General features: G+C 38.6%; 2 protein-coding genes across 2 annotated transcripts; both read left to right on the forward strand.

Annotated features, from left to right (window-relative positions):
* The first annotated feature begins 11293 nt into the window (after positions 1–11293).
* Positions 11294–12775, forward strand: LOC126766174 (tigger transposable element-derived protein 6-like). The gene is made up of 2 exons (XM_050484066.1): positions 11294–12271; positions 12347–12775. The coding sequence occupies exons 1-2, from the start codon at positions 11954–11956 to the stop codon at positions 12734–12736; spliced, it is 708 nt and encodes a 235-aa protein (XP_050340023.1). The 5' UTR covers positions 11294–11953; the 3' UTR covers positions 12737–12775.
* Positions 12776–19485: 6710 nt separating this feature from the next.
* LOC126766098 (protein Gawky) lies at positions 19486–49576 on the forward strand. Its single transcript, XM_050483880.1, is given in 12 exon segments — positions 19486–19597; positions 30632–31156; positions 42873–43569; positions 43634–43768; positions 43771–45125; positions 45217–45582; positions 45637–45921; positions 45985–46163; positions 46222–46369; positions 46433–46638; positions 48096–48378; positions 48443–49576. Coding segments are annotated over 11 exon segments (4425 nt in total). The 5' UTR covers positions 19486–19597; positions 30632–31114; the 3' UTR covers positions 49172–49576.
* The last annotated feature ends 20272 nt before the right edge of the window (positions 49577–69848 follow it).

Consider the following 69848-nt stretch of genomic DNA (forward strand, 5'->3'; position numbering starts at 1 on the left):
CCTTAAAATTAAATTTTGGGAGAAGGATACAATCCTGGGTAATTTGTTTTTTGAATATACAAATTGAAAACTCGTTAGTGTTATGGAAAAATTTGGTGAGTTTGAAATGAAAGATATGTCGAAGTTTTTTAAGAATACATATTAGTGTTAATAATAAAGTTTATATTAAAATTGTAGAGCCTTTTACTGCTTAGAAATTCACAACCGACGTTTTAAAATACTTTATAAGAATTAACAATTATTTTTCTTCAAAATTTTAATAGGGCACCAGCCCTATTTTCGGCACATCAATTTTGAGCATTTCCAATAGGTAACTCCTCCTTCTAAAAGTGCTTTTTTTTTAATATATTTAAGAATTGTAGGATTGTGGATGCAATTTTGCAGAGCTAGAAATTTTATTAATTATTAAATTATTTTGTAATATTTTATTAATTTTATGAATTTTTAAAATATTTTTATTTTAAGTTGAAAAGGTGAAAGGGCCTACGAGAACGAACACCTAAAAAAGTCTGTAACGCCTTTTTGCAAACCCTGGGAGGGTGTGGAAAATGTAAACTTAAATATTCAAAAATAAATTATCAAAATGATACGGGTGACAGTTAGAAGTGATTAAAATTCACTTCAAATACCAAATATCTTTTTTCCAAATTAAAATTATTGTAATAATTTTTTCAAAAACTTACGAATAAAAACCCGTTTTATGTTTTCTGTCTGTATTGAAAACAAATACATTTCGAAGAAAACTCACCAGGAAATCTAAGAACAGGGCTGCTTTTATTAAAAGAACTCACTACATAAAGAATATCTGACTATCAGTAAATGATATTTTTATGGGCGAAACATAACACTATGGTTTAAATCAAATATTAGTAAATATTTTCATTAATAAATAATTTCCTTTATATTACAAAAATTTTTTATATTTTTTGTTATTTAATAGATAAATTGTTGATTTACTGCCTCGTATATACGCACTGCGTTGCTACCTCTAAAAAACCAAGATGGCGCTATTCACCCCCCAGAAAGCTACCAAGAAAGGTTATCTACTGTATATACTGTGGAAGTATTATCGCACTCAAACCACGTTGTGTTTATTTCCGCGCATAGGAACGGAAAAATTTTTAATACCCCACGCCGGGAAGTTAATTTTGCATTCATACTTACTCATATCATAATGTTTTTAAAGGAATTTAATTGTGGGGAAACGCAAAAGCTTTTATACAGCAAAAAATCTTACTTTCGTTGTGAGTGTAATCATGGGATGCATAATAAAGGTTGTAAAAAATTTTGGGTTTTTGAGGTTTTAAAAAAGGGAGTTCATTTTTATTCGTCGCATCGGGTCATAAAAAAGGAAAGCTCTTTGCCCCCGTGTTTGGTTTGGTGCAAACATAAGGGGAGCAAAATAAAAAAAAAATAGGCATTTTTAAAAGTATACTACGAAAAAGGCAAAAATCTCCCGCCAATAAAATTTTTTGGCAGTTTATGGACCGATATTTTTTTCCACCGCACAACGATGGTTTCAACTTTTTCGTTCGGGTTTAGAGGTGGTCGAAGAGGGCCCACGCCCAAAAACCTTTGTCAAAAAATTGCGATAAAATCGCGAATTGATAAAAAAACGGAAGTACGGTAGATGGTCAATAGCTGGGCATGATTAAAAAATTTAAATTTTGAATAAACAAAAAAAAAAATTAAAAAAAATACCCAAGACAACCATTATTTTTTCAATTAATGAATTGATCTTTGCTTAAAATAACTTTTTATTTTTACACAAATTTCATTACACGACAAAACAAAAAATTTTGTTTGCAATTAATAAGTGTTTTATCTACATACGAAAAAAAATGATTAATAAAATATATTACCCCCAAAAAAATATACCATTATTCCTTTTCGAAAAATCTGGTTTAAACGGCCGGGGTTTTTTTTCAACCCCGCCCGAAGGGGAAAAAAACGAAAAAATTTGACACAGCCCGTTGTTGGGCCGCCAGGGTTTTTTTTGCGCGCACCCCTGGGATAAAAAATAATTTTTTTTCGATAGACAAAGAAGAAATCTTTTTTTTTGATAATCTTTTTTTTTTTTCTTTTTGTTCATTTAAAAAAATTATTAGGTAACACTGATTATTTTACAGAGTGCAACCCTTTTTGTAATTGTTAAAAAAATTTAATTGAACAGTAAGTTATAACTTGAATTTTAAAACTATTTTTACTTTTGAATAAAAAATAAGTATAAAACGAATTAAAAAAAGTGTTAGTAGATGTAATATGCAAAATAAAATGTAAAATTATTTTAAATCGCAAAAATACGTACTTCAAAAATTTGGGTTTTTAGCAAAAGCGCAAATATCTCGAAAATTATATTTTAACCCGGAGCATCTCCTCAATAAACAAACCATTTTCAAACCTGAAAATCAGTTGGGTAGTATCCTAAAGTTTCCCCAAAATAGGTTACATTTCACTTTATTTTTTTTAAATTTATTATTTCAAAATCATTAGCACACCATCGTTGAAATGGTTAGACTTTTTCATTACTGGGATGGAATCATGTGTAGAAGTTCAATAGAAAGTTCTCTGATCGCCATTCACTTGGGGTGGCCAGAAACGATTCTTTTACATATGACTCACGACTTCCGGTCTTTGACCGTATCCTCTGGGTAGCCTAAAGAGCCATCCGTTTGAAGGCGAGCTAAAGTGAAGGCAAAACCTCCCCTACATAGCATTGTGCGCTGGGTTTGGAGCCACTGCGCTACCTAATAAAGTATACGCTAGCATAGGATGAGAAACCACCCTTTTGATGACGACCATGGCAAACGAAATAGGACTACGATTGAAGGGCATACTTGCGAATGTCGGTCCCTTATTGGGTGCCTGCAATATGAATTGATGTCCTCACGTCCGAAAATGAGCACATCACCGCCGTCAAAGTACGATGGACGGGACAAGGACAGAAACGAGTAGGTCCTTGTGGCATTTACTACAGCGGTCATATAAAGGAGTGCAAGTTTGGTGTGGATTCGTGGTGGGAGAGAGACTCCGTCGCCGAGTACTATTATTCACTCCGGTGAATGAACGTCTAGCCACAATCCGCCAAAGCGGGGTTCTTCAACATATGGCTGATTTGCGCCCACGCTGACGCATGAGAAGGACTGGTGGAGTAAGATGCCTTTTATGAGTGCGGGCACCTTCACTTGAGCTACCCCCATGTTACAATGTCAAAATCGTATGGCGACTTCGCGCAGGGTGGGCAAGAGAAAGGTATATTTGGCTGGACGGTCGGTAAATTCAGCCTCCGACGAAACATCCCCAAATGGGTTAAGGCTGATTGACTTCACCGGGGCCCGAAATATGGTTATCTGTAGTACTAGACTTCAGCACAAGAAAATACCACATGCTACCTGGAAGTCCCCGGATCGAAAAACTACGAACCAGATCGATCATGTTGTGATAGATGGAAGACACGTCTCCAGTGTCCAGGTCCTAACACCGACTCAGACCACTATCTTGTTGCAGCCAAGATTCGAGCCCGCCTCTGTGCAGCAAAAAACGCACGTCAACAAACACAAGGAAGGTTCGACGTCGAGAAGCTGCAATCACAACAGACAGCCGAACGATTTTCTACTCGGCTTGCACTCCTGCTCTCTGAGAGCACTAGTCAACAGCTCGGTATAAGGGAACTGTGGGACGGCATTTCAAACTCCTTACGTACAGCTGCAACCGAAACCATTGGTTTTCAGAAAGTGCAAAAGAACAGCTGGTACGACGAGTAGTGTCGTCAGGCAACGTTACGATCGACCACAACACGTGCGGGATGGGATAGATAATGAGAGTTGATGTGAAGGAAGCGAGACGCATTTGCAGACAGAAAGAAGGCGGCCGAAATGCGTGAGTACGAAGAGCTTGATAAGCTGGCCGACAGGGGTAATGCTAGAAAATTCTACGAAAAAATGCGGCGACGAAAAAATGCGGCCTCCTCAACATCGCATATAAGGTTCTATCGAGCGTATTGTGTGAAAGATTAAAGCCCACCATAGACAAAATGAATGGATCTTCTCAGTGTAGCTTTAGACCTTGCAAATCAACAACTGACTAGATATTCACTGTGCGAAAATCTTCGAAAAGACCCGTGAAAGGAGAATCGACACACACCACCTTCGTCGATTTCAAAGCTGCTTTGACAGCACGAAAAAGCTGCGTTCCATGCCGCGATGTCTCAATTTGGTATCCCGCAAAACTAATACGGTTGTGTAAACTGACGTTGAGCAACACCAAAAGCTCCGTCAGGATTGGGAAGGACCTCTCCGAGCCGTTCGATACCAAACGAGATTTCAGACAAGGCGAAAATAGTTCGAGTTGCAGAACTTAATAGAGAAGGTACCATCTTCTATAAGAGTGTACAGCTTCTGGCGTATGCCGAAGATATTGATGTCATCGGCCTCAACACCCGCGCCATTAGTTCTGCTTTCTCCAGGCTGGACAAGGAAGCACAGAAAATGGGTCTGGCAGTGAACGAGGGCAAGACGAAATATCTCCTGTCATCAAACAAACAGTCGTCGCACTCGCGACTTGGCACTCACGTCACTGTTGACAGTCATAACTTTGAAGTTGTAGATAATTTCGTCTATTTAGGAACCAGCATTAACACCACCAATAATGTCAGCCTGGAATTCCAACGCAGGATTGCTCTTGCCAACAGGTGCTACTTCGGACTGAGTAGGCAATTGAAAAGCAAAGTCCTCTCTCGACGAACAAAAAACCAAACTCTATAAGTCCTACTATATGGTGCAAAGGCTTGGACGATAAGAGAAAAGTCCTGCGAAAGATTTACGGTCCATTGCGCGTTGGCCACGGCGAATATCGCATTCGATGGAACGATGAGCTGTATGAGATATATGACGACATTGACATAGTTCAGCGAATTAAAAGACAGCGGCTATGCTGGCTAGGTCATGTATTTCGGATGGACACTCCAGCTCTGAAAGACGCAGTACCTTCCGGGGAAGCAGAGGAAGAGGAAGACCTACACCTGGTTGGAATGACCAGGTGTTAGGAACCATTTCCAGAACTAAAGGAATACCCGTGTAAATTTTCACGTCTTTCCGTGCTGTGGCATTTCATTTTTATATATAAGTTAAAAAAATTCTTTCCAAAATTTTTTGAGCTATAATTGAGTATTAGATTAAATTAGATTAGATTATCATATCAGGATTTCACCTCGACCTTAGGTCTATTATGCCCTCCCTTAAATCACAAAGACTCACATAGCCCCAACATATTGATAAAGTCCAATATTTTGCTGGGTGCTAGTGAAGCAATGTGATCCTTATTCGGAAACATGGATTCAAGGGGCTTAAATCCTGCGTCTGCAGAACGGGCAGTTTAAGTAAGAAGATATGCCCATGTTGTGTAAATGCTTATTCAGCATGCAGTGGCCGGTGTAAAATGGGACTAGTAGTTTGAGTTTATCCCTATGGAGATTAATTGCATATTTTAACCTGCTTAGATTGTACCCCCCTATTAACAACTTAGCATGTCGCATGCCATGAAGTTGTTGCCAATGCCTTTCCCTGCCTACTGCTTCTTCCTTGCAGAACAATTGTTTTATGGTTCATTTCCGGCTATACCTGACCAGGCACCCAGATGAGGTGCACATAGTTACGTTCCGCTAGGCTATTCAGCCGTTCTCGACACTCCTGCAACAGTAGCGATTTGATCTTGACTATCGCTAAGTTTGGTTATACGCTCATTGCGCTGGTTGCGTTAGAGATTTATCTCTATGCGCCGACTTATGGCTAAGACTTCAACCTGAAAAATGCTCGGGAAACTTCGCATAGGTATGGACAGCTTAGTGCGTGGTCCTGCGCTCCCTGCACCGATGCCCTCCAACGTTTTCGAGCCGAGAGTGTACCACTTGATCGTACTGTTCCTCAGCAGAAAGTGGAGAGTGAAATCGTTCAATTCAGCTTTGATGCCAAGGGTAACCTTGAACTTCTTCGAGAAGTTAATCCTTTTGGTAATGTTGTCCCTTGAGAGAAGGGCCTATACCATTGGCCATTTACCATTGTACCACTTAACTCTTTAATCCGCTGAGAGGAGATTACTTCACTTTTGCCACACCCTTCTGCTGTCATTTGTAGAAGTGTGTGCTTGGCTGCCTGACCGATCACTATGAAGCGGTGTGAGCTCAAGCTTGACTTCAAATGCTGCTGTCGGACAAGTGCCCATTGCACCCAACAAGCAGATACATGCTAGTCGTTGCAGCTTCGATAGTTTGAGCCCTACTGAAGTCTTCGATGCTTTTGAGCCCCATACCTGATTACCAGTCGCACGATCATGGTGTACATCCACCTTTCCAACCTGTGTTCGTGTTGGTGCTATCAGCACCGACAACTTCTAGATGTTCCACATCAACTGAATTGTCTTGTAAATGTTGCCATATAGCTTGCGTCTCATCCTCAGCTGACCCGGAAGGAGAGGTGACGTGGCCAAAGTAATGACAACCAGGTTCCGCTATAAGAGAAATATGTTCCTCTTTGACAGTGTCGCGGTAGTACTTTTCACCTTCGCTGACTTGTGTAAGTGTATTGTCTTTGCGGCCGTCAAAATACAGCCCATATACAGAGTCAATACTTTCGGTGTTTTGGAACTTAACTCCAACACTTTTTTTTGCCCGACTAATCTTGCATTTGTCAGTGACAAAGCTAGCCTGACCCTATGTTATCAAACCTGCTTTTTTGGCATCCAGGAAAGCAGATTAAACAATCAAGGCCGCTGCTCTATCACTTACTCCAAATCTTTGGGCAGCTAAAGCAGTGTGTTCTAATACTAGTGTGTTTTGTTTGGTTTTAGAGGATGGAAGAGAAAATTCATCCTCTGCATCGTTTTTGGAGAATCCATGTGCGACGCACCTACATTGTTGTCGTCTGTATGAGAGTCTGGCTGATCTGAAAGGTCACGTGTTTTAGCTGATACTTTTCTGGTAAGTGTTGATGTTGAATGATGTTTTGAAAGCTTTTCTTTACGTTCATTTTTCTTTGTAATCTTTTTTGTTTCAGGTAGATCAACACTTCCAATGCGACCAATTCTTCTGCTTCTCTGGTCCAAGAGAAATGGTTGTGCATTAATAGGAACTTTCCTTTCCTTTGGACAAGTGCACGAAGAAAAATAAATGCATTTACAAGCAGCGATGTCTTTAGCGCTCAAACCTATTGGGTTCTTTAAAAACATTTGTTTAAGAGTCAGAAATTTCTTATGGTATATGGTGAGCATTTGTACAACTCTGGTGTGTGAAACTATCGGAATAGATGACTTTTTGAAAGTATTTTCAACCTTTTTTGCAACTATTTCTGTAAACTCTTTACTCCTAGGTTCATAGTTGTCGCCTCGGAGTCGCCCTATACGAAATCTTTCAAACTGATAACACAAAAGAACATCCTGGTAAGTAGGTAACTGGGACTCAGAGAGATTGTACGGATATATGCCAAACAAAGGACATTTCTGTCTAAATTTAAATTTAGATACAGACATTTTGACTTCTGTTCAGAGAGATGCGTAGACAATTTCATGATTTTAGGCGAATTTCCGAAATTTCAAGGAGTTGGGGTTGAAGATGCAATCCGATCTCAAAACAAAAAGTTCATTGGAATCAGGAAGTACTAAGGCAACTTTTCCGCACTATTAGAAATCCCGAATCGAAAAAGTCCGGAATCGACCCACCCTAGTGGACATCATGTGTGCTAAAAATTACGACGAAATGGAGCGGTGCCATGTGATAATAAGGAAATTCGCTGGAATTCCTTTTTTCCCAAAAATTCCTTTATCCATTCATATGGATATGTTCTTTATTTAATTTAGTAAACAAATAAATAATATTTTATAGTAATATTATGTAATAATATTTTATAATAATATTATATATGTATATTGTCACCTAATATACAAAACAACGTATTATCAAAAATAAATGGAAAGCGCTGACAGATATAATAACTAAAATTTAACCATTTTATAACGAAAACTGCAATTTTGTTGCAATATCAGTGCAAGATAACCAAAAAATATAACCACTTTATAACGAAACTCAATATATATTTATTTTAACGCAGAAAGGAGTACTATGCGAAAGTACTTCAGTATAGTTAATATAGAAAAAGGAATCACGCGAAAAACCGAACAAAGAAAAATTGTTAAAAATCCTACGTATTTGCTGTTTAAGATGTGGCAAAGCTCGTTTTCCTCATAATTGTAATCAATCTAACCTTTTCAACGATATGTTTAGAGTGTATGTTTAAATATACAGAGTGAAAAATGTGAAAAAATTTAGTGAAACATAGAGAAATACCATGTGTTGTTAGTGCAAATTTTTGATCTTTTAATCGTGAATATTTTAAAAAATAAAAGTTATTTTTATATTATTTTTGGATATTTCTTCTCTGGAGAAGCTCCCCTATCCGCACATAACCCATTTATACGGAAATTCGGGTTTTTTACCCCTCCGCCAAAGTAATCGGAATCGTGCCAAAGTGCATAACATAAAAGAAACAGTTACTATAAATCGAGAAATTGCGAAATAAAATTTGCGAAATTTCAACTTTAAATACAAATATCTCGAAAACAATAAGTTTATATATATTTTATATACAGTATTTATCGGATATATGCACCTCGCTTATAAGCACAACTCGGATATAAGCACCAATAATAATGTTTTCAGCTTAAAATTTCCCTATAAAAATTACCTATATAAGCACAGTCACAAAAACAAAGATATTATTGACTGCTTTGAAAATATATATGTATGATATGACAGCACCAGGGAACGTATATTTATAGAGAAGGTTCACGATGACGAAAATTTAGGGATATTTCAATTTTGGGATATTTACTGTTTTGGATGAGCGTGTTTCACCACAGAAAATTATTAGCGTGTTTCACCATTTAACATCAGGGGACACGAAAATAGAATTGAGCATATTCAGTGTTAAATGAGAAAAATAATGATAATTCCAATGTTAAGGAATGTACGCTTACAGATTCCATTTTTGACTATGCGCAAACGATACTGCATATAATTTATAGATCGGTATACATACTTACATACACATACATATGTATTTGTTATGAAAGCACATAAGTATGTACATATGTATATATTTGAGCTATTTTATGATGAATTCCATAAAATCTTTGCAAATACATATATAATTCAATAAGATTTGTATTACTACCTAAATATGCATTTTATATAGGTTGTCGTACATACTTATATTTACATACTTAGATAAATATTTGCTTTGGTAATTAAACCTTTCGATATCATGTTAAAAGACCAAGCGGTCGCACATTTGCCCATATAAATTATGTGTGCATGTAAACAAATATAAAAGAACCATACGCATAATGTTTGTAAATTTGTCTACATGCAACAAATGTATGTAAATATGTACATTCAATGCTTTATGCGAAATTCCGTTGACGCGGACAACCAATGGCGAAGCTCATATTTTTTGCTTTCATGTCAAAGAGTCAATGTGTCGAAAGAATGACTCGACGACAACATTGTGTTGTTGGTAGAAAATCCGAGCTTTGACGAAAACACCAACGAACGATCGCCAATTGCCACTGCTTCCCTTGCCGCTGTACCAGCTTCGTCTACAAACCAGCGTAGATATGTATGTTTGTGTGTGAGCTTGCATACATGTCGACGCAGATTTTTGCAAGCCGCGTAACAATATTTTGTACATTCCTTGACAAATACAGTCAATCACGGTTATGTGCCACAATCAAAGATTCAGATTTTTATGGTTTGTTAAAAAAAAAATTTAATATGGCACATAAGCGGGTGCGGATACTTAATAGAGTGGTACTTAAAACAATAATTTCTATGTATTTTAAAAAACCGTTAGATGCAGCAAGATATAGGCAGTTAAGAGGGATGATTTTCATTTAAGCGGAGTACTACTTAACCGGGATCCACTGTACACATAAATCAGAGGAATATTGAACATTTTCTTTGACACATTTCTTGACTTGAAAATCGACAAATAAACTATGGTGTCAATTTTATGATAATATATTTGAATACTTATATTTGCGGGGTTGACACTTTTTCCTTCTCATTCAAATATCAGAAATTGTTCAATTTATGATTTTTAGCTTTTGCCATCGTCGCGAAAAGACGCTTGTGGGCAAAGGCATGCTCGGGGAGATGTAATGGTGTTTCTTTTTATGAATGAAGCAAGTTTGACTGTTGAAAATACGCTTGCGTTCATGAATGAAAATATTGTTGTTAGGTCTTTTTCTACATATTTGGGCATCGACTATTTGGCTGCCATATTGACTTGTGACGCTGCTGATGCCACTGGAAACGATTGTTGTTTTTGTAGAACAATATTTTTAATTTTTGCGGGTGACATATCTACATGTGAACGCATATAAGTGTGTATGTACATGTGTACGTATATTTGTATGTTGGTTTGTGTATACATTATTTGTTCGGCAATGTCGTACACATATGCATATGTATGTACACATAAAGCAGTGCGCGCACACTTTTTACTGATAGATGATAATATCACTATTTGAATTGTACTTATGTACATATGTATGTATGTATGTAACTATGTGCTAATATGTAGATGCGTATGAAAATTTAAATGAAGAAATGTAATTTACATACAATATTATTGTAATATATTAAGTTTTTTAGGATATTATGATAGTATGTCATATGTATATGTACATACGTATATATCATATATACAAACATATTCACTTATGAAATTATATTATAGTATCAAACAAAAGAAATATTTCAAAATAGCTCTTTTTCGTACATTAACTACAATTATTGTTTTGGAAATAGCATAATTTAATTAAATTATTATCAGTTTTGCATGTATTCATAAAAATACGCAAAATGATAATCATATCAATTAATATGATTGCATGTAAACGTATAGAATTACTAAATGCAAAAGGCCAACATGCGTCTGTAATAGCAATGTATATTTCTGAGCATAATTTTCATTGAATGCTCAGCTCTGTTCACGCGCCACTGTTAAAATCTCTCCTTCTTAGCTAGCTGTGGTGAAACACGCTCATCGCATTTTGTTAGCTTTTGACAGTTTACACGCTTGTCCGTTGTTGGACCTTCTCTATAAATATACGTTCTCTGACAGCACTTTTATTTTTATGTAATCGGTATAAAAATCGATGTTTCTAGTTTGCACATCTTTATTAATGTCAAAATGAGTAAGCGTTCAACATTAAATTACCGCCAGAAAAGGCAAATTCTTTCTGAAGTGCAAACTACGTGCAAAAGCGAACACTGTGTTAAATATAAATGTTCGCTATCAACAATTAATCGTATAATTCGTGAAAAAGAAAGACTTTCTGCGCAAAGTACTTTGAAAAACTTGGACAGAAAGCGCAACAGATTTAGCAACTCAATAGAAATTGATCGTGCGGTAACCATTTGGTTTAATCAAATGCGTTCATCTGGCGTAGTAATATCAGGCACTATGGTCCGGGAAAAAGCTCAACAATTGGCCGTCAAGATGGATGTAGAATCCGAGCCCACTCTTGGTTGGCTGTACCGATGGCAAAAGCGTGAAGGAGAGGGAAACAAATTCATGGATAGGGTGCATCTGCGAATATTAAAAGCGCCAATGACTTTTTTGAATTGCTACCCAATTTAATCCAGAATTACAGCGCTAAGGACATATTCAACGCTGATGAAAGTGGACTGTTCTACAAAGCATTGCCTAGGTCTACTTTAACCAGAAGTGGTGATAACTCAAGAGGATTTAAGTCATCAAAGGAGCGCCTGACGATCTGCTTTTTTTGCAATGCACGATGTTTCAAAAATAAGACCTTGCCAGTACAGTACTTTTCACAGAAAAATGCATGGAGGACTCAAGATATATGGACCTCTATTCTAACTTCCTTTGACAAGGAGATGCAAAGTCAAAACAGGAAGGTAATTTTATTCATCGATAATGCCGCTCCTCACAAGCCAGTATCATTAAAAAATGTGGAAATGTTTTATCTGCCGGCAAACACTACATCAATTGTGCAACCGCTTGATCAAGGCATTATCCATACTTTTAAAGCATATTATCGCCAAATGATAGTACGGAAGCAACTACTTCTTCTTGAAAAAGGAAACACGGTTGAAGAATTTAAGAAAACGTTCAACTTATTGACAGCGATTCATATGATTAAACGTGCTTGCTGGATGGTTAAACCTGAAACGATTGCCAACATTTTTAAAAAGGTATGCGGTACTTTATTTTATATAATTTTTATGTGTTCTGTTTTTATAATACGATTATATACACATTTCTTGTAGTGCCAATTTGTCAAAGAATCCTTCGAGGTTAAAGAGCTTTCACAAGAAGCAGATGGAATAGTGGAACTTGTGAATAGCGATGAGTTCCTTCACGAGGAATATTTAAATTTCGTTCACTGCGATGACAAATTGCCCTGCTACGGTGAATCGACTGATGTGGATATAATTGCAGAAGCAGTTTCAGGGGCAGAAGCACTTTCAGAGTCGTCTGAAAATGAACTAAGCATACCCACTAAGAGAGAAGTTTTTGACTCAATCAATGTTCTACGTAAAGCACTTAAGCCTTCTAATTCATTTATGCAAGAAATTGAGGATATTGAGCAGTATTACTTCTCAATAAGCTCCATAAAAAATGTTCAATCCAAAATAACAGACTTCTTCAAAAATTAAAAATAATTAATTAATTTAAATTAAAATTATTTACAAATGATGGAAATGAACATGAAATGCTATAAGCAAATGCTTTTGTCTACCAACCGTTTTTTTTTTATTTTTGCTTTGTTTTTATGTTTGTAAATTGAATATTTTTTTAATAAAAACATATTTATTTTTTCGAATTTATACTGAATTATTATTTTGATAAAAGCGCCGCAAGTGCATACATATAAGAATGGTCATATATATGCACCAATTGTGCATATAAGAGAGTTTTTGATATATGCACCAATGGTGCATATAAGCGAAGTTTGGATACAAGAATACTCGTTTATAAGCACCAAATTTTGTGCATTTTTGCTAATGCTTATATCCGATAAATACTGTAATATTATATATTCTAAATCTGGAGGAATTGCTCTGTCCAATCATATCACTTAACCCTGAAATTGTGGGATGGTATACTAAAGCCGGCCGCTTATTTTTATGTTTAGAGTATATATTTAAAAAAACAAAGTGAAAAACGTGAAAAAGTTTAGTGAAACATTGAAAAATACTATAGGGGTATTCCTTTGCTTTTGTAAAACTCTTGCACGGTGCACGAATTGTAGAATTTTCCAGAAAATTATTTGCAATGGCTGTAAAATATGTCAGACCAAAACCACGATTATTTTCGTGTAATGACACGTAAAAAAGTAATTGAAACCCTGTGCTAGCTGTCATTATACTCAAATACATATTTTGACGTTAAATTGTTCAAAAAAGTAAATTATAAATAGATTTTATAATTTCTATTTAATTTACAAAGATTTGTTACAGTTTTTTTTTTTTTTGTTAAGAATGAATGCAGAAGGTGCGCCAATAGCCATGCATAATAGTCATTTACAATAAATTTACCGAATCAGCCGTTCATATATCAAGAGAATCCTCCTTATGTGTTATTGATAAAAATTTTTGAATTTTTAATCGGGAATATTTCAAAAAATATAAGCTTCTTTATCAGCACATACCACATTTATACCGAAATTCGTGTTTTTTACCCGACCGCCAAAGCAATCGGAATCGTGCCTAAAATATAAGTAAACAGGTCTATTCATTTGTTTTAATCTATCAGTTGTTATAACAAATGATATATCAGAGGAACTTGAGGCTTTGTTGGTAAAATAACGTTAGACTTAGAGGTCTTGGTTAATTAAAAATGGTTTTAATTTTCAGATTTGGGAACAAGAAGTTAGTGTGTAAACTGGCACTTAGAAACTTTTCTGGATATTCGTTACGGGGCATCTCGACAGGCAAAAATGTATGGCATACTAACTGTCTCTGGAGGATAGAGTCATGTGTAGAAGTTCACGCAAGTGAGGAAAGTTTACTGATCGCCATTCACGTGGCCAGAAACGATTCTTTTACATATGACTCAAGCAGCTCACAACTTCCGGTCTTTGACCAAGTATCCTCTGGGTAGCCTAAGAACATCCGTTTGAAGGCGAGCTAAAGTGAGAAGGCGAAACGTCACCTGCATAGGGTTGTGCGCTGGACGTCTAGCCACAATCCGCATCAAAGCGAGGTGCTTCAACATATCGCTGATTTGCGCCCACGCCCCGTCGGAAGAGAAGGACGATGTGACCAAAGATGCCTTTTATGAGTGCTTCGAGCGCACTTATGAGGGCTGCCCGCGCCACGTTGTCAAAATCGTGCTTGGCGACTTTAACGCCAGGGTGGGCAAAGAAGGTAGCTTTGGCGCTACGGTCGGTAAATTCAGCCTCCACAACGAAACATCCCCAAATGGGTTGAGGCTGATCGACTTCGCCGGGGCCCGAAATATGGCTATCTGTAGTATTAGATTCCAGCATAAGAAGATTCATCAAGCTACCTGGCTGTCTCCGGATCGAAAAAATACCAACCAGATCGATCATGTTGTGATAGACGGAAGACACGTCTCCACTGTTTTAGATGTGCGTGCGCTCCGAGGTGCTAACATCGACTCGGACCACTATCTTGTTGCAGCTAAAATTCGCACCCGCCTCTGTGCAGCAAAAACGCACGCCAACAAACACAAGGAAGGTTCGACGTCGAGAAGCTGCAATCACAACAGACAGCCGAACGATTTTCTACTCGGCTTGCACTCCTGCTCTCTGAGAGCACTAGTCAACAGCTCGGTATAAGAGAACTGTGGGACGGCATTTCAAACTCCTTACGTACAGCTGCAACCGAAACCATTGGTTTTCGGAAAGTGCAAAAGCTGGTACGACGAGTAGTGTCGTCAGGCAACGTTACGATCGACCACAACACGTGCGGGATGGGATAGATACCGAGAGTTGAAGAGGGAAGCGAGACGCATTTGCAGACAGAAAAAGGGGGCCGAAATGCGTGAGTACGAAGAACTTGATAAGCTGGCCGACAGGGGTAATGCTCGAAAATTCTACGAAAAAATGCGGCGGCTTACAGAAGGTTTCAAAACCGGAGCATACTCTTGTAGAACCCCCAAAGGTGATCTAGTCACCGATGCCCAGAGCATACTTAGATTATGGAGGGAACACTTCTCCAGCCTGCTGAATGGCAGTGAACGCACAACACCAGGAGAAGGCGAACCCGATTCCCCAATCGATGACAATGGAGCAGACGTTCCATTACCCGACCATGAAGAAGTTCGAATAGCAGTTGCCCGCCTGAAGAACAACAAAGCGGCAGGGGCCGACGGATTGCCGGCCGAGGTATTCAAACACGGCGGCGAAGAACTGATAAGGAGCATGCATCAGCTTCTTTGTAAAATATGATCGGACGAAAGCATGCCCAACGATTGGAATTTAAGTGTGCTCTGCCCAATCCATAAAAAAGGAGACCCCACAATCTGCGCCCACTACCGTGGGATAAGCCTCCTCAACATCGCATATAAGGTTCTATCGAGCGTATTGTGTGAAAGATTAAAGTCCTCCGTCAACAAACTGATTGGACCTTATCAGTGTGGCTTTTGAGATGGAAAATCAACAACCGACCAGATATTCACCATCCGTCGAATCTTGGAAAAGACCCGTAAAAGGAGAATCGACACACACCACCTCTTCGTTGATTTCAAAGCTGCTTTCGACAGCACGAAAAGGAGCTGCCTTTATGCCGCGATGTCTGAATTTGGTATCCCCGCAAAACTAATAAGGCTGTGTAAACTGACCTTGAGCAACACGAAAAGCTCCGTCAGGATCGGGAAGGACCTCTCCGAGCCGTTCGGTACCAAACGAGGTTTCAGATAAGGCGACTCCCCATCGTCCGATTTCTTCAACCTGCTTCTGGAGAAAATAGTTCGAGCAGCAGAACTACATAGAGAAGTTACCATCTTCTATAAGAGTGTACAGCTGCTGGCGTATGCCGACTATATTGATATCATCGGCCTCAACACCCGCGCCGTTAGTTCTGCTTTCTCCAGGCTGGACAAGGAAGCACAGAAAATGGGTAAACAGACAGTCGTCGCACTCGCTATTTGGCTCCCACGTCACTGTTCACAGTCATTACTTTGAAGTTGTAGATAATTTCGTCTATTTAGGAACCAGCATTAACACTACAAACAATGTCAGCCTGGAAATCCAACGCAGGATTGCTCTTGCCAACAGGTGCTACTTCGGACTGAGTAGGCAATTGGAAAGTAAAGTCCTCTCTCGACGAACAAAAGCTAAACTCTATAATTCCCGTCCTGCTATATGGTGCAGAGGCTTGGGCGATGACAGCAACCGATGAATCGACGTTACGAGTTTTCGAGAGAAAAGTTCTGCGAAAGATTTATGGTCTTTTGCGCGTTGGCCACGGCGAATATCGCATTCGATGGAACGATGAGCTGTACGAGATATACAATGACATTGACATAGTTCAGCGAATTAAAAGACAGCGGCTACGCTGGCTAGGTCATGTTGTTCGAATGGACGAAAACACTCCATCTCTGAAAGTATTCGACGCTGTAGCCGCCGGGGGAAGCAGAGGAAGAGGAAGACATTCACTTCGTTGGAAGGACCAGGTGGAGAAGGACCTGGCTACGCTTGGAATATCCAATTGGCGAGACGTAGCGAAAAGAAGAAACGACTGGCGCGCTGTTGTTAATACGGCTTTAATCGCGTAAGCGGTGTCTACGCCAATTAGAAGAAGAACTGTCAAATGTATTGCTATTGCCATTGCCAAATCTGTATGTGGGCATTTGTTAACATAACATAATCATTCGCGCAAAGGCGTAGGGTAGGCAGATTCGAGCTGATGTAGCACATGTTTTGAGCTCTTAAAAAATTTATTTTATCATTTGCAAAATGCCGGCGGATAGGCAGGTAGCTGATGTAGCGCATATTTTGAGCTCTTAAAATGTTTAAATCTTTTATGTGGAAAATAAAAAAAGGAAAAAGATCCTTTTTTTACAAATGTATTTCTGGGAAAAATAGGAATTCATATTTTTGCACTACTACATATATAAAAATTGTGCGCACAATTCCAATTTCTTTGGCCTCGCGATTTGAAGGTACCGTTGAAAGAAAAAGTCCTCCTCCACATTAAACACACTTTACTCACTTTTTTCACTTTAAACTAATTAAATTAAACTATAAACTTTTAAATAAATCCACATTTTACACTTTTAATAGTTTTTTTTACCGAAGAAATCTTTATTTTAAAATATACATTTTACACTCGTAGTGCACATCATGTGTGTGCTAAAAATTACGACGAAATGGAGCGCTGCCATGTGATAATAAGGAAATTCGCTGAAATTCCTTTTTTCCCAAAAATTCCTCTATCCATTCATATGAATATGTTCTTTATTTAATTTTTAAGCAAATAAGTAATATTATGTAGTAATATTTAATAGTAATATTATATAATAATATTATATACTAAATTGATTCCGTAAACAAAATTTAACGCAAATTCTTTGCTCAACAAATTTCGACATCGAAAAAAACGAAAAACTCACTTTTAGCAGTTCACAAAACGACACGTATCTCAAACACTAATGAATATTTTGACATGAAATTTTACATAAATATGACTGACAGTACTACCAACCTAAAAAAAATAATTCTCCAAATCCTTCGACGCGCGCAGCTTAAATTCAAATATCACCTTATTTTTTGGGCACGGTTATTGTCACCTAATATACAAAACCACGAATTATCAAAAATAAATGGAAAGCGCTGACAGATATAATAACCAAAATTTAACCATTATATAACGAAAACTCAAATTTTGTTTCAATATCAGTGCACGATAACCCAAAAAATATAACCACTTTATAACGGAACTCAATATATTTTTTTTATTTTAACGCAGAAAGGAGTACTACGCGAAAGTACTTCAGTCACATAAATCTCATATTACACATATACTTCTGTAGAAAGTATTTTTTATATAGTTAATATAGAAAAAAGAATCACGCGAAAAAACGAACAAACAACAATCTAACCTTTTCAACGATGAGTGTCCTAAGTGATTTTTAAATTAATAAATTTAGGTAAAATACAGCAAAATAAGAGTGAAATGTGAGCTTATTTTAATGTTTAGAGTGTATATTTAAATATACAGAGTGAAAAACGTGAAAAAATTTAGTGAAACATATACTACTGTACAGTTTACTACTATAATGTATCTGCCAGAATACCAAAATGAGATTCCTGACTAACAGAGTCACTAAATTACGATTGTGACAATTAGAGACATGAGACAATCGTGACAAGCAGAATATCGACTATACAGTTTACTACTATACTGTATCTTCCAGAATACCGAAATCAGAGATAAAGAGATCTTTAACTCCTCTCTCACTGGAAGTGAGAGAGCAATTGCTAAACGTCAAAACCTACTGAACTTTGACAGCTAATCGAGTTCAGTAGGTTTTGACGTTTAGCAATTGGAAACGAGCGATGGCCAGATTGAAATCTTCCCAAAAAAATATGTAAACGGAGGGATTAGTTGCATCGTTCAAGACCACTTATAAAAATGAAAATTAAATGAATTTGTGAAATTTAAAGGTATTTGATGAAAGGTTTTGTAAATTGAAGCATCATAGTATATTTTCAAGAGAAAATGATTACAAACATTTAATGATTGAGAGCTAACAAGCTTAAATCCTATTATTGAGTATTGAAAGGACAAAAGACAGTTGTTGTAATATTCTTTAAAAAGATTTAAATAGTTTCTACATATAATAAACAACAACTATATAGTAGTTTTTATTCGTATTAAATGTTGGGTGTTTCAATTTAAATGCCCACAAATAATTATTTTTTTCAATCTGGCCATAATGGAAAATGTTATAAAAAACGCTAATTTTGGGGCGCTCTCACACTGGAATAAGTTTAACAACCCTTTATTCCTGCCGAAATGATACTCCTGACTAACAGAGTCGTGAGACGTGAGACAATCGTGACAGGCAGAATACCGATATTAGTATGCCATAAACTTTAGCGTGTCGAGATGCCCCGTTAGAATGATGGATTACTTCATCAGACATTCTATCATTCGTGTTAAGTGCTGAACACATAGAGCGCGACATCTGTCAGATATAAAAATACGCATGTTCTTATGGACACAGTTATGTAGTTGTGCAGCTGCCTCAATAACTGTGTTCCTTAGACGTGTGTTTTTTAATATGTGACAGATGTCGCCTGGAGTCTGTTGCGCTCTATGTGTTCGGGGCGTTAGTGGTGTGGTTAAATGTCTGTATAATTTTGAAGTAATAGGTGGTAAGGTGCCAGTTTAAAATATTGATAATTTCTAAATGTGGCATCCTTAAGCGGAAAATGAGGGAACGTAATAGAAACGAGCTAATGAACATAAAATTGCTTGGGTGTGTGCGTTGATACTGTGTATTACAACGTCAACAGGCAGTGATATATTTTTTCAGATCAAAAGGTGGGTGCATCTTAGATCGGAATATTAAAGTCCCGTTTTATTCGGATGTAATTAAGTTTGCATTAAAATTTTTCATTGGTTATTTTAAAGTTTTTTATTTTTTTTGTGTACCTTGCGTACTCGCTATTATCAGAATTTTCATACGTTACCGATTGTGTGTAGTTCCAACGCCGTGCCTTTTCGTCTTGCTTCGTTGTGGACTGTTGGATCATCGGCTAACTCGGTACTTTAATATAAATGGATTTTGTGTATACGTCGTGTCGTGGCGGCGAATAAGCAAAAAAATTTTTTTTTTTTTTGTAAAATAAAAAAATGTGATCAATTAATAGTATTAATATATTACTAGTGTAAATGTGGAGAAAGTGAAAAACAAATAAAGTTTTTATTATAGGTTTAGCTCAAATAATTGAATGTTTTTCGTCTATATGTGCCCTGGAAATTCCGAGTAATTTCATTTGATTTCGTTACTATTTGTGAATGGTAAGGACAAATCGGGCATAAATATTTTGCAGTTAAAGCAATGACTTCAGTTAATATATATTATACAAATTTCTCTATATTACTGAGATGGAAAATGAAAATAGACAGCGAAAAAAATGCAAGAATAACGTGAAATTTTGTGTGCATCTACTGCTTTTTAGATTCTGTTGTCCTCTTCGTAAGTGCTACAATAAAACATCAAATTTATAATAATTATTTTCCGGGGTTCACAAAGTAATTTAAGAAACGATATCTAAGGCAAATGAAAAGGATTTGGTTCTTAATAAATTATCTTACTTGGTAACTGCATTCATTTACGTGCATCATAAAATACATATAGGCCCATACTTGTTCGCATATATATTTCATTAACTTTTATTTTGTGCTATATAATACGCACAAGGGGTTATCTCGTGTGTGGATATATTATCTACGGTTCGACTCTAGTGTAGAGTAAGCAAGCCAGATAGTGTGATTCAAAGTCATGTATACCTCCTAAAACTAATTTGACTACGAAAACCCCAAAATGTTCGCATGTGTTTGACTTAGAATATTCAAAATCTATTTTTTATTTATATATGTAAATCTTAAGTTTTTCAATAACAAATATAAGCATATTAGTATAACGTAATGATATATAATACAGAGTCTGAGATTTAGATAGCATCCCTCAACTTTAGGTTTACACTGGGTATATGTAACGGAGAGATGATGTTCTCCAGATTTAGAAAATATGAGATACATGCATTATAGTTCAAAAATTTGACCATTTAAAGTGCGTGTTTCTTTGATTTGTAATGCATTTTACATATTCAATTTTTAAATTTTATAACCACGAACATTGAAGGAGCTAAGTTTTACACATTTGTTTTATATTAAATAGTGCAAATATCGTTGAAATACTATTTATTCCCTGGCCGATCCAAAACCGGGATTTACCAAGATGTTAAAAATTCTGAAAGATTTCACCGATCATGAATTTTGTATTGACGGTGTAATCTTCCTTTTTTATATTTTTTTAATTCGGTTACAAAATATGGTAACACTAATTTTTAGCTTGGTTGCAACCATTTTCATATTGTATGACTAAATGGATTTCAACAAAAGTTAAATATGGAACAAAACAAATGTGTAGATATAAATTAGTGAAGTGTTAATGAATATAAAAGTTAAAAATATAAGTGTAAAATTCATTATAAATTGGAGAAGCACGCACTAAATCCCGAGAGCGTGGGATGCTATTACAAAATTCACTCTTATTTATTTGCGTATACTATTTAAATCTTTGGAAAGAGTATGATAAAATAATTGTTATATAAAATTGGGGTAAAATTTACAAAGCATCCCCGGATTTGGGGATGAAATGGGTATCACTGGAAAGGTGACGTTCTCCAGATCACGAAAATATATACATATAGTTGCCGCTGATTTATAGTTTTAAAGATATTTGCATTTAAAGCTGAAAAATTGACAACTTTTACATTGATAATTTGTATTATGTTAATAACTTTTTCACTTATATTATGCACTTTTCACTTACTAACACTTCACTATAACGTATTCTGTAGTTGTAAATAAAGCTTTAACGTTATAGTGAAGTGATAGTAAGTGAAAAGTGCATAATATAAGTGAAAAAGTTATTCACAATATACAAATTAACAATGTAAAAGTTGTCGATTTTTCAACCTTATATGCAAATATCTTTAAAACTATAACTCAGCGGCAGCTATACATATATATTTTCGTGATCTGGAGAACGTCACCTTTCCAGTGATACACATTTTATTACCGAAATCCGGGGATGCGTTTCTAAATCCCAGCCTAAAATTGTGACATTTTTTTAATATTATTAAGAAATTTTTTTTTAATTGGAAGAGTTTTTGATGAAATTTTACTGTTAAGGCGATAGTCAGTGTATCACTTTGGTCCAATTGCATCCACCTAACTGTGGTTGCTGTACCCAAATATGTATATTCACGGACAATGACCACAAACTCGGCAGCACTTCTTCAAATTATTTTTTAAAGTTCTGTTGGGCCACATTCAATTATTGAGTAAGACTTTTGTCTTTTTTTAACTTTTCTGTTATTTTAAATTCGACATATAATCGAATTTTTTGATGGAGAGGAAACTTATTAGCAGCTATACCTATTACAATCGTATCTTAACTTTAGTATAACATCTCACGATTTAAGGGTAAAGGTGGTATGGTTGGATAGAGCTGATGCTCCAGATTAAGAATATATATAATTAGCTGCCGAAAACTTATAGTTTTCGAGGTATTCGCATTTAAATTTTAAAATTTCGCAATTTTTTTTTTGCAATTTCTCGATTTATAGTAACTCTTTCTTTCATATTATGCCTTTTTTTATACACTTGCACTTCACTACATTGTTTCTACATATATATTTTATATTAATCATTTAGATATTTACTTAAAATAAGCATTTTATTTTTTACACAAATTTCATATCCAAACGATTGAAAACAATAAAAATAAATGAAAAACTCGTACGCAGGAAACAAATACCATCTTCCGATATAAAATTTCACATTGTAATAAAAAAAAGGGTTTTAGGTCTTTAGGTATGTTTTATTGCATCTAATAATAAGGGATCATAATGCTTACTCGCTAAATCCTTTTTCCAAATATACTCATATAATGGGTTGTCAAAAAAGTCTTGCGGTATTTTTTATTGAATTGTTTTTTTTATTGAAATGAATTTTTGATTACTCATGCCCAGCTCTTGACCGATGCTACAGTTGCTACTATGCCGGTCTCTTTCGACCAATTCAGCGATTTTATCGCAATTTTCGACGACAGGCCTTCCGGAGCGCGGAAATGAGCTTTCCAAGGCTCCAAAGGTATAACATGACCCGATGCGACGAATAAAACTAGACCTACGCGCTTTCAGCGCCAAATATCTTTAAATTACAATTCCCACGACAGCCGGTTCTACGCACCGGAATTGACTCGGATTTCATCCGACCAAGGGCTGTTCTTTCGGCGATCTAACCCCGTTTGGATCGGTAAGTGTTAATTTGTGTTTGTCGTTACTAGAGCAACGCCTTGCAGCAGGGTTGCTCCGTATCCTCCTGACTCGCGCTGGCATTGAGTCCAACCCGGGCCCGGAGGAATTTTTCTGCTGCGTATGCGCAAAACGGCTCCATCCAAACTCCACCTCGGTCAGGTGCAACACATGCAATGGATGGAGCCATCTTAAGACCTGTTCAGGCCTTAAGACACATAGGAAGTGGACCACGCGTTACGTGGCCCCATGTTGCCTGCGCAATACTGCGACCCAAGCCTCTACGGCTGTGCAATCCGCACTTAGTTCGCGCGCCGCGCCGCCACCAAATCCGAGTGGCCAACAGGAGCTCAATCAGGCAACATAGCTCCCCCTCTGACTTGCCCCTGCGGGTACTACAGCTGCAACAACTTCCACCCACACGTCACTCCCTCACCCCCAGGATCACCCACGGACACCCGCGACAAACTCGGCTACTTCAATTTAACTGCAACGGACTCCAGAGTAAGATCGAGGAGATAGTTGCACTTATGAATCGGGAACGTCTATCGACAGCTGCGGTCCAAGAAACCAAGTTAAACAGCCGCTCAGATCTTCTGAGTTGTGCAGGTTTCAACGTTATACGTAAAGATCGCGAGCGAGATAATGGTGGTGGCCTAGCTTTCATATTGCACAACACCGTGCAGTATCGTCTAATCGATGTAGACATCGACCCCAGGGATACTACCCTAGAATGTCAGGGTATAGCTATCCGGTCAGGCGATGTCGAGCTCGAAATATTTAATATATACATTCCTCCAGTTACATGTTGCCCAACAGGATATCACCCGAATATAGGTGCGCTACTTCGTGGTGAAAACCGTTTGGCACTAGGCGACTTTAACGCGCACCACGATCTTTGGCATTCCTGCCTGTCAAATGATCGTAGGGGGATGGAGCTGGCGGAACAGATTGACGATTCGACATTCTGCACAATGAATGACGAAGCCCCCACCAGAGTTATGGGCACCTGTAATAGCTCGCCTGATATTACCATTGCTAGCGGTGGTCTGATAAACAGCATAACCTGGCGACCTATGCTAACTCTCGCAGCAGATCATCTGCCCATAATTATCTCGATCGAGAAACCTCCCGATTTTGTTTCTGTGGACAACCGCACCTATTTTAACTTTAATAAAGCTAATTGGGTCGGCTTCACAGAATTTACTGAGAGCACCTTCAAAGCTCTACCTATTCCTATGGACGTATGCGTTGGCGAACGTCAATTCCGCAAGGTGATCGCAGCAGCTACCGCTCGCTTCATCCCGGCTGGAAGAATCGCGGAAATCCGCCCCAATTTCCCAGCCGAAGCAGCCGTTTTAGCTAATGAGCGCGACACCTTACGCCATGCCGATCCCGGGGATCCCCGAATAAGGGATCTCAATTTGGAGATTCGACGAATGGTAAACCAACATAAGCGGACGAAATGGATAGAGCACCTGAAGTCCTGTAACCTCTCTACCGGAGTGAGTAAGCTTTGGGCTACTGTCAAAGCTCTGTCTAACCCGAAGAGACAAGACGACCGAGTTGAAGTTCAATTCAATGGTCATGCCTCTTCGGACCCGAAGAAGTGCGCGAGCTATTTTAGCCGGCAATTTACACTGCACCCTTCGGTAGACAAAGCTAAACGATGTGTTAACCGACGGTTGCGCAAAATGCCAAACGAAGGCGCGCCACTTACTTTCACCGATGAGGAGGTTCAGGGTGCCATAAAAAAAGCTAAATCATCTAAATCCATTGGCCCTGATGGAATCAACATGCTAATGCTAAAGCATCTAGGCTCGACGGGAGTAGGATATCTCACCAAGGTCCTCAATCTGTCCCTGACCACTCTTCAAATACCCGATGTGTGGAAAGTCGGAAGAGTGGTCCCACTACTGAAACCTGGGAAACCCGCCAACAAAGGGGAATCTTATCGACCGATAACTCTCCTCTCCCCAGTAGTGAAGACACTTGAGGCCTTGCTACTCCCGACCTTCACTCACCACCTGAGCCTAGCCAACCAGCAGCATGGATTCCGAAAAGTGCACAGCACCACCACAGCACTTAGCGTCATAAACGCCCAGATAGTTCGTGGCCTCAACCAGAAACCACCCTGCGAAAGAACGATCCTCGTAGCGTTGGACCTGTCAAAAGCGTTTGACGCGGTCAATCACACAACGCTACTGCAGGACATCGAAACAACTACGCTCCCTCAAGGGCTAAAGAGGTGGACCATGAACTATCTGAGCGGTCGCCAGTCATCCGTACTATTTCGAGGTAAAACATCTAAACTGAGGAGAATTAAACAGGGGGTTCCGCAGGGTGGTGTCCTCTCCCCGCTACTGTTCAACTTTTACATCTCGCAACTCCAGCAGCCACCAGAGGGGGTTTCCATAACCTCGTACGCAGATGATTGCACCATATTGACTTAGGGCAATGGAATCAATGGCATGTGTTCGAAAGTAAACAGCTACCTCTCTGACATTTCTCGTTTCCTCACTGCACGGAACCTCACACTTTCCCCCACCAAATCCACAACGGCCATATTCACAAACTGGACGAAGGAGTATAGACTTGAGCTTAACATTGCAGTCGACGGCGTCAAAATTCCGACTGTCAACAATCCTAAGATTTTAGGTGTAACATTCGACAGTCTATGCTCCTTCTCTCCTCATACGACCGCGATTATCGCCAAAGTACAGAGCCGCAACAAAATCCTCAAATCGCTAGCCGGCAGCACATGGGGAAAAGACAAAGAAACGTTGTTGGCTACAAACAAGGCAATCGGCCGGCCGGTCCTCAATTACGCAGCCCCCATATGGTCGCCTGGATGCAGTGGTACGCAGATGAGGAAACTACAGACCTGTCAGAACACTGCACTCCGGACCACTACAGGATGCCTTTTGATGTCTCCGATTGAACACCTCAATAGTGAGACGCGCATGCTCCCGGTTAAGGAGCATAACGAACTCCTCTCCAGGCAGTTCCTGCTGGGATGCTTTCGCAGAAATCACCCCTGCAGCCATCTGCTTGGAGCGGAACCGCCTCCTAGGAGCATCAAGAGGTCATCCCTGGATTACGTCGACGACGTCGTACAGTACGCCGACCGGACTTCGGACGCAACTAACTTTCGACAGGTACTGACCGCCATTCACAGTGGAGCCATCAACACCTTCACCGACTCCCTTCCCGTGAATGGCGTTCTTGGAGTTAAACCACCACCCATCGCAGACGAAGAGCTCCAGCTGCCGCGAGAAACGCGTGTGACCCTTGCGCAACTTCGTTCTGGATACTGTAGCAGGTTAAACTCCTACTTATCCAGAATAGACCCTGACATACTCGATGTATGTCCTGCATGCAACGAGTCTCCGCATGACACTGACCACCTCTTTGCATGCCCCACAAACCCTACCCATCTAACACCCTCCTCCCTTTGGTCCGACCCCGTCGAAACAGCACGTTTCTTGGGCCTACCGTTAGATGACATCGACGACAACACAAATGACATTTACCATCCCAACGGGGATTAGATTTCCGTTAAAACAACAACAACAGCGCCAAATAGCGAAAATACCGCAAGACTTTTTTGACAACCTAATATTAAATGTGAAAGATCTTCACAATTATTGTAATTACCTTCGGGTCGGCTTTAGGCACGATTCCGATTACTTTGGCGGAGGTGTAAAAAAACCGAATTTCCGTATAAATGGGGTATGTGCGGATAGGGGAGCTTCTCCAGAGAAGAAATATCCAAAAATAATATCAAAACTTTTATTTTTTTAAATATACACGATTAAAAGTTCAAAAATTCTGTCTATGTTTCACTAAATTTTTTCACATTTTTCACTCTGTATATTTAAATATACACTCTAAACATTAAAATAAGTACACATTTCACTTTTATTTTGCTATATTTTACCTAAATTTATTAATTTAAAAATCACTTAGCACACTCATCGTTGAAAAAGTTAGATTGCTTACAATTATGAGGAAAACGAGCCTTGCCACTTCTTAAACAGCAAATATGTAGGATTTTTGACAAATTTTCTTTGTTCGTTTTTTCGCGTGATTCTTTTTTCTATATTAACTATATAAAAAATACTTTCTACAGAAGTATATGTGCAATATGAGATTTATGTGACTGAAGTACTTTCGCGTAGTACTCCTTTCTGCGTTAAAATAAAAAAAAATATATTGAGTTCCGTTATAAAGTGGTTATATTTTTTGGGTTATCTTGCATTGATATTGAAACAAAATTTGAGTTTTCGTTATAAAATGGTTAAATTTTGGTTATTATATCTGTCAGCGCTTTCCATTTATTTTTGATAATTCGTGGTTTTGTATATTAGGTGACAATATACTACTGTGCCCAAAAAATAAGGTGATATTTGAATTTAAGCTGCGCGCGTCGAAGGATTTGGAGAATAATGTTTTTTAGGTTGGTAGTACTGTCAGTCATATTTATGTAAAATTTCATGTCAAAATATTCATTAGTGTTTGAGACACGTGTCTTTTTGTGAACTGCTAAAAGTGAGTTTTTCGTTTTTTTCGATGTCGAAATTTGTTGAGCAAAGAATTTGCGTTAAATTTTGTTTACGGAATCAATTTAGTATATAATATTATTATATAATATTCTTCTTAATTGGCGTAGACACCGCTTACGCGATTATAGCCGAGTTAACAACAGCGCGCCAGTCGTTTCTTCTTTTCGCTGCGTGGCGCCAATTGGATATTCCAAGCGAAGCCAGGTCCTTATTCACTTGGTCCTTCCAACGGAGTGGAGGTCTTCCTCTTCCTCTGCTTCCCCCGGCGGGTACTGCAGAACATTTCTCTCGAAATCTCGCAACGTCGGCTCATCAGATGTTGTCTTGAAGTGGAAAACTAAAGAGCAGTTGTTGTCATTGAGGCCGTAAAGCAGTCAAAGCTCATACCACAATGAAAATTGTGTCAATCATAGGGACATACTCACAACTAATGTGGTAAGCAAGCAAGATGTGTGAAGGGCGCGGGAAAGCATAAGACCATAGAGTGTCAAAAACCTAATCACCATCAACCAAAATGTTGTAACTGTGGTGAGGCTCATCCTGCTAATTACAGAGGATGCGTAGTTGCGAAAGAACTGCAAAAGATTCGTGACCAAAGAACTGGTACAAAGAAAAACGACCCACGTCCTAAACTAACTTAGATATTGACAACAACTTGTCCCTTACAGCGGTCTACAGTCCCTCAAGACATCAAATAAAATGCGATTTGTATATAGAACTGATCAATAACCATAAAAACCGTTTCATAATGGGTGACGATTATAATGCGAAACATACCCACTGGGGCTCGAGGCTTATAACCGTAAAGGGCGGAGAGTTATTTAAAGCTCTTCAAATTACTGGATGCAGTATAATGTCTACTGGATCATCAACTTACTGGCCAACAGATTCTCTTAAAACACCTGATCATATTAACTTTTTCATTACCAAACATATCTCTTCTAATCATATGTGCATAGAAAGAGGTTTGGATATGACTTCTGACCATTCACCAATCTATTTAACACTACACGAAACTGTTGTTATTAAGGTACCACCATTTACGTTAACAAATAAAAACACTGACTGGGAATACTTTAAGGAAATGCTATCCAATGTTAATAATCACGCAAAAATAAGTTGTGATTCCGAGCTAGATAACGAAATCATGAATTTGACAAACACAATTCAATACGCAGCCTGGAGTAGTACACCAATTAAAAGAAACGTTACATCAGGTCATAAGTATACCAAAGAAATTAAAGAAATGGTAGCAGAAAAACGTGGATTACTCCGAAAGTGCCAACAAGATCTCCAGCTGGTAAAAGTTGCCATAACAAAATGTGTAAAAAAAACTTACCAATAATGTAAAGGCATTTAAAAATATTACTCGGCAATTATCTTAATAGTTTATCTAATGATCATAAGAATGATTATTCACTTTTGAAGTGTACAAAAAAATTTTCTCGTCCCGTAACTCAGCATCATCCCATTAGAAAAGCAGACCAGACATGGGCCAAGAGCGATATGGAGAAAGCAAATGCTTTTCGGAATACCTTGAAGGTGTCTTCAAACCATATGACACATCCAATGCAGCAGAAATGGAACCTCATACATACGAGAAATATTCCGAAATTCCTCTAATAACTAACGATCAGGTATGTGTAGAAATAAAAAAAACGGAAGTCTAAAAAATCACCAGAGTTTGACCTTATTACCAGTGAAATACTAAAACAGCTTCCTCACAACGTTATATGTAAAATTACTGCTATAATGAATGCTACTATAAATCTTCAATACGTATCTATTTATTAGAAAACTGCACAGATGATTATGCTCATGCTGGTATTCCAGCGCATGAAATTACTTCGTATCGGCCCATATCTCTCCTGCCAATACTCTCAAAGCTTTAGGAAAAACTGCTTGCTGTGCGTATTAACAAAATAATTGAAGAGAGGAAGCTGATACCAGTGCATCAGTTTCAAAAAAATCATATTACAATACTGCGAAATATCTAGGCATGACCCTGTACACAAAACTTAGATGGAGTGTACATGTCAAAAATAAAAAAGAAGAATTAGAAATAAAATTCAGAAACATGTATTGGCTATTGGGAAGAATCTTCGCATTATCCACAAATAACAAAATTCTAGTCTACAAGCAGGTGTTCAGACTAGTTTGGACTTATGGGATACAGCTTTGGGGCTGCTCAAGCCCTAGCATTGTTGCGCAAATCCAGCGATTCCAAAACAAAGTTTTAAGATGCGCCGTCAATGCGCCTTGGTATGTTCGCAGTCACGATCTGGAATGGAGGATAAAGGTCCTTGGATCCATATTTTCAAATGAAGATCAGAACGCCCTAATAGCACCAGCAGTATATTGGAATTTATTAATATGGTTGGATTAAGTGAGGCTTTGTGACTTAGGAGAGGACACAATAGACCTTAGGTCGCGGTGCATACCTCATTTATTAATCTTTTTATTTAAGGGTATGATGGCTTTGGCCATTTTTTTTCTTTGTTTTTTTTTTCAGAACACTAACATTGAATACACTTGATTTATTTCTTTCACAATTAAGTGGACAAGAAAATTATCCGTGCAAAAAAGTAAAAATTTTAGTATATTGTGCATATCGCTTTTATGCACATTATTTGTTAAACAATTGGACTAAATAGCAAAAGAGTGAAACGTGTTTTTGCATCTGAAAGTATAATTATTGAAACACATCCGCAGAATATGATTGATATCAGAGAATTAAGTTCTTCAATTTGTAGAGGGTGTAATTTATCTCTAATTCGAACTCTTTTAGGGTTTGAAGAGTAACTGAAATTTGTTGGTATTTCTTTTTTTTAATATATAAGATTTTGCAGCATTCTAAACTCCTCTATTATGGTAACATTAACGTTTAAAAATCAATTTAGTTAATACGTACTTAAACCTTTAATCAGCACATGTACTAAAGTAAAATTTATTTATTCTAGGTATGTGCAGTGAATAATGTCAATCTAAGAATTAAATGAGTGCTCGAGCATACGCCGATTTTTTGTACTAAATCAAGTGTCCTAAAATACCGAAAATACTATAGACTTCGTTATTTGTATGAAAACAAATAAACCAAAAGATTTTTAAATATAAACTAAACTAATAACTATTCTAATACCAATTCAATTACAATATTGAATATCAATAGTAAACTTAAAAAGTGTACAAAACATATGTTAAATATGTATGCATTCAAAATAAAAATGAAAAGTTAAGCTGTATGAGCAAGGTATTGCAGTAATATAAATTAGATATAACACAACGACACATGTTACACGAGGGCAATAAAAGCGTCACTAAATAAATGCATCGCAGCGGCAAATAACAACTCAACAAAAAATTAGCCATAATATTAATATAACATTGCGAAATCCTATTGAGCCGGCAAAAGAGCAAAATATAGTGAATCAGACGTACGCACAATGCTAGCAGCTAATTTACCAGTATGTCAATACGCTGGAATGGTAAGATGTTGAAATATTTTGAATTTGTGTTCATAAACCTCTTACATCTGAGTGAAATTCTATATGTTACCCTAAAATGTCCGGTTTGTAAAATGACGAGACACAGTATGAAATATTTTTTGTCTTTAATAATTTTTGTTTGGTTTTTACAATACTAAATTCAAGCTATGTCAACTTTCCTCTTATAACTGTATATAATTCTACTCAGTTGCTTTATAAGCTATGTATCTTACTTTTAGTAGGTGATAGCTTTCATTAAGAAAATGATTGATAGTTATTCTACAAAGAGCGAAGTAACGAAAAAGTAAAGAAACAGAAAACCAGCTGAAACTAGCAGGAAGATATCAAAATGTTATTTTTCGCAATCACTTCATATCAACACTCCAAAATCAACCAATAGAAGTTTTATTTTCACAATTCAAAACAATGCAAATAAACGAACACCGAAATGAATGCGTCAAATATCGCTTGTATACATATCTGCTTTAATAGCTGTTTCTTCATATGACAGTAGATATTTTCTGCTAGTACAAGTTTTACTAGTAGAATCTAGCAGCTTGACTAGCTCAAGTAGTTTTCAAATTACAGTGAACAAGGATTTTGAAAAATTGTTTTTGAGAAAAACGTATTTAAAGTTTATGAACTAAAAAAGTGACGAAAAAAATTACCCCATATACTGTCAAAAGTGTGCTAAATAATGATCAAAAGGTCCAAATAAAAGTAGTTAGTCCATATATACATATGGCTCATTGGTCTTTGACCAAGTATCCTCTGGGTAGCCGAAAACATCTGTTTGAAGCCGAGCTAAATTAAGAAGGCGAAACATCCCCTCCACAGGGTAGTGCGCTGGGTTTGGGACCCGCCATCTAAAAAACACTACCAAAGAAAAGAAGGAAACAGCCTGGGATGAGAGACCCCCCTTTTGATGACGACCTCTGCAAATGTGTTAAGGATGACGATTTAAGGACATGCACCTGGAATGTCCGGTTCCTTAATTGGGAAGGTGCCGTTGCCCAGCTGGTTGATGTCCTCGTTAGAGTGAAGGCTGACATCACCGCAGTGCTAGAAATGCGATGGACGGGACATGGACTGAGGCGAGTAGGTCCTTGTGGCATGTACTACAGTGGCCATTTAAAGAATTTCGTGTGGGATTCATGGCGGGAGAGAGACTTCGTCGCCAAGTACTATGTTGTTTATTTTTAACGGTTATCAATCCCCGTTAGGATGGTAAGGGTCATGTGTGTTGTCATCGACGTCATCTAGCGGGAGGCCCAGGAGACGTGCTGTTTCGACGGGGTCGAACCAAAGGGAAAAGGGTGTTAGATGAGTGGGGTTGGTAGGGTATGCTAAGAGGTGGTCAGTGTCATGCGGAGACTCGTTGCATGCAGGACATACATTGGGTATGTCTGGGTCTATTCTGTATAAGTAGAAGTTTAACCTGCTACAATTTCCAGAACGAAGCTGCGCTAGAGTCACTCGCGTTTCTCGCGGCAACTCGATCTCTTCGTCTGCGATGGGTCGTGGTTTGACTCTAAGAACGCCATTCACGGGAAGGGAGTTGGTGAAGATGTTAATGGCTCCACTGTGAATGGCGGTCAGTACTTGTCGAAAGTCAGTTGCGTCCGAAGTCCGGTCAGCGTACTGTACAGACCTTTCGATGCTCCTAGGAGGCGGTTCCGCTCCAAGCAGATGACTGCAAGGGTGATTTCTACGAAAACATCCCAGCAGGAACTGCTTGGAGAGGAGTTCATTATGCTCCTTAACTGGGAGCATACGCGTCTCACTGTGTAGGTGTTCGATAGGAGACATCAAAAGGCATCCCATCGTGGTCCGGAGTGCAGTACTTTGGCAGGTCTGGAGTTTCCTCATTTACGTACCACTGCATCCAGGCGACCATATAGGTATTGCGTAGTTGAGGACCGGCCGGCCGATTGCCTTGTATGTTGCTAACAACTATCGAAGGTTACACCTAAAATCTTAGGGTTATTGACAGTCGGAATTTTCACACCATCAACTTCAATATTAAGTTCAAGTCTATACTCCTTCGTCGAGTTCGTAAAAATAGTCGCAGTGGATTTGGTGGGGGAAAGTGTGAGGTTCCGTGCAGTGAGAAAACGAGAAAGGTCGGAGAGGTAGCTGTTTACTTTCGAACACATGCCATTGATTCCATTGCCCTAAGTCAATATGGTGCAATCATCTGCGTACGAGGTTATGGAAACCCCCTCTGGTGGCTGCTGGAGTTGCGAGATGTAAAAGTTGAACAGTAGCGGGGAGTGGACACCACCCTGCGGAACCCCCTGCTTAATTCTTCTCAGTTTGGATGTTTCACCTCGAAATAGTACGGATGATTGGCGACCGTTCAGGTAGTTCATGGTCCACCTCTTTAACCCTGGAGAAGCGTGGTTTTCTCAATGTCCTGCAATAGCGTTGTGTGGTTGACTGTGTCAAAAGCTTTTGACAAGTCCAACGCTACGAGGATCGTTCTCTCACAGGGTGGTTTATGGTTGAGGCCACGAACTATCTCAGCGTTTATGACGCTAAGTGCTGTGGTGGTGCTGTGCACTTTTCGGAATCCATGCTGGTGGCTGGCTAGGCTCAGGTGGTGAGTGAAGGTCGGGAGTAGCAGACCTCAAGTGTCTTCACTACTGGGGAGAGGAGAGTTATCAGACGATAAGATTCCCCTTTGTTGGCGGGTTTCAAAGGTTTCAGTAGTGGGACCACACTTCCGACTTTCCACACATCGGGTATTTGAAGAGTGGTCAGCAACAGGTTGAGGACCTTGGTGAGATAACTTACTCCCGTCGAACCTAGATGCTTTAGCATCAGCATGTTAATTGAAAGTAAGTGTCGCGCAGTCGTTTGGCATTTTGCGCAGCCGTCGGTTAACATCTCTTGGCTTTGTCTACCGAAGGGTGCACTGTAAACTGCAGGCTAAAATAGCTCGCGCGCTTCGGGTCCGAAGAGGCATGACCATTGAATTGAACCTCAACTCGGTCGTCGTGTCTCTTCGGGTTAAACAAAGCTTTGGCAGTAGCCCAAAGCTTACTCACACCGGTGGAGAAGTTGCAGGACTTCAGGTTTCTATCCATTTCGTCCGCTTATGTTAATTTATCATACGCCGAATCTCCAAATTGAGATTCCTTATTCGGGGATCCCCGGGACCGGCATGGCGTAAGGTGTCGCGCTCGTTAGCTGAAACGGCTGTTTCGGCTGGGAAATTGGGGCGGATTCCCGCTATTCTTCTAGCCGGGATAAAGCGAGCGGTAGCTGCTGCGATCACCTTGCGGTATCGACGTTCGCCAACGCATACGTCCGTAGGAATGGGTAGAGCTCTCAGAGGTGCTCTCAGAAAATTCTGTGAAGCCGAGCCAGTTAGCTTTATTAAAGTTAATGAAGGTACGGTTGTCCACAGAAACGAAATCGGGAGGTTTCTCGATCGAGATAATTATGGGCAGATGGTCTGATGCGAGACTTAGCATAGGTCGCCAGGTTATGCTTTTAATCAGACTATCGCTAGCAATAGTAATATCGGGCGAGCTATTACAGGTGTCCATAACTCTGGTGGGGGCTTCGTCATTCATTGTGCAGAATGTCAAATCGTCAATCTGTACCGCCAGCCCCACCCCCCTACGATCATTTGACAGGCAGGAATGCCAAAGATCGAGGTGCGCGTTAAAGTCGTCTAGTACCAAACGGTTTTCACCACGAAGTAGCGCGCCTATATTCGGGTGATATCCTGTAGGGCAACATGTAACTGGGGGGATGTATGTATTAAATATTTCGAGCTCGACATCGCCTGACCGGATAGCTATACCCTGACATTCTAGGGTAGTATCCCTGCGGTCGATGTCTTCATCGATTAGACGATACTGCACGGTGTTGCGCAATATAAAGGTTAGGCCACCACCATTATCTCGCTCGCGATCTTTACGTATTACGTTGAAACATGCACAACTCAGAAGATCTAAGCGGCTGTTTAGTTTGGTTTCTTGGACTGCAGCTATCGATACGCGTTCCCGATTCATAAGTGATAGTATTCCCTCGATAGTCGGTTGCATCTTGTTGCAAAGACATAACAAAGGTTCGACGTCGAGAAGCTGCAATCACAGCAGATAGCCGAACGATTTTCTACTTGACATGCACTCCTGCTCTCAGCAACTCGGTGTAAGTTAACTATGGGACGGCATTTCAAAGCCATTCACTTGGGAGTGGCCAGAAACGAATCTTTTACATATGACTCAAGCAGCTCACGACTTCCGGTCTTTGACCAAGTATCCTCTGGGTAGCCTAAGAACATCCGTTTGAAGGCAAGCTAACGTGAGAAGGCAACACATCCCCTCCGCAGGGATGTGCGCTGGGTGTGGGACCCACCACGTAACAAACACCCCTAATGAAAATTAACAAAAAGCCTCGGATGAGTGACCCCTCTTTTGATGACGACCATGGCAAACGAAATAAGGACTACGATATAAGGGCATGCACCTGGAATGTCCGGACCCTTAATTGGGAAGATTCCTCTGCCCGGCTGGTTGATGTCCTCATGAAAATAAAGGCTACCATCACCGCCATCCAAGAAATGCGATGGACAGGACAAGGACAGAGACGAGTAGGCCCTTGTGACATTTACTACAGTGGCCATATAAGGGAGCGCAAGTTTGTTGTGGGATTCGTGGTGGGAGAGAGACTCCTTCGCCGAGTACTATCATTCACTCCGGTGAATGAACGTCTAGCCACACTCCGCATCAAAGCGCGGTTCTTTAAAATATCGCTGATTTGCGCCCACGCCCCGACAGAAGAGAAGGACGATGTGACCAAAGATGCCTTTTATGAGTGCATGGAGCGCCCTTATGAGAGCTGCCCCCGCCACGATGTCAAAATCGTGCTAGGCGACTTTAACGCCAGGGTGGGCAAAGAAGGTATCTTTGGCACTACGGTCGGTAAATTCTGCCTCCACGACGAAACATCCCTAAATGGGTTGAGGCTGATCGACTTCGCCAGGGCCTGAAATATGGTTATCTGTTGTACTAGATTCCAGGATAAGAAGATTCATCAAGCTACCTGGCTGTCTCCGGATCGAAAATCTACCAACCATATCGATCATGTTGTGATAGACAGAAGACACGTCTCCAGTGTTTTAGATGTGCGTGCTCTCCGAGGTCCTAACATTGACTCGGACCACTGTCTTGTAGCAGACAAGATTCGCACCCGCCTCTGTACAGCAAAAAACGCACGTCAACAAACACAAGGAAGGTTCGACGTCGAGAAGCTGCAATCACAACAGACAACTGAACTATTTGCTACTCGGCTTGCACTCCTGCTCTCAGACAGCACTCGTCAACAACTCGGTATAAGGGAACTGTGGAACGGCATTTCAAACTCCTTACGTACACCTGCAACCGAAACCATTGGTTTTCGGAAAGTGCAAAAGAACAGCTGGTACGACGAGGAGTGCCGTGTCGCAGCGGAGAGAAAACAGGCTGCCTACCTCGCAACGTTACGATTGACCACAACACGTGCGGGATGGGATAGATACCGAGAGTTGAAGAGGGAAACGAGACGCATTTGCAAACAGAAAAAGAGAGAGGCCGAAATGCGTGAGTACGAAGAGCTTGATAAGCTGGCCGACAGGGGTAATGCTTGAAAGTTCTATGAACAGATGCGGCAGCTTACAGAAGGTTTCAAGACCGGAGCATAATCTTGTAGAACCCCCAAAGGTGATCTAGTCACCGATGCCCAGAGCATACTTAAATTATGGAGGGAACACTTCTCCAGCCTGCTGAATGGCAGTGAGAGTACAACGCCAGGAGAAGGCGAACCCGATTCCCCAATCGATGACGATGGAGCAGACGTTCCATTGCCCGATCATTAATAAGTTCGAAAAGCAATCACCCGTCTGAAAAACAACAAAGCGGCGGGGCGAGTTATTCAAACACGGCAGCGAAGTACTGATAATGAATTCGCAAAAGAAGTATTTTTTTTTACCTTGAAGCCCAACCTCTTCCTCGGATAATTTTCAGCCGAGTTATGGTGAAGATGTTATGGGGAAAGCTCTTTACCGGCTTCTGCTTTAATATTTCTGCATGAAAAAATTACTCTCGATTGTCAAAAGTGTGCTCAATAATGTATAAAAAGTCCGAATAAAATTTCAATCCATATTTATGAAATATATTGGAAAATCTATCATTCTGGAAACAATTTGCAGTAGACGTAATAAACTCAAAGTGCTGTAATCAACTAGTGGCAAGTTCTTCAAGTCCATGTTGATAAAATATTTTTTAGGTTTTGCCATAAGCCAACGATGTGTTCGCCATCATGTGAAAATTGTTGAATAAAACTTCGTGGTTGTGTACTTTTAAATAATTAAAACAAATGTTCATACAGTTAATAAAATTATACTTCAGTCATTTCGATGGAATGATGAGCTGTAAGAGATATACATATGACGACATTGACATAGTTCAGCGAATTAAAAGACAGCGGCTACGCTGGCTAGGTCATGTTGTCCGAATGGACGAAAACACTCCAGCTCTGAAAGTATTCGACGCAGTGCCCGCCGGGGAAGCAGAGGAAGTTGGAAGGACCAGGTGGAGAAAGACCTGGCTACGCTTGGAATATCCAATTGGCGCCACGTAGCGAAAAGAAGAAACGACTGGCGCGCTGTTGTTAACTCGGCTATAATCGCGTAAGCGGTGTCTACGCCAATTAAGAAGAATTTAGTATAAAAACTTACAAACTATTTAATTTTTCATTCAAAACTTAATAAAACCTATAAATATTCAGAATTTTTAACTCATAATAGTATTTTGCTTTTGAGTAGCAGTCAGCTTCCAAACGTCTTGGCATTGAATCTATTAACATTTGGCAAAAGTCGGGGCCTTTCTTGTTCCAATCCTCTTTTAAATCTCTTTTGAACAAACTTTGTGGTGGAATTTGGTGATTTCGTACTTTAGTTTCTAGATGGGCCTAAAGATTTTCAATTGAATTAATGTCGGGGCCTTGTGGCGGTGTTGGCAGATGTTTTCTGTTGAATAAAATTCACATTTTAATGTCATGGGCTGTATGTTTCGAGTCATTGTCGTGTTGAAACAGCACTGGAATGTAAATTTTCCTTGAGAATGGATAAATAATGATACTTATCCGTCTATAAAAACGAGATTTCCGACTCCCTGAGCTGACTCGCCGCCCTCACCATGACGGAACCACCGCCGTGCTTAACAGTTGCTTTGACGTTTTTGATATTAAATTCTTCATTTGGTTTCCGCTAGACCATCCGATCCAAAAATGTTACATATATGCTGTCGTCACTAAATAGTATTACCTTTACCTTTAGATATTTTTAATGTGCACAAAACCACGATCACAATCGTAATAAATACAACTAAAACTAAATTCAATTCTAATATAATCGAAAAATAAATGAACAAACAAAATTCGTATCAACTAGCAGAATTGAAAACGAAAGCAAAATTCTTTTGTGACCACTGAATTTTTTCTAAAGAAATTTGGATAAATAAACATATGCATTTAAATAAATGAAATGGCCTACTTTAACCCCTGAAAATTTCAATAAAAGGAATGGTAAGGGTTATGCAAAATACTTCTGCAATGTTTTGTTCTCAACTAGTAATTCAATACATGTGAACACTGTGGTCAGCAAGTTTTTTAGTTTCAAAACGATACTGCAGGAGAAGACAATAAAGGCAATGAAAATCAAGTCATATGGCAATGTGTGCTAAAAATCATTTTCCCTTTTTCTGCAATATATTTGTGTGCATTGTTTTTATTTATTATTTGCCTTGACTTCAGAATGTGCTATTTAAAAAATACTTTTAAGTAAGAAGGAAGTTAGACTAATTGACCTGAAAAATTAGCCAGTGATTAGTCCTTCCTTCTTACTTTGGACATGAAGGTCTCTTCGCGGTCTTTCATATTTCAGTGATGTACGCGATTGCGAGGCTATCCCTTATCAGCCGAACAAGGTATGGTAGCAGAACCTCATCAAATTCCTGCCTAGCGTATCCCAGTTTGCGTTGCGGGGCTTATACCCTCCATTGTGAGACCATTCCATTCACAGGCTGGTTGCTCAAGGTGATGTCAAGCACCTCTCTCCTACTTATTATGACGAAGGGTGGGTTCCCAACCCACATTTTCTATAGCTAAGTTACTAATAATTATGTATTCAAAAATAGACTTTCCCCATGTGCTGGAGTTCGTAATCTCTGCAAGAAACTTCTGTTTAGTTCCTGGACCCCTACCTACAGCTACGCTGGTTCTGTTGTCCATCTCTTGGTCCGTGATTTGTTGTCGTTATGTTCTTGTCGCTCATTATGGACTTAAGACCCTTCGCTCCGCACGATGAGCTGTCGGGTCTACGGTTTTAAAGGAGAACTACAGGTCCACCACACCAGAGCTCCATGACGCGGTAAGGCCACCGTTACTTCCCAATTCCGTTCGGTGTTCGGAATGCTCCGTTCGAATTTAGCCGAATTAACCTCCTGGCTGCAAATCATGCAATGGACACGGGAGTCACATAACACCCTGAATTAGGAGGTGGTAACTCTTGGTCGCCGCCCACATGCATCTTCTGCCAACCCTCAGGAGAGATGTCATGCAACAGGTTGGGAGATGCCGTAACAAAAAGGTGCCTATCATTCGCAGAGGACAAAATGGATAGAGCATTTGAAATTCTGCAACCTCTCTACCGGTGTGAATAAGCTTTGTCTAATCCGAAGAGATGTGATGACTGAGTTTGAGGCCTTGCTACTCCCGACTTTCACGTACCACATGAGCCTAGTATACTAACAGCATGGCTTCCGAAAAGTGGACAGTACCACGACAGTACTTAGCGTAAAAACGCCCAGATAGTTTATGGCCTTAACCAAGAAACAAAGAAAAAAAGGGAACAGACTAGCCATAACTGTGCAGTCGATGACGTAATATTCCGACTTGTAATAATCCTAAGATTTGAGATGTAACATTCGTCTGTGCTCTTGCACTTCTTATACGACCGCAATAACTGTCAAAGTACAAAGCTGTATGAATATATATATAACTAGCAGCCCGTCCCGGCTTCGCTCGGATGGACATACAATTTTTTTTTATATTTATACCTATTTCGAAGAGACGTGATGACAGAGTTAAAATTCAATTCAACGACGAAATGGACGAGGTATGCTGCGCTACAAATTACACTGCACCCTTCGGTAGACAAAGACAAATGATGTGTTACCTGCGGCTGCGTAAAATGGCGAAAGACTGCGCACCATTTACTTTCACCGATGAGGAGGTTCGGAGTGTCATCAACAAGAAATCGTCCAAAGCAATCCGCCCTGATGGAATTAACATAATGATTCTAAAGTATCTAAGCTACCTCACCAAGGTCCTCAACCTGTCGCTGACCACTTTTCAAATATCTGATGTGTGAAAAAGCGGAAGAGTGGTGGAAACACGCTAACAAACGGGAGTTTTACCGTCCTTCATTAAAATGGCTTAACTGAAAGACAATTCTGGTATATTTTCAACTTTCACAAATTTATAAATTCATTTGTATTGTACTTCTTCTTCTTCTTAAGTGGCGTAGAAACCGCCGATTATAGCCGAGTTACACAAACCAATTGGATAACGGAGTGGAGACGGCTAACAAATTCGCTGAACTATGTCAATGTCATCTTACAGCTCATCGTTCCATCGAATGCGGTATTCGCCGTGGCTAACGCGCAAAGGACCATAAATCTTTCGCAGAACTTTTCTCTCGAAAACTCGCAACGTCGACTCATCCGTTGTTGACATCGTCGAAGACTCTGCACCATATAGCAGGACGGGAATTATGAGCGACTTATGATGTTTGTTGACTTTACTTTTAAAATTGTACTTATGAAGCAGCGCCTGTTGGCAAAAAATGCATTATCTACGACTTCAAAGTTATGACTCTCAACAGTGAATACTGAAATATATTCAATTTTCTGTGCTTCCTTGTTCAGCCTGGAGAAAGCAGAACTAACGGCGCGGGTGTTGAGGCCGATGATATCAATATCATCGGCATACGCTAACAGCTGTACACTCTTATAGAAGATGGTATCTTCTCTATTTAGTTCTGCGGCTCGAACTATTTTCTCCAAAAGCAGGTTGAAAAAGTCGCACGATAGGGAATCGCCTTGTCTGAAACCTCGTTTGGTATCGAACGGCTCGGAGAGGTCCTTCCCGATCCTGCGGGGATACGAAATTCAGACATCGCGGCATAAAGGCAGCTCCTTTTCGTGCTTTCGACGAAAATGGTGTGTATTCTCCTTTCACGGGAGATTTGGCGCATGATGAATTTCTGGTCGGTTGTTGATTTGCCAGGTCTAAAGCCACACTGATAAGGTCTAATCAGTTTGTTGACGGTGGGCTTTAATCTTTCACACAATACGCTCGATCGAACCTTATATGCGATGTTGAGGAGGCTAATCCCACGGTAGTTGGCGCAGATTGTGGGGTCTCCTTTTTTATGGATTGGGCACACTTAAATTCCAATCGTTGGGCATGCTTTCGTCCGACCATATTTTACATATTTGCATGCTCCTTATCAGTTCTTCGCCGCCGTGTTTGAATAGCTCGGCCGGCAATCCGTCGGCCCCTGCCGCTTTGTTGTTCTTCAGGCGGGCAATTGCTATTCGAACTTCTTCATGGTGGGGTAATGGAACGTCTGCTCCATCGTCATCGATTCGGGAATCGGGTTCTCCTTCTCCTGGTGTTGTGCGCTCTCTGCCATTCAGCAGGCTGGAGAAGTGTTCCCTCATTATTTAAGTATGCTCTGGGCATCGGTGACTAGATCACCTTTGGGGGTTCTACAGGAATACGCTCCAGTCTTGAAATCTTCCGTAAGCCGCCGCATTTTTTCGTAGAATTTTCGAGCATTACCCTTGTCGGCCAGCTTATCAAGCTCTTCGTACTCACACATTTCAGCCTCTTTCTTCTTCTGTCTACAAATGCGTCTCGCTTCCCTCTTCAACTCTCGGTATCTATCGTAACGTTGCGAGGTAGGCAGCCTGTTTTCTCTACGCTGCGACACGGCACTCCTCGTGTGTAAGTTTGAAATGCCGTCCCACAGTTCCCTTATACCGATAGTGCTCTCAGAGAGCAGGAGTGCCAGCCGAGTAGAAAATCGTTCGGCTGTCTGTTGTGATTGCAGCTTCCCGACGTCGAACCTTCCTTGTATTTGGTGGCGCGCGTTTTTTGCTGCACAGAGGCTGGTGCGAATCTTAGCTGCAACAAGATAGTGGTCCGAGTCGATGTTAGGACCTCGGAGCGCACGCACATCTAAAACACTGGAGATGTGTCTTCCGTCTATCACAACATGATCGATCTGGTTGGGTACTTATTGTGTTTAAAAATGCAGGCAAATACTGAAATATATTCAACGAAAATTCAGGAAAAAATACCGAGAATTTTTCGAGTAATTTTTGTTTACAAAGATATGTATTACATGTTGTAACCCGCCATTTTATTATCACCTAGTCAGTCTCCCATCAGGATCAATAATACCTCTATATTTCATTTTATCCACATGACACCAATTCTGTTTTAATTTAGATGCTTATTTGGCAACATTTAATTTATAGCATTTAAATTGATAAATTGGCCTGAAATAGCCGTAGCAAACGTTCTTTCTGTTATTATATTTAAAGAACGATGTGTTATTTTAATTCAAAAAGCAATGTTTTGGTTTTGATTTTAGCCTGCACAAAGCAACAGTAATAACGGTGGAGCTAATAACAATAACAGTAATACTAATAACGGTAAACCAAATAACAGTGGAAGCTGTACCTCTGGCACAATTGGTCCGAACTCGAATATTAATAATGCTGGTAATAGCACTAGCGGTGTAGGATTAGTTGGTGGTGGAACATCAGCAGCTGCTGCTAAAAATCAGTTAGAACAATTAAATACAATGCGTGAAGCGCTTTTTTCTCAGGAGGGTTGGGGTTGTCAGCATGTTAATCAGGATACGAACTGGGAAGTGCCAAGTTCACCTGAGCCAACTAATAAGGATCCATCTGCTGGGCCCACAATGTGGAAACCCACTATTAATAATGGAACTGATTTGTGGGAGTTGAATTTGCGCAACGGTGGGCAACCACCAATTCAACCTGTTCAAAAAACTCCGTGGGGACATACACCATCTTCTAATCTAGGTGGAACATGGGGAGAAGATGATGATGGTACGGAAAGTAGCAGTGTATGGACTGGCTCATCGAATAATCCTTCAACTGCAGGCACTGTAGGGGTTACTGGAATAAATGCGACAGCTGTAGGTGCAAATGGACCTGGAAACAATCCCCAATGGGGTCAAACTGCTATTGGCATTGTCGTTGGATCAACTAACAACACCACCGGAACGGTTTCTGCCAACATTGGCAATGCATCTACCGTAGGTTAGTGTGTGTTGATATAAAATTATTAGATGCCCTTCTGATTGCTTTTTTTGGTTATTTTTAGGTGGTGGCACTGGTGTCCCTGGTGTAAATGTGCCCGGAAATGTGAACACAGCGCAAGCAAGTGGTTCTAATGGAAGTAATTGGGGAGACTCTCGTGACTTGAACAGTGGTGGCGTAACAAGTACTGTACCTATGCGGGGGTTGATCCCCGCGATCCAATGCGTGGTACGTCAGCAGTCGAGACTCGTGATTTGCGACTGATAGATCCGCGGGATCCTATACGTGGAGATCCTCGGGGAATTTCAGGACGTTTAAATGGCACGTCAGAAATGTGGGGTCAACATCATTCCATTGCACACAATCAAATACCAGCAATGAATAAAATAGTGGGGCCCGGTGTAGGCGCTTCCGTATCTACCGGCGCTGTTGTTGCCGGTGGAAGTGTAGCTGGTGGCATCGGACCTGGCAACATTAATGCCATAAACCCTGTTGGTATAAGCGGTAACGTGAACGCTCACTGGGGACCTTCTTCGGCGGTGGTTGGACCAAAAGATATAACATCAATGGCAGGTAAAGTTACTGGGTGGGAAGAACCGTCGCCACCACCGCAACGCCGCAATATCCCCAACTATGACGATGGGACATCATTGTGGGGACAACAGTCACGTATACCAGGTGGGAGTGGTTCTCATTGGAAGGATATATCAGATCCACTGAATAGGCATTTAACGCGAAACACTGTAGGCAATCAGAATACGACTAATGCAGGCGGTAGCCTCGGTAATAGCTCCGGCAATGGGTTGGGCAATAATCCAGGCGTAATAAATGCGTCAGTCGTTGGCGGTAGTGCCAACAATCCTATAAGCAGTGTAGGTCCGCAAGGACGACTTAGTTCAGGTGTTGGTCCTGGTATTGGTGTTAATCAGCATAAACCTGATAATTCTATGTGGGTCCATGCCAATAACTTAAATGTAAACTCACGTAACACCACTTCTTGGGGTGATGAAGTTAATCACAATGTGGGCCCAAATCCAGGCGTTAATTGGATGGATGATAAAACTAGCGCTGGTATTGGACAGCTAGGCGTTAGTGTTGGTGTAGCTAATTCTTGGAACGATCCACCACCGTCTTGGAGTAAGAACCAAAATAAAATAGCAGGTAATACTTCCGGTTGGGGTGCAAGTGGAAGTAGCGATGGTACAGACTTGTCATCTGACTGGAATACTCACGCTGCCATTGTTGGCAAAACTCAGCCAAAAATAGGTGGTGTTAACGTTAATATTAGTAACTTGAACACAGATGTGATTAAACAGAGTAAACAGTATCGTCTTCTTGTGGAAAATGGCTTTAAAAAAGAGGATGTAGAACGAGCCTTAATTAATACCAATATGAACATCGAAGAGGCTGCTGATTTACTTCGTGCTCCTATATCTACAGATTGGAGGCGACACGAAGAATCCCTGGGTTCTTATAGTGATCACACAAACACTGGGGGCAATTTTGCGGGACGCTATCCCACAACGGCCTCTCAGTCTAATATGCCTTTCCCTCCGGTAAGTCATAATATACATTAAATTTCTTCTACCTCTTGCGTTTACTCGTATATATTAATATTTACGTTTGTGAGGTTATATTTATTTGTAGAATATGTTGAACAGTATGAGCGGCAGCGGTGCAAGTGTTAGTGGTAATAATACAAATCTAGCAGCGCTCAATTCCATACAATCACTTCCAGTGCAAAAGTATTTGAATCCAGTACCACACAACGTTAATAATGTCCCACAAGCTATGAATACTGCTGTTACTTTTGGTCCAGGGGTCGCTAATGTCTCAGCGACTGTGAATTCAACTTCAAATAGTAATAATCAACCATCTGCTCAACAGCTGCGTGTACTTGTGCAGCAAATTCAACTAGCTGTTCACAGTGGATACTTATCTAGCCAAATCTTATCAGAACCTTTACCATCCTCAATGCTTGTACTTTTATATCAATTATTGACAAATATTAAGGTAAGTTTATATTAATAAATTTTTTTAAGTATGTGTTTATTAAACGATTTTTAGCATCTTCAAGCGGCGCAGCAGTCTTTGACACGTGGTGGCAATAACCCCAATAACTCCCAGATAAGTTATGCTATTGCCAAATATAAGCAGCAAATCCAAAATTTACAAAATCAAATAAACGCACATCAAGCGTTCATATTGAAACAAAAGCAGCAACAGTCCATACCACAAAATACGCAACAGCACGCTACAGCACATGCCAATAATTCTAACATGGAATATATTAGGCAGCATGATGCCATAAGTGTGTTACAGGGAAATTTTTCGGAAATGAACTTAACTAAGGTTAGCACATTTTTTTACATAAATTTCTGTGTTTTTAGTATATATCTTTTTGTATAATTACAGCATAGCGGCTATCCGGGAGGTCCAAACTCACAGTCAAAACTTATTAATCAATGGAAGCTTCCTGAGAAAGATCTAACGTCAGATAGCACAGATTTTTCAAGAGCTCCAGGAACAACAAAACAAAATTTATCAGGTGCACCTGGTAGCGCTATGGGACCGTTGGGCCTGCAAAACGAGGGGTAATCATTTTCAAATAATAAAATTTCTCCCATATTGAGTAGGTCATTTCACATTTAGAACTTGGTCGGCTGGACGAAATATTGGAGATGGATGGCCAGATTCATCCACTGAAAATGAGAATAAAGACTGGTCTGTTGCTCAGCCTACACCTGCTGCGACGTACACTGATTTAGTTCAAGAGTTTGAACCAGGAAAACCATGGAAGGTAACTCGAGCCATACAATATAAATAATTAGGAATCTTGTAATATTTTTGCGTAATTTTTAAGGGCTCGCAGATAAAAAGTATAGAGGACGATCCTAGTATAACTCCGGGTAGTGTAGCTAGATCTCCGCTGTCTATTAACTCGACGCCAAAAGAGGCTGACATATTTGCGAATCCTGGCAAAAGTTCACCGACTGATTTGACACCGCTCAGTTTATCGTCATCTACATGGAGCTTTAATCCATCATCCAGCAATCAAGCTTTTCAAAGGTAGAGCATCTTAGTAACCGCGTGTCTAAAGAATGTTTTCTAATAATACCATATTTACAGTTATACTTGTATATATATATATTATGTAATATATATTAACGCACTTGTTAACACTTGTTATTAAAATTTCATTACAGTATACGCTTTATCTATATTAGCCCTTATAAAGTTATTTGTACATCTATTTATACCCTGAACATTATATTGCCACAAAGTTTCTAACATGCTGATGGAAAAGTCGAAAACAGGTGGAAACGTATTAGCTTGATGCGCTGAATCGATCTAGACATGCCCGTCTCTCTGTACATACCCAAATTAGACCCTATGTTTTTAAGATATGCATATGTAACTTTGGACACGTCCTTTTGTCCCCAAGAAGGTGCTCATTTGTCGGACCACTAAGAGCTGGAATATAAACTGAATGATGAAATACATGTCCTTGTATAGAAAAACTTTTTTATGTAACGAGATATTTTCACGAAATAGTACGATCTCCGAAGAAATTTTCACGGTTATTGCATATAGCTGCCATACAAACTGTCCGATCTAAATTAAGACAAAGATCTTCCTTTTATGCTTACTTTTTTTTTTGTATTGATAATCGTTTACTAAACTGCGATCCACTACTTCGAATTGCATATATATACATATGTGCAACAGTTTAAGATCCTGGTATCATTTATAACCCAGTTTTAACCAATAGTTAAATTTTGTTTCACTCACGTTATTTTGCATTTTAGGTGACGATATACTCTTGAAACCTATTGCTACAGAGTATAATAGCTTTGTTCACCTAACGGTTGTATGTACCATCTAAACCTAAGCGACATGGATATATAGGCTTATATATGAGTATATAAATGATTATGATGAGGATAAAAGTTGAAATCCGGTTGACTGTTCGTCGGTCTTTCCGTCTGTCCGTTCCTTCGTCTGTCTGTTCGTCTGTTAGTCTGTCGGTCTGTCCGTTCGCCCGTCTGGGCAACTGTGGGAGTTAAAGTAAAACTGGGCGTAGCCCCGCTCACTAATAAACCTTTATACCTTCCTACAATAATAACAACAACTAAAAACGCAATGAATTAAATACCAAATACACCAGAGACATTAAATTTTACCTCCGAGATGGTATGAGAGGGCTTTATGGGAGGCGGAATGAAAATTGGACGATGGGCGTGGCACCGCCGACATTTCGGTGCCATCACATATCTCGGGACTTGACCGACAGTTTTCGACAAAATTTAGTACGCGGCACTCTTCTCATATTTTTATGTCACAGTGGGATATCGGACAAAAACCACGTCTACTTCCCATGTAGCAAAATTTTAAATTTCACTATTTCATATTTCAGAAATATTTGCGAGTACTTGTTATATGTTATATACAAACTTTTTTATTTTAGTATTGAACTAAGATAGTTGTGATATATGTATATGTGCATGTATACTAATTAAATATAGTTGGTCTGATAGTCCGCAACAATGTGCACCGTCGGAGTTGTGGGCAACATCAATGAACAAATCATCACGTGGTCCACCTCCGGGCTTGGGCTCCGGCAAGAGCGCAGGGGTATCAGGAGCTGGTGTACCATCTGTTACAAATTCCTCCTCCGTGGTAACAGGCGGTGCCAACGGATGGATAGTTACCGGAGGTCGCGGAGTACCAAACAGCAGTTCAGGATGGAACGCGTCCAATTCAGGATGGAACTCAACATGGTTACTACTAAAAAATTTGACAACCCAGGTATATACCTACAAATATGGTTTTGACGTTACTTGTATATATATATATTCTTTGTCTTCAATAGATTGATGGTTCCACTTTACGTACCTTATGTATGCAGCATGGCCCACTTGCTAATTTTCATTTATTTTTAAATCAAGGAATTGCCTTATGTAAATATGCGACACGGGAGGAAGCAAACAAAGCTCAAATGTCATTAAATAACTGTGATTTTGGTAGCACTACTATTTGTGCCGAGTCACCGAGTGAAAGCGAAGTTCAAAAGATATTGCAGCACTTGCCTCAAACGTCTAATTCTGTCTCTGCAGCAAGTGTAACAGGAAACGGTAGTAATGGAACCAACAATTCAAATAATGGCGGAAGTGTTATCGGAGGAAACAACTCCATATCTTCTGGTAGCGGAAATAATGCAGGGCCCTGCAATACTGTCGCCGGTTCAAGTGGTGGTAATGGCAGCATGACGTCGCATTCAGTCATTAGCGGTACTGGCAGTAATAATGGCTGCGGCGGCAATGTAATGAATAGCGGTAGCACTGGGAGCAACAGCAACAATGGAAACAGTCAGAGCCAGTCTGGTTCTGTTGGTCTAAGCTCGAGCACAGGCAAAACTAGTAACACTAATAATATTGCAAGCGGAAATGGGAGTTCAAATGTTACATCGAATAATATCGTCGGTAGTAGCAACGCCGTAACTGCATCTACTTGGCGTCAAACACAAAATCAGCCGAGACCGTCTGGTAGAGACGAATATGACTATATTTCACAATATGTTTGTTCCATTGTAGATGATTAAATTGAGGAAATACGTTCGGAATCTGTATTTAATAATAATCATAATATAATTTATACAACTGAACTACTCGACATAATGAAGCAACAACAGATTTGCGAGCTGCGTAGATTGACTGATAGACGAATGGACTTAAAATTTTATATGTAATTTTTTCTTGTGGTTCATAAGATTGTGTTTTCAATCAAATCAAACGAACATTACTTTAAATGTATAATTAATTGTGGTTAAACGCCAAACTTATGCCGCAAATCATTTATTTTAAAAATTAATATGCCTAAATGTGAAATGTAGAATTAATTTAACACTTAATTTTCCGAAATGAATAAGACAACATGTTTGTTATTGAGCCTATAAAATCAAGACAAATGCAAAATAAAAAACAGTGAGAAGTACACAAGTATAAAATTAATAGTTTTAATGAAAGCCTTTTTTCAGCTCATTTGCGAACCCATATACATATGCACAAATTTACTAGAGCATCAAAAAACTGCTTTCATGCAGCTGTAGTTAAGCATTAAATAATTTATTTAGCAAAAATGTTAATAGAATTATATATGATTATAATTTCGAAATATTTTAATCAGTTACTATGTACAAATCGATGGAAAGATGAACTCTTGGAGTAAAATTCGAAAACTGGACGAAACAAACTACGATTCTTTTACATCAAGCAGCTCACGACTTGCGGTCTTAGACCAAGACCTTCCCAGGGTTGTGCGCTGGGCATTTGGGACTGCCAATCTTGCGGCAAAACATTATTTCATGAGAATTTGTATAGGCGGGATATCTCATTTTTTTTTGTTTTTTTTTTTGTTAAAAACGTGCAATGATACACACATTAAATTTCTTATGTGCACCCTCCAAACAGACCCCAATCGCCCCTGAAAATTTCATTGAAATCGGGCAAGCGGTCTAGGAGGAGTATGCGAACAGGAAGTTTTGCCACTTAATTTTATATATATAGATAATTTCGAAATATTTTAATCAGTTACTATGTACAAATCGATGGAAAGATGAACTCTTGGAGTAAAATCCCAAAACTGGACGAAACAAACTATGATTCTTTTACATCAAGCAGCTCACGACTTGCGGTCTTAGACCAAGACCTCCCCAGGGTTGTGCGCTGGGTTTGGGACCCGCCTCGTCAAAAACGCCCTCAATGAAAATGAATCAACAGCCCCAAAGGAATCACCCGTCTGAAGAACAAAACCGAGGCGGTGGCCGATGGATTGCCATCTAAGAAGGAGTAGGCTTCAGCTTCTTTGTAGAATATGGACGGATAAAATCATGCCCGACGATTGGAATTTAAATGTGCTCTGTTCAACCTTCAAAACGGGAGACCCCACAATATGCGCCAACTACCGTGGGATAAGCCTCCTCAACATCACATATATGGTTTTATCGAGCATATTGTGTGAAAGATTAAAGCCTACAGTCAACAAACTGATTGGACCTTATCAGTGTAGCTTTAGTCCTAGAAAATCAACAACCGACCAGGTATTCACCATGCGCCAAATTTTGAAAAATACCCGTGAAAACAGAATCGACACCTACCACCTCTTCGTCGATTTCAAAGCTGCTTTTGTCAGCACGAAAAGGAGTTGTCTTTATGTCGTTGACCTCCGTCAGGATCGGGAAGGATCTCTCCGAGCCGTTCGATACCAAATGGGGTTTCAGGCAAGACGACTCCCTATGGTGTGACTTCTTCAATCTACTCTTCGAGAGAAGGTACCATCTTCTATAAGAGTGTACAGGTGCCGGCGTACTCCAATGATATTGATATCATTGGCCTCAACAACCAAGCCGTTAGTTCTGCATTCTCCAGAATGAATAACGAAACGAAACAAATGGGTCTGGTAGTGAAAGAGAGCAAGACGAAATATCTCCTGTCATCAAACCAACAGTCGTCGCTTAAGCGACTAGGCTCTCACGTCACTGTTGAGAGTCATATCTTCGAAGTCGTAGATAATTTTGTGTATCTTGGAACCAGTTTTAACACCAACAACAATGCCAGCCTCGAAGTCCAACGGAAATATCTCTTACCAACAGGTGCTACTTAAGAAGTAAAACCCTCTCTCGACGAAGAAAAACCATACTCTGTAAGTCACTGATTATATACGTTTGGCTGTTTAGTGCAGAGCCGTTGGAGATGACAACATCTGATGAGTCGACGTTACGAGTTTTTGGGAGAAAATATCTGCGGAACGGCCACGGCGAATATTGCATTCGAAGGAACGATGAACTGTACAAGTTATGCGATGATATTGACATAGTTCAGCGAATTAAAAGACAGCAGCTGCACAGGCTAGGTCATGTCGTCCGAATGGCCGGAAACACTCCAGCTCTCAAAGTGTTCGCCTCATTAGCCACGGCTGGAAGCGAAGGAGGACCTATCCGAAGGAGCTGTTGTAGCTAACGAGCGCGACATCTTACTCTATGCCAATTGCTGTGATCCTCGAATAAGAGATCTCAATTTGGAGATTCGGCAAATGGTAAGCCAACACAAGCGGACAAAATGGATAGCGCACCTGAAGTCCTGCAACCTCTCCAACAGTGTGAGTATGCTTTAGATTGCTGTCAAGGCTTTGTCTAATCCGAAGAGATATGATGACTGAGTTTGAGGCCTTGCTACTCCCGACTTTCGAGCACCACACGATCCTAATATACTAACAGCATGGCTTCCTAAAAGTGGACAGTACCACGACAGTACCTAGCGTAAAAACGCCCAGATAGTCCACGGCCTTAACTAAGAAACAATGAAAGAAAGACTAGAGACTAGTCATAACAGTGCAGTCGATGACTAAAAATTCCGACTTGTAATAGTCCTAAGATTTGAGATGTAAAATTCGTCTGTGCTCTTTCACTTCTCATACGATCGCAATAACTGTCAAAGTACAAAGCCGTATCAAAATATATATACAACTAGCAGACTGTCGGGAGGACGGGGTCATGTGTAGAAATTCACACAAGTGAGGCAAATTCTCTGATCGCCATTCACTTGGGAGTGGCCAGAAACGATTCTCTTACATATGGCTCAAGCTGCTCACGACTTCCGGTTTTAGACCAAGTATCTTCTGTGTAGCCTAAGAACATCCGTTTGAAGGCGAGCTAAAGTGAAAAGGCGAAAACATCTCCTAAGTAGGGTTGTGCGCTGGGTTGGGGACCCGCCATGTAAAAAATCATACCAATGAAAAGGAACAACAAGCCTCGGATGAGTGACCCCCCTTCTGATGACGACCATGGAAAACGAGATAAGGACTACGAATTGAGGGCATGCACTTGGAATGTCCGGTCCCTTAATTGGGAAGGTGCCCTGCCCAGCTGGTTGATGTCCTCGTTAGAGTGAAGGCTGACATCACCGCCGTCCAAGAAATACGATGGACGCGACAAGGACAGAGACGAGTGGGTCCTTGTGGCATTTACTACAGTGGCCATATAAAGGAGCGCAAGTTTGGTGAGGGATTCGCGGTGGGAGAAAGACTCCGTCGCCGAGTACTATCATTCACTCCGGTGAATGAACGTCTAGCCACAATCCGCATCAAAGCGAGGTTCTTCAACCTGTCGCTAATTTGCGCCCACGCCCCGATGGAAGAGAAGGACGATGTGACCAAAGATGCCTTCTATGAGCGCTTGGAGCGCACCTATGAGAGCTGTCCCCGCCACGATGTCAAAATCGTGCTTGGCGTCCTTAACGCCAAGGTGGACAAAAAAGGTATCCTTGGCACAACGGCTGGTGAATTCAGCCGCCACGATGAAACATTCCCAAATGGGTTGAGGCTGATCGACTTCGCCGGGGCCCGAAATATGGTTATCTGTAGTACTAGATTCCAGCACAAGAAAATTCATCAAGCCACCTGGCTGTCCGGATCGAAAAACCATCAACCAGATCGATCATGTTGTGATAGACGGACGACACGTCTCCAGTGTTGTAGATGTACGTGCACCGGCCTCTGTGCAGCAAAAAACGCACGCCAACAAATACAAGGAAGGTTCGACGTCGGGAAGCTGCAATCATAACAGACAGCCGAACGATTTTCTATTCGACTTGCACTCCTGCTCTCTTAGAGCACTCGTCAACAACTCGGTATAAGGGAACTGTGGGACGGCATTTCAAACTCCTTACGTACAGCTGCAACCGAAATCATTGGTTTTCGGAAAATGCAAAAGAACAGCTGGTACGACGAGGAGTGCCTTGCCGCAGTGGAGAGAAAACAGACTGCCTACCTCGCAACCTTACGATCGACCACAACACGTGTGGGATGGGATAGATACCGAAAGTTGAAGAGGGAAGCGAGACGCATTTGCAGACAGAAAAAGAAAGAGGCCGAAATGCGTGAGTATGAAGAGCTTGACAAGCTGGCCGACAGGGCTAATGCTCGAAAATTCTACGAAAAGATGCGGCGGCCTTCTGCTAGGTTTCAAGACCAGAGCATACTCTTTTATAACCCCAAAGGTGATGTGGTCACCGATGCCCAAAGCATACTTAAATTATGGAGGTAACACTTCTCCAGCCTACTGAATGGCAGTGAAAGTACAACGCCAGGAGAAGGCGAACCCGATTCCCCAATCGATGAAGAAGTTCGAATAGTACTTACCCGCCTAAAGAACAACAAAGCGGCGGGGGCCGATGGATTGCCGGCCGAGCTATTCAAACACGGCGGCGAAGGACTGATAAGTAGCATGTATCAGCTTCTTTGTAAAATATGATCGGACGAAAGCATGCCCAACGATTGGAATTTAAGTGTGCTATGCCCAATCCACATAAAGGGAGACCCCACAATCTGCGCCAACTACCGTGGGATAAGCCTCCTCAACATCGAGTATAAGGTTCTATCGGGCGTATTGGGTGAAAGATTGAAGCCCACCGTCAACAAACTGATTGGACCTTATAAGCGTGGCTTTAGAGCTGGCAAATCAATAACCGACCAGATATTCACCATGCGCCAAATCTTGGAAAAGACCCGTGAAAGGAGAATCGACACACACCACCTCTTCGTCGATTTCAAAGCTGCTTTCGATAGCACGAAAAGGAACTGCCTCTATGCCGCGATGTCTGAATTTGGTATCCCCGCAAAACTAATACGGCTGTGTAAACTGACGTTGATAAACACGAAGAGCTCCGTCAGAACAGTCATAACTTTGAAGTTGTAGATAATTTCGTCTAGCCTGGAAATCCAACGCAGGATTGCTCTTGCCAACAGGCGCTGCTTCATACTGAGTAGGCATTTTAAAAGTAAAGTCCTCTCTAGACAAACAAAAGCCAAACTCTATAAGTCGCTCATAATTCCCGTCCTGCTATATGGTGCAGAGGCGTGGACGATGATAGCAACCGATGAGTCGACGTTACGAGTTTTCGAGAGAAAGGTTCTGCGAAAGATTTATGGTCCTTTGCGCATTGGCCACGGCGAATATCGCATCCGATTGAACGACGACATTGACATAGTTCCAGCTCTGAAAGTATTCGACGCAGTAACCGCCGGGGGAAGCAGAGGAAGACCTCCACTCCGTTGGAAGGATCAAGTGGAGAAGGATCTGGCTTCGCTTGGAATATCCAATTGGCGCCACGTAGCGAAATGAAGAAACGACTGACGCGCTATTGTTAACTCGGATATAATCACGTAAGCGGTGTCTACGCAAATAAAGAAGAAGAAGAAGAAGCAGCCCTTCCCGGCTTCGCACGGGTGGACATACGATTTTTATTTTATAGTTTTCTCTTTTATTAATAATTGTTTTTGACTTATTTTTATATTTTTTAAATGCAATACCACATTATCTATTTATACTAACAATCAGAATTTGTTAATCGTTTTTTATTTAAGTAACGTGTTTAATATTAAGTGAAAGAGAGTACTTGTAAATAGAAAATCTCGTGCTTTTAAACTTTGTAAAAAAACTGGTTTAGGTGCTGACTCTTCAAAATATTCTAAATTGCGTCGACAATTTGCTAAACTTAACAAAATATGTTATAATAATTATATAAAGAAAGTAAAAAATAATATCATACGTAATCTAAAATTGTTCTATGGTGTAGTCAACTCCATACGCAGAATTTCTAATTCTCCGTCCGCTAAGTATTACTAGTGACAATCACTTCATTTCTAATATGTTCGCTGAATTCTCCAATTACTCTCCAAAATCTCCAAAAAATGTTCCGCATCAGCACAGGTTATGTCCGATTTCTGTCATTAATGCACCTACCATTTCCGAAGCAGACGTCTTATATCAGTTAAATATGTTAGAACAATCATATAATTATGGCCCAAATATGATTCCCTCATGCTTTCATAAAAAATGTGCCAAAATATATATGTATGTATACCAACCCCTAACAAAACTATTTAATTCATCTCATATGCAAGGCTTATTTCCATCTATATGGAAAAAGTCATTTGTAATTCCTTTACATAAGAGTGGATTTAGGTCATCTATTGAAAACTAGAAGGAAATAGCAAAGTTGTTAGAAATGCTTAAGCTTTTCGAAGCAATTATAACAGACGACATAACCTTCCGGATCTCTCCACTTATTTCTTGTTCTCAGCATGGTTTTCGTAAAGGGAAATCTACAATAACTAATTTGCTTGAATTTTTATCACATGTATCAACGGGCTTTAGGGAGAATAAGAATACTGATGTTATATTCACAGATTTTAGTAAAGCGTTTGATAAAGTAAGCCATTCACTTCTTTTAAATAAACTTGATCTTCTTGGTTTTCAACCACTAAGAGTTTTATTATATGCTGACGATGTAAAACTTTTTAAAACATATACTTCAAACAGCGAAAGATGTCAGTTGCAAATCGACTTAAACAATATAGTTTCTTAATGTGATAGAAATGACATGCCATTAAACCTTAAAAAGGTAAAACGATGTGCTTTTCACGTAGATCTGTAGACTCTACTTTATACGCAGTACAAAACTTTAGGTTGGAGCAAGTATGCAGTTTTGTTGATCTGGGAGTAACTATGGGCCCCAAATTCAATTTTAATCTACACGCATCTTCCACGGGTTTTAAAGTTAAAGGTGCAAATTATTTTTTTATTTTCTTTATTTTCTTATTTTGTGATAGATTGAAGCATATTGGCATTAGCTTCTTCAATTTTCCTTTTTTTATATTTTTTAATTTCTTGCCGGATTTTGATAATTACATAAATCAAAGCAGTAATTATTGCCAAAAATAAGAGTGCTCAAAGAGTTGGGTGAGATTTAATTTCTTCTTGGCCCATATTTAAAAGGTTTGTATTTTTAAATTTTAAATCTATATTTTCTGATTCAAGATATTCGAGGACATCAAACCGACTAGGCTGATTTGATTTAATATGGTTCCAAATTATGCTACTTGGATTTTCATAAATTTTGTTGTCAATTACTATGGTGTTATTGAAGTCTACTAAATATGTACCATCGAGGTCGATGTTATCAACTGTGTGTTTTCCTGATATTAAGATTATGCCATCTTTAATAGCTTCTAATTGTTTGTTTTTTTTTCTTTAATTTTCAGACATTCTCCTTTTTGATTATTTAAAATTTTAGAAAAGCAAGTTGCTTTAAAATCCATTTCACAATAACTAGCACTTAATTCTATTTTACATGTTTTAATGTTGGAGTATGTGTTTTTACATCTAATTATTGCATTTTCTATTACTAATTTTCCATCGCTTTGACTTATAGATTTAGCTTCATATAGTATACATATATCTTTAATTACAGGGTACTTAATATATATTACAATTATTTCATTATTCTGTACTATTTTAAATTTAGATGCGTCAATTACATCTGTGATTGTAAAATTATTGTGTTCATGACTTACAATATCTTTAATTTCTTTTATATTCAATATTGTTGGGTTAAGAATTCCGACTTTTGCTAATACAATAGTTTGGAGAGTATTTTCTAGATCTGTTAGTATTAATTTATTTCTGTGTTGCATTATGTTAATTAAGGTTGAACTATTTTCTATTTTATTGACAATATTTGTTAGTTGTGTAACTACCTCAAATAATTTGGAATTTGTTGTAAACTGTCAATTGTTATTTTCTATGAGTTCAGATAATTTCGCGTTTATTCGTACAATATCGTCATGATCTGGTGTTCCCGAAATCCATTTCCATATTGTACCGAGTTCATTTATACCTCTTTTCGATTTTCTCCCCGTCGTAATTTCTAATTGTGATATCAGTCGTTCTATTTGGTCCATTTCTAAGTTCTTGTTGAATTTATTATAATAAACTGTGTTTCCCGTATCACTAGTCTGGATTTTTATAAAGTTTGAGCTATGTGATTCCTTAATTAGTTTTGTTTTTGTGTCATATAGAATTCCTTTATAATATGTCAAATTTGTTATGTGAAATATGTCTCCCCAGTCAGTGTAAGTCGCGGCTGGTCCAATTTCTATTAGGACATAATCGTCTCTCGTATAGTCAGTAATTTCGCATTGAGTGAATGGTATCAAAAGGATAATTATCGATGTAAGAATCATTTTCTGGAATTAATTTTATAATTTTATATTATCTTTATGAACTATTCTTGACTTGCTATATATTTTTGCAGTATTACCTAAATCTTCTTTTACCCTTTGTTTTTTGTATTTTGGTTGTAACTTATTTCTTTCTCCTATTATTTTTTCATAAGTGTATAACGTCATTCTTTTTATATGTTTTTATGATTCTATTCTTATTATTTATTTCTATCATTTTTTCCTGTGCGTTGCTTAGCTTTAATGGTATTTCATTGTGTGTGATTTTATTAAGATATATATCTATAGGTTTTTTATTAGTTACGGAATGGATTGATTTATTGTATTGTTGAGCAGCCCTGTAGATACTTTCTAAATCGCTAATTAAATGGTATTCCTGTTGGATACAACGTGATAGTTCTATTAGGGTTGAATGTACTCTTTCAACTTGACCATTTGTGGTACTATGTTTCGGGGCGCAATAATAAACTTCGATGTTCATTCTCTGCATTAAAGATTTGAATTGAATTGAAGAGAAACCTGGTTCATTATCGCAGGTAATGTGTTTTGTCTCGGGAAAACTTTGAAGTATGTCGAGGACCTTTTGATCTAGGTCTATTCTGTCATCTATTTGTTTGATTATTAAGTATTTGGAATAAGCGTCTACTGCTGTTAAGAACTTTAATTTCTGTACAAAAAATATGTATATATGAATTTGTTCTCCTTCCTTTTCTGGTATAGGGGCTTCACCGATTGGTACTCTTTGAGGGTGACGATTGTATTTGTTTTTGTTACATACATATGTCACAATTTCGAACATATTCCTTAAATTGTTTGGTCATGTCTGGCCAATAATATAATTTACATATTTGTTTTAAGTTTTCTCTAAAATTTCTATGTGCTCGATTGTGTGTTTCCTCGACAATCATGTTTTGATCTTCTGTGTTAGTTATGTCCGTTGGGAAGTTTTTAGTATAAAGAAATTTAATATTGAATGTTTCTAATAATTTGGATTTTATTTCGTACAAATCTTCTAGATCTTCTTTCAGTAGATGGAATAGGGAAGTGTTTAATGCACTCAATTTTTTTTTGGGTCTGTTTTAATAATTCCTTGGGCAACCATGTATCCTAAAAACTCGACTTCGGTTTCATAAAATTTTGATTTTTCTAAAGATATTTTCATATTGGCATCCTTAAGTGTTTTGACTGTTACCTGTAAGTGTTCTCTATGTTCTTCTATATTATTTGAATAGATTATTATGTCATCGATATATACATGACAAAACTTTCCTACATAATTGTGTAATATATTATCCATCGCTCTTTGAAATATGCTAGGGGCATTCCTTAATCCGAAAGGTAGTCTTAAATATTCATATTTGCCATTGTTGACACTAAAAGCTGTTTTTTCTATATCCTTTTCCTGCATTGTAATTTGATGGAAACCTGACTCTAAATCTAGAGTAAAGAAGTATTTTGCTGTTCCTAAGTTTGCTAATATAACATTTGTGTCTGGGATAGGGTATTTATCGGGAACTGTATTTTCATTAATTTTCTTATAATCTATAACTAGCCTAAGTTTTGGTGTACCATTTTCATTTATTCCTTTCTTTGGTACAACCCATTTAGGGGCTTTTGCTTGGACGTATTATACCATTATCTAATAGATTCTTTATTTCATTGTTCACAAAAGTATTAACGGACAATGGGTATGGGTACTGTTTACTCCATATGGGAGTTTCAACAATTGTGCGTATTTCAGCTTTAACGTCCGTTCTGAAGGGTAAATTTGTATTTATATTTGAATGAATTTTTTCGATTTCATTCTTTGTTTCTGTTTTCAAATATTCAAGATTTCCATTTTTTTAAATTATTATAAGCGGTATTATTCTTCGCTGGCTTTCTAGGATCTTTTTGTCCCAGAGTAGTACTTAAATTACATAATTGCTGGCATAATTCATCAGCGGGCGCCATAGGAGCATTTGAGCTTCCCAAGGTAGTATTAAAATTTCCATTATTATTTTCAATATAAATTTTTTCCGTTTTGTTATTATATTTTAATATTTCATTCTTTAAATCTATTACAACTCCTGCTTTTTTCAAAATATTAAGCCCTATTAACATATCTGCTTCTAAATTTTCTATTACGTAAAATCTCTGTATTGTATTGAAGATACATATTTACATCACTATAATCTTCAATAGTGGTGAATCCGTTAATTGTTTTTACTGTTTTAATTATATCTAATTTATCTTCATATAAACAAGTGTTTGGTTTGCAATAGCAACAAGTGGCTCCTGTGTCAATTAGGACTTTTAGTTTTCTTCCTGTTACTCCGCAGTACCTATAAATGTATGGGAGTCTTGTCTTCAGCCTAAAAAAGCCTGTTCTTGAATATTATTTATGCGTTGAATTTTAGATGGAGGTTGTGGTGTTCTTTTATGTTCTTCAAAATTCCGTTTGGCGTATGTTTGTTAGTGTTGAGTTTGTTTGTGGATACTGGAATCCACGTCCATTGGTTCAGGTTAGTTTCTTTGGTATCCTTGATTAAATTTTTGTACGTATTGTTGGTTATTTTTGTTCTGGAATCCTTGGTTATATCTTTGTGCATATTGTTGGTTATTTTTGTTTACTTGAGGGAATCTTAAATTGTTCTGGAACTGGTTATTTGTGAAGTTTAGAGGAGATGTTCGAGGATTATGAACTTGCAATTTTACTGGGTTCGGCTGAGCCTGACTCCTACTGAATTGGAAAGCAAAATTTGCTCTCATATTGTTTGAATTTAATTCTAGAGCTTTCGCTAAAGCATTTGGTAAATCAGATGGGGCTAACGAGAACAAAATGTTTGATAGGGAACCGTTAAGTCCTGATATGAATATTCTCATGGCATTTTTCCTGTGTTGGTCATTAAGTTGATCTACTAGTCCCTTATTTGAACCATGTGACATTATCGTCTTATTAATTATCAAAGTCAATTTTTTATTGACTTCGTTATAATAATCAATAATGGACAAGTTTCCTTGTCGAAGAATGCTTATCTCTTGTTCAAGGATATGGATTGGTCGCTTATCCGCATAGGCGAAATCCAAACGACTTATGATCGCGTCAAAATTGAGGACCGTTCTGTGATTTGTAAGAACGTCATTTGCGTGTTGTATTATTTTGTTTCTTAAGATCGTTAGTGCGGCAAAGTATCTTTTGCTACCACGGTTATACAAAGACATTGAGTTATGGGCGGCTTCTCGCCAACTAACGTATGCTTCAGGTCTTCCTGCAAACTCCGGTAAGGATTTTATTACCTCTAATGATTCGTCGCATCTAACATTTGCGTCAATAGTCTGTACAGTGTATTCTGTTATATTATCTCTCGTCGTTAATTGAGTTATTTGATTTTTCAAAAGTTCTATCTCATTCTGTAACGAAATTGTATTCCTTTTTATTAATTCTGAAATAATTTCTGCTGTAAGCATTCCTGTGGTATTGCTTGCTACACTCATTTTGCTAAATTTTTCTATAATTTTATCCAGTTTTACTAATATCACTATGATACATTCACTCAAATTTTTCTCAAAGGATTTGTGTCAATCGTCTGTCGTATTCTAACAATTAAGTATGTGTGTTCTTATTAAAGTCTTATATATATATATTATATACTGTATTATATTATGTTATATATCGGGTGATTTTTTAAGAGCTTGATAACTTTTTAAAAAAAAAACGCATAAAATTTGCAAAATCTCATCGGTTCTTTATTTGAAACGTTAGATTGGTTCATGACATTTACTTTTTGAAGATAATTTCATTTAAATGTTGACTGCGGCTGCGTCTTAGGTGGTCCATTCGGAAAGTCCAATTTTGGGCAACTTTTTCGAGCATTTCGGCCGGAATAGCCCGAATTTCTTCGGAAATGTTGTCTTCCAAAGCTGGAATAGTTGCTGGCTTATTTCTATAGACTTTAGACTTGACGTAGCCCCACAAAAAATAGTCTAAAGGCGTTAAATCGCATGATCTTGGTGGCCAACTTACGGGTCCATTTCTTGAGATGAATTGTTCTCCGAAGTTTTCCCTCAAAATGGCCATAGAATCGCGAGCTGTGTGGCATGTAGCGCCATCTTGTTGAAACCACATGAGTCAACATTTAAATGAAATTATCTTCAAAAAGTAAATGTCATGAACCAATCTAACGTTTCAAATAAAGAACCGATGAGATTTTGCAAATTTTATGCGTTTTTTTTTTAAAAAAGTTATCAAGCTCTTAAAAAATCACCCGATATATATTTTACTTATACTGTTCTTAAAAATAAGCTTACGAGTATCTTTTTTTCTGTGGTTGCTGTTGCTATTACCGCTGTTCTGCTGTAGTTGCTTCTGCCGTTGTTGCTGCCACTGCTGCCGCTCCGCTGTAGTTGTTTCTGTACACTATTTTCGTTGTTGTTGGTTTTTTAATATTTGCCTTGTTGTGGTTCCGAAACATTTCGGTTTTTGTGCTTTCTTTTTAATAATTTTCTTGTTGTTGCTTTGCCAGATATTTGTTGTTATTGATGTAAAATATATTTTGGTGGTATTTGTTGTTGTAAACTTGTTATGTTTAATATCTTTTTATTTTGTTGTTATTACAATGTTTTTATTGTTGTTGTTGTACTGTTTTGTCACTTGTGTCTCTTTATTGTTGTTTCAGTTTACTGCAGCCTATGTGTCTTCTAAGAATTATCTGCTTGATTGACCAGTTTCTTTTCACTGAAATTGTTGTTGTTCTTTATATGCACTGTTTTTTTATTTTCAAAATTTTATTAAAAAAAAAAAAAAATTTAATATATTTTTTTAACTTTATTTTAGTTTATAAAAGTTTTAATTTGTTTTATTTTTCTTTTCTCCCTTTCCTTTCCTGGGATACTTGCTTAGGTTTTTTTTACACTTTTTTCTCCCTTTTATAGGATATTCGATTTATAGTTTGTTTCCGTTACCCTTGTTCATTTGGGTAACCTTATGGAAACTTGGAGGTTTATATTATTTTTTTTTATGGACCCACACTTCCTATATGGACATCCGTGTCCTTTTAGTGGAGTCGAACCACACTTGATGAAGGATATTTTTGTGCGGGTCCCTGCTCGGGCGCCAATTAATTTTTTATTTTCTTTATTGGGTTTTTTAAAAAGTAACTTATAACTATTGCTTATCGCTTATAACTCACAACTGATGACTGCTGACTGCTCTATTTATCTCTTAATTTTAGTTCTTTTAGTACTATAATGCTGATCATGCAAAAAGGATGGCTGTGGCATTTCTTGTTGCGTGATCAAGTTCTTCTTGGAATTGTATTCCAATAGATTTTATGATGACTTTGCAAATTGGCTATTGTTGATTTTAATATTCTTTGTTTACGTTAATTCTATTTGTTATGATAGGCGGTTGGCTTGATCCTATGGACGAATGTGGTGTCGACTTACATCACATATGTGTCTAATAGAGATGAATAGGATAGGGGTTTATTTTAGTGGGTTTAGGTTGCACTAACTTGCACTTAGTTTTGTTAAAAGTTGGTCTAAAGAATTTAGAGATCCGCTTACCACAAAAATTCTTTTTACATCTCTGGTGAGGCCTATATTAGAGTATGCTTCTGTGGTTTGGAACCCTAGTTACCAAGTCCATTCGGATTCTTTTTGCCTTAAATCATTTGCATTGGGATTCCAGTTTAAACCTTCCCCCTTACACTAACCGTTTAAAACTTATAAATCTCCCGACACTCGCTAGTCGTAGGGAGATGTTTGGTACAATATTTCTTGTAAAACTCATGAAAGGGTCAGTCTGTAACTCATCTCTCTTATCTGATATTAATTTTAACGTTCCCGCTCGCTCTACCAGGCAGTTCAGACCCTTACTTTTAAAATTTTCTAGAACAAATTTTGAGTTAAATGAACCATTCCGCCGTATATGTCATGATTTCAATTCTCATTCCAGCACATTTGATCTAACAGACTCACACTTTACCATTAAAAAAATTATTTTATCTACTCTTAACAAGTAACATTTAAAAATAATAAACTTTAATCTAATTCTTAATTTTGGCTGGTGAAATGTTAGTTTCTGTAGCTAAGCAGCTTAAGATCGCAACGCTTAAAACTCTCTTGCCTCTTTATGACTCGGCTTATTCCGCTCGTTCGCGGATTGCGCCCCTCGCGTCGGTTGGGCAAGAGGAGGGTAATCGTTGGGTATTATTATATTACTTAGTATTGCTTTTATTTACATTTTTACAACATTTCACATTTTATATACATATATTTTAAATCATCGAAATCGAATTCGTTGCGGAAAGAATTTTCGATCGAAAATGTTCATGCGAACATTGATACCGTCGATTACTTACTTTACCATACCATAAGTAAACTGTGTTATCAACAAATTTGACAAGTTTGAAAAATAAAATAAATTGTCTTAGCTTTTTGGTTCTTTTTAAAAATATTTAAAATGGATAAAATTGCATTATATTTAAGTGATACTGATAATGAAAATAGTGTAAACATTCGTCGTGGGCGCAGAAATTTGAGGAATATTTCAAAAGGTATGTTGGAAATGGATAACCATAAGTGAGTTGAACTATTTAAGCTACAAACAAACAATATTTTATTTACATATGTATGTATGTACATAAGCAGTTTCTTCAAAATTTTTCGGATCAACAAAAGGGGGAATGCGAAAATGAACTTGGAAATCACAAAAGACAAGGTTCTCTTTCTCTAAAAATAAAACTTGCTGCATGTCTGTGTTTCTTAGCCACTGGCAGTTATCAACATTGTCTTGGAAAGGACTTCAATATAAATATGGCCCAATCGACAATTTGTGTTGTATTAGATGAAGTACTCAACATTCTTGAGTACAGGCTATGTTCAAGGTGGATTTCCATTGACAAGACCGCCAGCGAGGAATTAGAAGCAAAAAAATATTTTTTTGGATAATCAAAAATTCCTGGTGTGGCAATGGCAGTTGATGAAACTTACGTAAAGATAATGGCACCGTCAAGAAATAAACATCTGTATTTAACCGCAAAGGATTCTCAAGTCTGAATGTTATGGCGGTTAGGCTTTTTCAAAATTAACTTTTCACTTAGTATTCTGTATATATGTACATATATGTTTTTCATATGTAGGCGTGCGACCACAAGATGCAAATACGATACGTTTGTGCGAGTATCCCAGCAGTAGTCATGATTCTCACATATGGAATATGAGTGATCTGAAAATCATTAGCACATCAAATTATTGGAGAGAACATGCATATTTAATACTAGGTAACAATAATTTGGTAAAACTACTATCAATTTATACGAATGTACTAATCGAATATATATTTTTTAAAGGTGACAAAGCCTACCCTCTTCAACCGTGGCTCATAACTCCGTTTAGGGAATCAATAACATGCGTCCGAAAAAGGAGATTCAACACATATAATGCTAAATGCCGAATTGTTATTGAGAAAACAATAGGTTTATTATATAAAATTGGTATTTCGTTGTCTTTGTAGTGAACGAGGACTACATTACGCACCATATAAAGCAGCGCGTATTGTTAATTTATGCTGCGCATTGCATAATATTCGTTTGCATTTTAATTCAAATTAAAACATAAATGTGTTAAACCTGGATACAACTGAAATGCATATTCCAATGAAGATGAGAATGATATAGATGCCTACCGACGAAGCAAATAGAATTAGAGATTTTTTTTAATGTAAGTTCATATTATGTGTTCATATCAAAATTATTTAAATAGACATAAAAATTCAGTAAACGAATTGTTTGACATTCAAAATAAAAACCTATGGCTTATTTAAATGTTGTAGTTCGAGTTCTAATTTTTCTTCTAATCTATCAATGAATAAACTTTTTTTTCCATCACAGCATTATATTGCTTCATTTCCTTCAATTTATCTTTTCCAATTCCATAGAGTTTTCTAATCCATCTGTTTGTTTCAGTCTGTTCTTGTGCATGTTCGTTCTGTTGCTTCATAAGCGTGTTTAGAACCCATTTTGTTTATTTTCTGTTTCGTTTGCGGTGTACTTTAGTTCAGGTGGTCAGTATCTCGATTTGCTTCCATTTGCTGGTCAGGCGATGAAAATGATATTTCATTTTGCATTTGGGGCTGGGGAGAAATGTTGTCTCTTCTTACTTGTACTAGGGTTGTCATCTGAAATGTGTGTTGATGTTCCCAAACTTTGTATACCTTTCAATCACTCTACTGATGTGTTAAGGGAAGGTATAGTGCTGACCTCCTCTTCGAGGGAACTTAAATTTACTTGGTTGCCCTTCAACCACCTCCTGTTCCAGATATTTGCTGTGTATTTTTAATCATTTTCCTTCTAACTGCAAATTTAAAATCAGTCCAAACCTATAAAAGAACCAATATTAACCGATAATATGAACGCGTGATGTTTTTTTATACCTTTTTCCATCCAGCCCTGTCTTTGACTGGAGGGCCCATAGCCTTTAGCTTTTATGAAGTGTCTTCCCAAAAAGCATTTATAAGCGGGTGTTCTTTGAGAAAATCCTTTAGCTAAGTCTGGGTGCAACTTCGTTATATCCACTAGTACTTCGAATTGATTTTTGTTGGTGTGTTTTTGTTTCTTGTCTTTAAATGACACATTTAAAACATAATTTAATGCGTTCTCAGTATTTTTTTTACATAAAAACTTACATTGATCCATTCTTGCCAATTTACGCAGTTCACTCATCAACGGATAGATTTCGACGAATATTTTCGATTTTGTGAAAACTTCATTTTCGATACCATTTCAATGATTTCAATGTAATAATTTTCGATCGAACTGTCAAGTTTTTCGATCGAAACAGATTGAATAATTAGACCAGTGGGTCTAAAGGGCAACATGTAAATGCCCATGAGAGAAGCACTATTTTCTTAGGTCGTTGCCAGTAATAGAAAACGTTTGTCCCTGTGATTTATTTTTTGCAAGGGTAAACGATATCTTCACAGGAAACAGTAATCTTTTAAAGAAAATAGGCAAATCTGTCGGAATCATCGGGATTCGCGGAATGTGAGCAAGCTGTCCGACCGCGGGCCCAGTGATGATTGTTGCTACAATAACTTTGTCGCGCAATTTCTTTATCAAAAGCCTTGTGCCACATACTGGGAGGCCTTAAATTTCTCAATAACATAAAGGGAATACCTCTTTTTAATTTAAATTCGTTAGGTGGCAATCCGCCAGGATTGAGAGAATTTAAAAATTCTTGTGAGTAGTGCATTGTATCTTTGATGTTGCACATGGATTTGTAACTTTTAAAATAACCCGGGACTTTTTCCATAATCATTCTATTTATCTCATTTACTGAGTCGTTTTTCGATGACACTATCGCCCTCAAACAGAGCCAATTAAAATTTCTTTCTTTGAGATTTTCGATGTCGGGATAGATCGTGTCTAAGGGAATTTCTAGACTGTTAACAGTTTGAGCCAATTAATTCATTGTCTAACAATACTTGGGAGCTATTTGCAACTGTCGATGGCAATTTTGCATCTCCAAGTTGAAGTATTTTTTGTGAGAAATTTTCACTGTGGTTATTTGTACGCAAATGAATAGTTTCAATTGATTTAATAACGTCGGCACGTGTACCTTTTGTTATAACCGATAGCGTTTGAAGAAAGTCTACAGCCAACACAAAGGTTACGCCCCCCCTTAAAATTGCCTGAGTTTTTGATGTCTTTTAATGTGCGGTTCACAGCTTCTACAGGAGCTCTTTGGCTCATGGTGCACTCATCCTAAATTGTTTAAATGAGTTAAGCATCCCCCACTCTACCTGGGAAAAACTGGCGCACCCTAGCAAGACAGCATAATACACCACATCCGATGGCACCGTATACTTACTTCACCACAGCTGATGACACCAACACAACTCACCATACCTATGCACCCACTCATCAAAAAGGATGGACAGCGGGAAAGCAGTTACAATTCGTTCGAAACATTCGCCATATACTCATCCGCACATCAACTTTCATCGGCAAGGCATTCGCTTCTTTACTGCGCCGCGTCGAAGATTATTACATATTCTTATATTTACATCGATCGGAATAATCTTGCGCGCTATGCTTGACTTTGAATAAAAAATCATCCGGATACTATTTCGTTCACTTGCCGTGGGTTTTAATCGTACTTTCGCACGTAGCGAGTACATTTAGATATGTTACAGATTTTGTAATTAAATGTAAAATAACAAAATTACCTTAGTTAATTAAATTAACTTATTTAAAATAAAACAGAGCATTTTTTCTTGCCTCCGCTTAATCATGGCACCTATCGTTTACCGAAAGGCACCTCGGATAATTAATAAAAAAAAAAAAATTAAATACATATATGTATGTCCATATAAACAGTGAAATGAACATACATGAATGTGTATACACAAATTGTGGTGACGAAATTTTAAAGAAAGATAAACCACAAAAATAAAATAAAACAAAAAACAGTGCAGAAAAAGTGCAAAAAAAACAATATGTACGTAGTATATAACAAACACAAAAACAACAAATAAAAGTGTGCGGTGCAAAAACAAAACAGTGCAATAAACACGCAGAACAAAAAACAAAAAAAAAACAACAAAAAAATAGTGCATTTCTATATATACACATATGTATTTACTAATATATGTATGTATATCAAAACAAATTCAAAATTATTTACTAATATATGTATGTATATCAAAACAAATTCAAAATTTCGAATTCCTAATTAAACAAAAAAGAAAAAAAACATTAACACATTTTAAAAGTGAGTGCCAACAAAACGAAAATTGTATAAAAACAGTCGAAATAAGCTAAAAATACATACATACGGAAACCACTGGGCGCAAAACCTATCAGTAAAACATACATAAAAGTATATACCAACAAATTAAACGCGCGCTAAACTTAAACACAAAATATAAATTAACAAATTAAACGGGCGCGAATCTAAAACAACATAAAATAAACAAAAAACGCTAAAACCAAAGACAACTAACTGCAAGCAGAGAGAAGGAGTTGACATCAGAGGCCCGAACAAACTTAGACAGATATAGGCACAAACAACAACGCGCACAAGAAACCAAGCAGCTGGAAGAAGGAGGAATTCGAAGAACACGAGCAGGCATGCTATACACAGGAATATACCCTACAAAACCAAAGTGAGCGTATTCGGTTCATTTAGTATAATTTTACCATGCATATATGTATGTAAAAATTTCTGGTTTATGTACATATACTTGTACAATTCTTTAACGCGATTCTATAACGCTAACGAAAATATTGCGGGCTATTATATAGCTAGCTAATAACCGTATGGAGGATGGAGTCATGTGTAGAAGTTCACGCAAGTGAGGAAAGTTTTCTGATCGCCATTCACTTGGGAGTGGCCAGAAACGAATCTTTTACATATGACTCAAGCAGCTCACGACTTCCGGTCTTTGACCAAGTATCCTCTGGGTAGCCTAAGAACATCCGTTTGAAGGCAAGCTAACGTGAGAAGGCAACACATCCCCTCCGCAGGGATGTGCGCTGGGTGTGGGACCCACCACGTAACAAACACCCCTAATGAAAATTAACAAAAAGCCTCGGATGAGTGACCCCTCTTTTGATGACGACCATGGCCAACGAAATAAGGACTACGATATAAGGGCATGCACCTGGAATGTCCGGACCCTTAATTGGGAAGATTCCTCTGCCCAGCTGGTTGATGTCCTCATGAAAATAAAGGCTACCATCACCGCCATCCAAGAAATGCGATGGACAGGACAAGGACAGAGACGAGTAGGCCCTTGTGACATTTACTACAGTGGCCATATAAGGGAGCGCAAGTTTGTTGTGGGATTCGTGGTGGGAGAGAGACTCCTTCGCCGAGTACTATCATTCACTCCGGTGAATGAACGTCTAGCCACACTCCGCATCAAAGCGCGGTTCTTTAAAATATCGCTGATTTGCGCCCACGCCCCGACAGAAGAGAAGGACGATGTGACCAAAGATGCCTTTTATGAGTGCATGGAGCGCCCTTATGAGAGCTGCCCCCGCCACGATGTCAAAATCGTGCTAGGCGACTTTAACGCCAGGGTGGGCAAAGAAGGTATCTTTGGCACTACGGTCGGTAAATTCTGCCTCCACGACGAAACATCCCTAAATGGGTTGAGGCTGATCGACTTCGCCAGGGCCTGAAATATGGTTATCTGTTGTACTAGATTCCAG

This window comes from Bactrocera neohumeralis, unplaced genomic scaffold (assembly GCF_024586455.1).
Source record: "Bactrocera neohumeralis isolate Rockhampton unplaced genomic scaffold, APGP_CSIRO_Bneo_wtdbg2-racon-allhic-juicebox.fasta_v2 cluster11, whole genome shotgun sequence".
NCBI lineage: Eukaryota > Metazoa > Arthropoda > Insecta > Diptera > Tephritidae > Bactrocera > Bactrocera neohumeralis.

What these genes read in the sequence shown, in the direction of transcription:
- LOC126766174 (XM_050484066.1), top strand. Translation starts at nt 11,954, where the DNA reads ATGCAAAGTCAAAACAGGAAGGTAATTTTATTCATCGATAATGCCGCT. An exon ending in TTGCCAACATTTTTAAAAAG is followed by an intron (nt 12,272 to 12,346) that starts GTATGCGGTACT and finishes CATTTCTTGTAG; the next exon opens with TGCCAATTTGTCAAAGAATC.